General features: G+C 36.2%; 2 protein-coding genes and 1 long non-coding RNA gene across 6 annotated transcripts; 2 read left to right on the top strand and 1 right to left on the bottom strand.

Moving 5' to 3' along the window:
• The first annotated feature begins 1,122 nt into the window (after nt 1–1,122).
• LOC122314235 (protein MIZU-KUSSEI 1-like) lies at nt 1,123–2,695 on the top strand. The gene has a single exon (XM_043129705.1). The coding sequence runs from the start codon at nt 1,813–1,815 to the stop codon at nt 2,590–2,592; it is 780 nt and encodes a 259-aa protein (XP_042985639.1). The 5' UTR covers nt 1,123–1,812; the 3' UTR covers nt 2,593–2,695.
• Nucleotides 2,696–3,639: 944 nt separating this feature from the next.
• On the top strand, nt 3,640–7,211 carry LOC122314236. 2 transcript variants are annotated; one of them, XR_006243653.1, is made up of 2 exons: nt 3,640–4,205; nt 5,221–7,211. It is a non-coding gene; the product is annotated as an uncharacterized LOC122314236 (long non-coding RNA). The 2 variants fall into 2 exon arrangements; XR_006243654.1 differs by having other exon boundaries at nt 5,214–7,211.
• On the bottom strand, nt 5,960–52,365 carry LOC122314234 (myosin-1-like). 3 transcript variants are annotated; one of them, XM_043129701.1, is made up of 24 exons: nt 51,965–52,363; nt 50,789–51,160; nt 48,394–48,495; nt 48,171–48,314; nt 47,915–48,065; nt 47,782–47,809; nt 47,034–47,199; nt 46,781–46,844; nt 46,642–46,655; nt 46,475–46,559; nt 45,989–46,092; nt 45,716–45,854; nt 37,633–37,751; nt 25,884–26,036; nt 25,674–25,763; nt 25,108–25,185; nt 23,091–23,249; nt 22,357–22,563; nt 20,666–20,871; nt 20,388–20,523; nt 14,315–14,444; nt 14,069–14,215; nt 7,344–7,411; nt 5,960–6,936 (listed from the first exon to the last, which is right to left on the bottom strand). In XM_043129701.1, the coding sequence occupies exons 2-24, from the start codon at nt 51,143–51,145 to the stop codon at nt 6,283–6,285; spliced, it is 3,501 nt and encodes a 1,166-aa protein (XP_042985635.1). In that variant the 5' UTR covers nt 51,146–51,160; nt 51,965–52,363; the 3' UTR covers nt 5,960–6,282. The 3 variants fall into 3 exon arrangements, with proteins under 3 accessions (XP_042985635.1, XP_042985637.1, XP_042985638.1); XM_043129703.1 differs by lacking the exon at nt 51,965–52,363 and having other exon boundaries at nt 48,394–48,497; nt 50,790–50,966; XM_043129704.1 differs by lacking the exons at nt 5,960–6,936; nt 7,344–7,411 and adding an exon at nt 14,683–14,878 and having other exon boundaries at nt 14,074–14,215; nt 51,965–52,365.
• Nucleotides 52,366–60,948: the final 8,583 nt, after the last annotated feature.

Here is a 60,948-nt window from a genome sequence, read left to right as displayed (position 1 = left end):
TAAAAAAAAAAAAAAAAATTATATTCCAATTCTTTATGTGTTTATATATATATATATATATATAGAGGTTGAACTTGGTTCTCCCGTTTAGAGACTAGGCCTTATATATATCATGGCGAATTCTTTATGTATTTAATTGACGACTAAAAATCAAAGAAAATAGACATGAATGTGGTTTAGGACAATCTAGGTATGTAACAGTCCAACTCAGCCTGTTTTGTATATTTTTAGAACCGAACCTATATATACCGGTTTTGAAAATTTAAGAATCGATATCGGATGAATTTACTACCGAAACTAGAACTTCTAGTTTTTTTATTTTGGCATGGTCTGATCTGATTTTTTCGATTTTACAAATTATCTATATTAGTAATAATATAATGTTTACATGTACTAAACGATCTATTTATATTATGAAAAATGCTATTTATCATCCTCATACCACACGCTAATATGTGATTTGTTATTTTTGTAATTCTATTTAAACACATATTTACATACCAATATGTGTGTGTTTAAATATAATGACAAAAATTGTAAATAATATATTTGTGTGTAGTGTAAGAGATGATAAGAAGAATTTTTTTTATATTATAGTATAAGTACATTATTTTAGAATAATTAACACAAACTAGTATAGTATTAAATTTAACTAAAGTCTATATAAGTTCTAGAATTTTTATATGAATATATATGATCAAATATGTAAAAATATATTTAACAAAAAATATATATATAATATATTATGCTAAAAATGTATTTATTCTTAATATATATATATATCAAAAATAACTTAATATTAATGTTTATGTTTAAAATTAAAATTTTATGTTATATTAATTTTATATAATTAATATATTTGAATAATAAGATTAGAAATCATGTTATATTAATTATCGATTAATATAAGATAAAATATAAAAATCATATATAATATAAAAAATTATAAATACATATATAGATTCGGTTAGGTTGGGTTAGGTTTAAACGGTTTTTAAAATATGAACCGGTTTATGACAGTTTCGGTTCTTAGAAATCGGTACATCGGTTTTTTTTTTTTTTTTTTTTTTTAAACACTTAGGCAGTAGGCAGTCGTAGATCCGATTCTTGAAAAGCCTCCAGAGATTCCGGTTGATATGTCAAAAACGGCGCTGGTGTTTAGCTAGCGTTCTCTCAACCCGACAACATCTCTGCAAGCGTAAAAGGCTCAAAGCTAGCACTATGGTGGCCGCTAATGGTGACTCAATGCTTTGGTGGAAGACTGGAAGTGGAGGGACCGAGGGAGCATTAAAGGAATGAGACGGCAGCGTAGTAGGTTTGGCTCTGGTGGGTACGGTTGGTGTGCTTTTACCTGTCCTTTAATCGTTTCCAATGCAACTGCCAAGCCTCCCCTTTCCTCTATCTGTACCCCACACTCCCTTCATGTATTCCAGCTTCTTCCCCACCACAACTGATAAAGAGATTAATAACGTAAGGCATTATTGTCTCTGGTCTTTTACCATTTCTCTGCTTTTTCTTCTGCTCTTGTCTCTAACAATCTCCCAAATATCTTTCTTTTTTTGTTTTGTCAAGGTTAGGTGGGGCAGCTCACCTTCCTTTTGGTAGGATTCTCTTCTTAGTCCCTTTTCAGTACTGCAAAGTCACGACTAAAATGCCTAGAAAGATTAGAATAAAATCAGCTCTCTGGATACTATAAACAGCAAATCTGTTTCTTATCTTTTTCTCATGGCTAACTCTCCATAGTCATTACTTCATAGTCTTCCCCACCAATATTGAGGAGTTTGCCTCTTCTTTGTTCGTTCACTTGCCCATATGAAGCTTATCACAGCCAAGAGTACTACTCCTCATGACTCTTCCTTCTCTTTCTCCAGGAGGTACTTCCACTGGAAAAAGAAGACCGATGATGAGGATGATGAGGAAGAAGTACTGACCTTCAGCTCATCTTCTCATTTCTGTGAGGAAGGGATCAAAGATGAAGAGTTTGGAAACCCCCTGCCTGCAGAAATCTCTTCTGTGTCAACACCAAGGAAGAAGCAGTCAAATTCTAAGCTCCGATCTGCTCTTACTCTTTTTGGTAAGAGCAGATCAAGCACCCGAGTGATAGGTACCCTTTTCGGGTATCGCAGAGGACATGCCCATATTGCATTTCAAGAGGATGCCAAGCAGGACCCAGCATTTTTTATCGAGCTCGCAACAACAACAAGCGTCTTGGTCCGGGAAATGGCATCAGGGCTGGTCCGCATTGCTTTGGTGTGTGAGAAGAGAATGGACAGCAAGAAAGGTAAGAAGTTACTGGAGGAGACCCTGTGGAGGACATACTGCAATGGCAAGAAATGCGGGTTGGCGATTAGGCGTGAGTGCGGGGCTGAGGAGTTGAAGGTGCTGAAAGCTGTGGAGCCAATTTCAATGGGTGCTGGAGTGTTGCCAGGGAGTGCCAGTGGGAATGGAGCTGGGTCCGAAGGCGAGCTCATGTATATGAGAGCCAGGTTTGAGCGTGTTGTTGGATCTAAAGATCACTCGCAAGCCTTTTACATGATCAACCCTGATGGTGCTGGTGGTCCTGAACTTAGCGTGTATTTGCTTAGAGTTTAGGCTGCCCATGTAACAGCACCACTTCCCTGGTGTTTGTTTCTTCTTCATCTTTTTTGCTACAATATTTTGGGAAGGTAGTACTACATGCCCCTCAATTTACTCACTTGGTGTGTTCTTATTGTAAATTACACTTTTATTTTTTATTTTTTTACTTTTTATTTCAAACATTTTTTAAACATGTTTAAACATTTTTAAAAAATAATAAAAAAATATTAATACACTTAATCACTTCCTTAATCAGTAAGCAAAAACAAAATTTTTTAAAAAAAAAATTAAATACATGAACAGTCAAAATGATGAGACAAAATGGGAAAACATACTAGCATTATTCTTTTGGAAAATGGGCTATGAGCTAAAAGTACATAAAATGCATCATATTCATATTTTATCTTGTATTGGGAAAAGCCTATTCAGTTTTGATGGCATAATGGTATTGAGTTTTGCCATCAACATGAAATTGTAAAACGGAGCTTCCTAGCATTGCTGCTTCATCGTGAAGATCATAGGGTCAAGTTTTTGTTGGATTTTGATAAAGCCTAATTATGCATAATTTTACTAATTTAAATAAGGCGTTATCACAATTATATAGTATTTGTTAATGCGTAAATTTGCACAACAGACCAGAATTGAGGAAAGAATTATTCCCAACCCATTAGATTGATTTGGACGTTGATACAGTACTCTTCACATTTATCTATGAAATAAAAATAAATAAAAAAGAGATAAATATTTACGTGGTTCGGCATAAAAGCCTATGTCTCCAGATTATTTGGGGATAAAATCTACTATGATTCGTGATTTTACAATCTCTTATAGCCTCACATGTTGCTCAATACAATAGAGAAATTTAATTTAGGCGTCACTCTTAGTCATCCGTCAAAAAAATCCCCTTCACTTGTAGAGATCTCCTCCTTTTATAGAGATATGTTTTCTTTCTTAGAGTGATAGAGTCCAACTTGCCTTGTAAAGCCTTTTCATTTTAGAAATCTGTGCTAACTTCTTTTGATTTATCTCTTACTTGTCTTATTTCTTGGCTTTATCTCTTCCCTTATTACCAATGATAAGTTTTCAAAAGGTCGGACCCAATCAAATTTAGTTCCTAACTGTATTAATTCTTATTTTTTATTGATTTTAAAATATTTATTTTTTTATAGGAGTTGCAAAAATAAAGAAATAAATTTTGGACATAGGAGGAAAAATAATAATAATAATAATTAAAAAAAAAAAAAAAAGGAAGCAAAGAGTTCGTGAAAAGAGGTGCTGCACACATTTGAAGGCTGGCTTGGACGCTCACGGCAAAAAGAAAAGGAAACGGAAAAGGTAAAGATAAATACGAAAAGAAAGAAAGAAAAGAAGATGTGTACGAGAAAGGAAACTAGTTTTTCAACTCTATAAATAAACAAGAACCAGACTGGACAAGGGCACGCCGAACGGTGAAGAGAAATACCTAGCGTCGCAAAGCTTTTTGGACAGAGAGAAAATTGGAGTTGGAGAGGACATACCATCTGGAGAGACTTGGCCTTTAGTCTGTCCCACGACCCACCTCACTATGAATTCGGATTATTTTTGGGGGCTTGGCCCGTCTCCAATATCAACGGGATAATCATCTTTAGGTAACATTGGATGAAAGCAGTTACTATTTAAATTAAATAGTTTATATTGTACTGCCAATTTACTTTGAGAAACCATCAGAGCTTTATAAGCAAAGAAGTTATGAAAGTTGTAATAGGTTGTTGAAGGGTATGGCTGTGAGAAATCCCAAGCATGATAAATATTGGACAGATGTTGAGAAAATAAACGAATTATTCATTGTGGCTTTGATTCTTGATCCCTGATATAAGTTGGTTATTGTAGAAATGTAGATTAGGGACGTCATTGGCAATGAGAGAGCCGATGAGTTTATTACAACCTTGAAGAAGGACATAGAAGACTTATAACGTCATTACAATAACATTGGTTAGTCTTCAAGAGAAGTTAGGAGCCCCTCAAGTGTTGGTGGAGCAACCATATCTAGTTTATTAGATGTGACACACATACATTAAGTTCATTAATTTTGATGCAAAGGTATCATCTAATATGGGCATCATAGAATATTATAAATTGTGAATCTAAGATAAAATAATATTTTATGAGATGTTGAGGCACCTAGCGATATATTTAATATCTTAATTCGGTAGAAGGTTCATTCCACTAATTTCTAGTCCTTTCCTGATTAGCCTAGGATGTGTTCGTCATTCCTTTAACTACGGTTGCTTCCAAGTTGGTCTTTAGCATAAAGGTCATGAATCGGATGCTTATCGAAGTTTATTAGTTCCAAGAACTACGGAAGACCTTATTTGTTTACAAAATTGACTAAGATCTATGCATATTGGACTAGAGGTGTTGACAAGGCCAAGAAATATAGGCTTGAGTTGGGGAATTAACCAACTTTTTGTGATGGCAATTTACTAGATTTAATGGCTAATTAGATAATTTTATATTTGCTTTATTCTTTAACTTATATGAGGTTAGTTTATTGTTTTATAATTTATCTTGTTTTGTAGAGCCATATAATACTTTCTAAGGACTGAGAGATGTTGCTTTAGTTTGGCGGTGTATTCTCTAATTTTTATTTTTTAAAGAATGCAGGATATTTGGAAACTTGGAAAAGTGAAGATGACCTACCTTGTAGTTACTAGTTGTGGTAGTTTAACTTAAAATTGCTTAATTATGATATTTTTGTAGCTTTTTTTATTTGGTTGTGGTGTGGTTGTGGAAAATGACTATGTGGTGGATTGTCATTGTGGACTATGTAGTGGTTTAGTTAATGTGGACCAATGGGAGGGAGTTGATATATGTGAAGGGTAGTCAAAGTTGTCAAGCTGATTTGTTGTTGGACTCTTTACCCTTGGAGATGATGGCTGGCAAATGGGTCTATTGGCTAATGGTCCTTTTGATCATTTGTTATATTCAACTACAAATAGTGTGTTAGTATGCATTGTCATATTATGTTGTATAATTGTGTTCTAATTGTTATGATTGATGGCTATGCACTAATGAGTTAGTACTCTCTATTAGATAATTGATGGATTTAGATTATGTGTTATAATTAGATTATGGGTTTAGAATATCGTAATTGGGCTCCAACCTTATTAGGAAGTATCAACTTTCGACTCTAGCTTCGATGCTTTGGAATCGAGTCGGAGTGGGCTCCATCAGAATCGAAGCCCAACCCTAATATACTTCCCATTAATTTGGTATGTTTTACTTCTCTCATCCATGACTAAGTGGGGCTATTCGAAGTCAGTTTGATTAAAATTAAACTTGACTAGATTTCTTATTATTAAATAGACTGTACGTGAACATAAAGTTAAATTCAATTATTAAATGATAAAAACTCATAAAACTCTTGTATTGCATTAAAATACCTTGGAACTATATTCAATTTGATATACATGATAGAATTACTAAGGCTCTGTGTGGTGCCAAATTGTTACAATGCTCTTCGGTATTCAACAGCTCACAATCATAAATATAAAAGAGCTGCCAAAAGACGAGGAGACAAGAAAACCCTTTACACAAAAAATTAAGATTATCATTGAGCTTTTCCTTCTCTTCCACACTTCTCACGTTGTTAACATTACGGTCACGATTTCCAAAGAACGGAAACAGAAAGGGACCCAAAAAGTATTGAGATAACTCTTAACCCATCTAACTCATCCTTGAGCTGTTTCTTCTTCCCCACCACTTTCTTTTCAAGACAGTACCATCTTCATTTCCAAGCTTATGCAAAATTACCTTTGTTTCCCTTAGTCTTGCCCCATAATCCTTCTTCCAAGCCTCAAACATCTGCTTCAACCTCCTAAGCTCCCGGTCTGGATTCAAATTTGCATCGACTTGACCAGATTTTACCTCCACCAAGAACTTGCCATCATCACCAAATACTTGACTCCTCTGCTCAAATTCTTCAGACAACCGGTTTATTACACTTAAACTGGCACTCATTGGCCTCAGCCCATTGCTCTCAGTTTGCTTATGATTACTACCCATTTCCGAGCTGTAGTCTCTGTCATCACTTGCATTTACTGATGCATCAGAGTTTCTTCCAGAATCATCAATGACTAGGCTCTTCTTTGCAATGGAGATGCTAGATTGTAGGGATCTCATTTGCTTCTGCCACACTTCTTCCATGGATTTCATTTTCAACTCATATTCAGACCAGCGACTCTCATACTGTTGGAGACGCTGGTTAAGGATATCATTCTCCTCTTCTTTTTCTCTTAGAGCAGCCTCGGCCTTGAGAACTCGGCGCTGCAATTCAGCAAGGAAAGAAGACTTCACCAGCACCTCGTCTGACTCGTTAGCCTGTTTCGGATTCATACTTGTAAACTCTTGAATTAAGAAAGAAACATGGGGTACTCCAAAAAGCATTTCATGCAAAGTCTTATATTATACTAGAACACCATCAAGAGCCAAGTTGTCCATACAAGATTAGCAAACATTTTTATGCGGAGAGTAGTGATTCCATGTGATTTTCTTTCTTAGGGATAAAAAATTGATCCACATAAATGGGATCTTAATATCAAGTATTTCCTTTGGTGAACAACATGGTAGCATAAAGGGAGATAAAGAATGGCAAATACGGCATCCAGTGATTTTTTGTTTTGTCAGGAAAAAGAGTAATGATTCTGATTCTGGCAAACCGGTCCACTAGAGTAGAGAAGTTATAAATATAGATCAGAAAGAGAATAGAGTCAATGAGTAAGGAGTACCTTCATCCCCACCGATTCCAGTAATCCTGAATCTTCTGAGCATCTTCTGACCAGCCAGCCACGAATAACTGTTACATGATCAACAAAAGCATGAATAATCTTATGGTAATATTGAATATATATGGCAGTTGAAATTTAGAATATAATAAGGTAGAGGCTAAAATGGGGTTCAACTTTCACTTGAATTGACACACAAAGTAGAGCAGACTCCGCTACAGTTACTAATTTCGAATATGAGCATCCACATTGGTCTATGCATATGCAAAGTCATATTTGCATAATATGAGCCTAAATTCATCTACATTAGATTATGCATCTTCAAATATTTGCATAGCTATGAACGGTACCTTTACATGTTTGAATATCTACTATTCACTCTCCAAAACATATTTTATTCATTCTTTTTCTCTCCTCCCACTCTCTTTCTACATATTTAACCTTTATATATTTTACTATATATTTTACTCATTTACTCCCAAAAAAATATTTTACTCAAATATTTTACATATTTGAAGATCAAACCCTATTAAAAAAAAATAAAAAAAAAATAAAATGATAATATTTTATTATTATTTTGTCTCAAATTTGCATAAGCCAATGTGGAAGTTTTGCTTGTATGGCAAATTGGATCTCCAAAAAATGTGATTTTATATATGCATATGCATAAACCAATGTGGATGCTCTAGGTAATCCCAACCAACTTAGACCAGATTAATACCCAAACTAAACCCACTAGATACTTCTCTAATAAGAACGCTATCACCATGATTGAGAACATAAAATGGATTGCATTACTGAAACACACCCATGCAGCAGGTTAGATTCTTCCTCACTCGGGCCAGCACCTCCAACCCTGATGAAGTCAGAGCATGCGGACGTATAATTAAGTTTTTGTACTTTCTATTTTTCTAAATTTTTCAATGGAAGCATTACAGATTAATTTCATGTTTTTGTGGGGTTTAAAAGCACAGAGGGCCTTGATCATAAACAAAGTTTATATCTTAAAAGAAAAGGCCAAAAACACAGGTTATCTATGTACATGCGATCAGTGATGGCTTCAAGGACCAATTCATGGCTCTTCTTACAGCCATAGAGTCTGGTCAAACAAGCTCAGAAAATGAGTTCAGCTCAGCAAAGAAAAGAGCAAGAGAACTAAAAAGATTCATCTGGACAGTTAATTACGAAGCTCGAGAGAGAGATGTTTGGGCCGAGCAAGATTGAAGGGAAGGGCAACGGAATTAGTTTTATGAAGTCAAAAATCATTTCATGGAATGTCATGGGACCGAATGAGATTAAAAGCGCCTCAAAATCAGAAACCAGCTTCAGAAATGGAAAGGAAACATTGTACGTTTACAAGAAACGAAATTAAAACTCATCACATTAAATACAGTTAGAAGTTTGTGGGGATGTAGTCAAGTGGGGTGGCCTCACTTGCCACCCAATGGAGCCTCGGGAGGCATCTTAGTGATGTGGGATAAAAGGGTGGTGGAGAAGATGGAAGATTGTGTGGGGCCCTTCATGGTAGCTTGTTCATTCAAGAAGGTTGTGGATGGATTCCAATGGACCATTGCAGGTGTTTATTGTCCTAAACCGTCTAAAGGTTTAGACGGTTTCTCTTTGGTTTTTTTTAAAACTTGTTGGGAAGTGATCAAAGACGACATTATGGGCATCTTTCATGAATTTCATTAAAATGGAAGGTTTGAAAAAGACTCAATGCAACTTTTATTGCTCTCATTCCCAAAAAAAAAAAAAAAAAAAAAAACCCAGAGATTAATCATTAGCTTGGTGAGTGGGATGTACAAGATCATGTCGAAGGTGTTGGCAAATAGATTGAGCTTGGCAATGGAGAAGCAAATATCCAAGTCTCAACATGCCCTTGATAGAGGTAGGCAAATTTTTGACTTGGTACTTATCACAAACGAATTGTTTGGATAGTAGACTCAAGTCGGGAGAGCTAGGACTTTTGTGCAAACTAGACATGGAAAAGGCTTACGACCAGTCAATTGGAGCTTTTTGCTTTACATGCTCAAGCGATGTGACTTTGGTTCAAAATGGTGTTCATGGATTACTCATTGCATCTTAACTACTTGTTTCTTTGTCTTGGTTAATGGCACCCCCATGGGATTACTTAAAAGCTCATGGGGTTTAAGACAATGAAATCCTATTTCTCTGCTACTATTTGTTTTTGAAATGGAAACATTTAGCAAGATGATCTGAGGAGTTGTGAAGGCTGGTTTCCTTTGTGGATTTTCAGCGGGGAAGGCAAGTATATCTCACCTAGTATTTGCGGACAACACTCTTAACATTTTGTGGGGCCAAAAATAATCATATTCACACTTTGAGGGCCTTTCTTCTTTGCGTTGAAGCTACTTCAGGATTGGAGGTAAACTTGACCAAATCAAAAGTAGTTCCAGTGGGAGATCTTACTAACGTGGAGAGCATTACTTCCATCTTAGGATGCAAGAAATCTCATTTGCTGATGAAATATCTTGGCCTCCCCCTTGGGTGCACCATTCAAGTCAAAATCAATTTGGGATGATGTATTAGAAAAAATAGAGCAGAAACTGGCTAGTTGGAAGACAATGTACCTATCCAAGGGTGGTAGGTTTACTTTAATTAAAAGTACTCTATCCAACTTGCAGACTTATTTCTTACCATTGAAATAGAATGAGCTGCACGATTTCATATCACTTTTTATTTTTCTTTATAAGTAAAAATTTATTAATATCAATAGACATAACCAAGTACACTGAGTGTATACAAGAGAGAACACCTGGCCCATAATAGATAGCCCCTAATGAACATCGCTCAAAAAGGGAGAAATTAGAAACCTATCCAATATACACCAAGCCCTATTGGGACAAAACACACTTTCCCAAAGCAAAGCAAGTCACTGTAACTACCCCAACCCTTTGTTTCCCACACAATTAATACTCCACCTGAATGATCCTACGAGGACTGACGAAGGCTTTACTTGTACTCCCTCTAGTCCTCCCTCTAGTCCTCCCTCGACTTGTACTAACTCCCTTTGCATCGTAGTTGACTGCCCAAGTAAGACGCTTTAACTCCCTACTCTTCTTAAATCTTGATTTTGTTTCAAGCGAGTAACCCACCTCAATTGCAGTGAGTAGTGCTGTGAATTGGTCGTCAAATCCTCCACATGTAATCCCCACACTCTGCTGTATCTCATTAACCTTTTGCAAAACCCAATCCGATGATGATCCAGCTATATTGTTTAATGGAGGAAGAGATAACAAGGGGACAACATCTTCCTCAGACAGTTCCCATCTGAACACCAAGTACTAAATATTCATCCTCGCAAGGCACGAACGACAAACCCATATTCAAATCCTGTACCTCCTCAACAACTCCATTGGTTCTCTCCAATGGTAAGGTCATGGTCGCCATTGGAGATTCTGGGTTGGCAGCAAGTCCCTTCACCTTCAGCGACCCTTTATGTGCAACTTCGACGAACCATACATCTCCTTCAGAACTTGGCGTTACACCATTTTCCTTCAACTCCAACATGAGAGCCATAGTTTCTTCGGAGAGAACTCTGACCAAGGGTGTAACACGAACTATCGGTCTTTCCTGTGTCACCTGTGGCAAAGGGCGGCATTCCATTACGGATGTCTCTACACCGATCCCCGACGTAGAACCCACTTCAAATAACCCGGTTCTCCTTTTGACCAGTCACACTCTCCTGGATCTGGTTATAGGGATAGGGCTGAATTCGATTTTCCGTTTTCCTTTATCTAAGTTTAAAGGATTCGAGCCTATATTAGGCTTGTTTTTTACGACCCTGTTGCCTCCAGCTGAAAGCAAGTCTATTTTCATAGACAAGAAAGCGATCATTGCCTTCAACTCGACAAGTTAGGTTTCCATCTCCTTTAATGTCTTGTGCATCACGACAAGCTAGTTCTGAGCTTGCATGCTCTGCAGACCACTTTCACAGTTCCCCTCACTCTGAGTCACCGAAGCATGACCCATCTTCAGAGCTACCGCATATGATCGCCTTGCCATTGTGGTTGTGCTTGGGTATTTTTGTTTCAAATTCGAGTTGATGTTCTCATGATCGAATGTCCTCTTCTGGCTTTCCTTCCTTGACCCATCAGCATGAAAGGAACAAAACATATATGCGGCTCTGCGTAATTCAACAGCAAACTTCTCCCAACTGAGACCTTCATACCCTTCAAGAATAACTACATCACTCCGCCAACCTCCTCCACCATATTAGGTAACAGTTAGATACCATGCACGTTGGAGCATCGTTGAGCTATGAATGCTCTGTTTCCTTCGCGCAAATATTTTGTGAATTCCGAATTTCTCCCCGCCTGTAACATTGATTCCACCGTAGCCACCAGCCATCCTATACCACTACAACCCATAGCTACAAACCTCCAAACCCTTCTGCTCCTCTCCACAATTTTTAATGAGGACCTCCATGCTTCTGGTAAAAACTCAAAAGCCTTCAATTCCACCCAAAAAGTGAAATAGTGAGTGACACCTCACCACTATTTCAAATCACTATCCACTAATAATGGGTGATAAGTTAGCCAGTTGGGCGATGCCGGGGGGAGATCTACATATCAAAGCTGTGTGGAAGATGGTACCTATCTGCATTATGTGGTGCATTTGGCAAGAGCGAAATGAACGAACTTTTGAAGACAAGGAGAGGACAACAGAGGAGCTTTGTATCTTATTTTTCAGCACTTTATTTCTGTGGTCTCTAGCTATAGACTTTAATGGCCTAAATGTACACGAGTTTCTAGTGACTACTGTAGCTATCTAGATAGGTCTTACCTCTTGTATACCATCTTGTGTACTTGGGCTATGCCTATTATTATTAATACTACCGTTTACCTATCAAAAAAAATAATGGGTGATAAGAAAGGATAAATTTCCCTCTAAGTGATTATAGGGAAATTTCAAATTGAAGTGTCTTTTTGGGGGTTATAATTCAAATGTAGTTATCAGATTAGCATTTTCCTAGATCGTTATATATTTTCTTGGATTTTTTGTGGGTGCTCAGAAATGTGTGCCCTTGACATATCACTCTTCAGTTTAAAAATGATAATTTGTTGTCTTGTGTGGTTAACCCAAGTCACCTATGCTATGTGCACGGTTTACTCATGTTCCAAAGTAGTATCCAGGTTGAAGGTTAATCTAGCTAAACTGAGTTGGTTTACTGTGTCAAGTTACAATGTGGAAAGTCTAGACGTTATCTAGGGTGCAGTGTCTCCTCTTTACCAAAAAGTGCCGAGGCATTTCTTTGGGAGCTACATTCAAGACAAAAGGCCAAGAGAAACTACAAAGAGTCATATTGTGGAGCGGGTTAAATGAAGAGGTCAGATTTCACCTAATAAATTAAGGTATGTTCTCTGGTCCATGAGTGTGGGTTGGGAGTGCAAGACCAGCTCCTGTCTAATTGTTCAGTCTTGGGGAAGTGGTTTTGGCACTATCAGAATAAGAAAAAGGCCATGTGAAAAGTTGTAATAGATTCAAGGTACGGATATATGTGGGGTGTATGGTGTTCTAACGAAATCCATGGACCTCAAAGAACTGGTTTACGAAGAGACTGAGAGGTAGGAAACGGATCCAAGAATAGATTTTGGTATGATTGGTTGCGTGCAGATAGGATTCTCAAGAAAACATTTGCGCTCATATATAGTGTTGTTTGTGCCAAGGATGCTTCTCCAACTGATCATTATGAGAGCTCAAGACTGGGAGATAGATGCCTTCATTGATGTTTTAATAAGTTGCCCACTTGCTTGGGATGAGTTGAACATTGAGCCTAAAGAAGTTTCGGTCTATTCTTTCTACAACATCCTCATCCCCCATGATAACCATCCCTTTCATTTGTAAACTATTTAGTGGACTAAGGCCTCTTAGAGAAGAGCAGCATTGTTTGCATGAAGATTAACTCCAGGAGGATTCTCGTGTAGATAATCTAAGAAGAGATGCATTGTGGTGATTAATTGGTGATGTATGTGCAAAAGGAGTGGGGAATCTTTTGACCATCTTTTAATCTATCCAAGATGGTTAATGCTTTGGGTAGTGACTTCTTCAGACAGGTTTGGTTTGGCTTGTATTATACCCCAGAAGAGTAGTGGGCCTTCCTTCACTAGAGCAGATGGTTAGGAGAATGCCCACAAATTAAAATAATGTAGAAGATGGTTCCCACTTGCCTAGTATGATGTATTTGGAGGGAAAGGAATGACAGGAATATTCAGGAGCTCAGAACCTAATTTTAGCAGCTTGTTATTAGCTACAACTCCTATATGATTATTCTTTCATAACCAAGCAGCTATTCATATTGACGTCAAGCCTTTTTTTCATTAGGACCAAGGATATTGAGGTCAATTTTCACTTCATTCTAGATGGGATATTAAGCAAAGATATTTATACACTATCTGTTAAGTCTAAAGACCAAATCGTAAATATGTTCATAAAGATTTTGGATCATAATTGGTAAGATATTTTTTTTTTTCAAGTTGGAGTTATATGATATTTATGCTCCAACTAGAGAGTGGACTTATATGCCTTGTTGCAATGAAGTAAGCCCTAAAGGACATAATAGTGTCTACTGCATTACTTTTGTAATCTATACAATTTAACCCCGGGAGGTAGAAGGGTAGCTATTCCTCTCTGATTTGGTAGCCCTGATCATAATATCATGCATTAAAGGAATTGGTTTGACAAATCAAGAACTCTAATATTCTTACCTGATTGTATCACAATTGAAGCATCATGCATACTCTTCAATTTCCTCCTACCAATCTTTGCTTTCAACTGCTTTTGTATTACAATAGCAGCTCTGTGTCTCCGAAGCAATACTGCGTATTCCTTTCTGCTTTTGTCTCCACGAACAACTGCATTGATAGATGTAGCAATATCAATTCTAACAAGCACTAAGTTTCTGCTAAATAGACGAATCATTTCAGAGAAGCAGAGTATGGAAAGGGGACTACATGACTGAAGAGTGGCTATTCCTCTCCGAAGTTCCTTAATGTATCGGCGCGCTTGGTGCCCTCTGAAGCAGCTTTGAACCCGTAAAATGCCATGGAGGGTACGGTTTCTCGTGTCCTCCAGCACCCCAATCTGCAGCATTGTCCTCAAAAATCTTTATATTGTAAACAGTATATACATGGATTCATTTTGACAATATCGTACCAACCAAGCCAATGTTGAATTCAGCCCTTCAATACCAGCTAATGATAACTAAGTTTAATTTTCAAGTCAGCTTCATGAATCATTTTAAGTATTAATGGAATTCATCGTAATTGGCTGCATGAAATCTCACCTTCATATTATCCAAGAAATGAAGAACTTATCTCACCTTCTAGATATTTAGGGTGTTTAAAAAACCTATCTGCCCAGAGATCAAGGGTGACAACATGACCTGTTTGGTTGTTGCATTTAAGTCCTTCCCACTTGCAACAATCTTCATATCGTCCCAAGAAGACAACCAATGGGAATGATCTACAAGGTGTTGTTTGAATTGGAGGAGTGCTTGATCTTCTTACACTATGCATCTGACTTTAATCATGCAAATTGAAACTAAATGATTTCTGTTGCCACACAAAAGAGTCCAAGTAGAAGCAAAAATCCAACATAACAGCCTCTCATTGTTTTACTCTATTTGAAACATAAGAGATGAAGCTGAACCAGATAAATATTCTTATTGATACTCTTGGTTTTGATATCCCAAGTGAACTAGTCGATCCATTTTTATACCAGTTTTATGCAGTCTGGACTTTCCTTCAGTGATGCAACTATGCAATTAAAACGTGGGGTAGTTTGAAAAACCAGTACTTTTGGTTAGGTGCTTTTCTCATTCTTCTTTTTCTCTCACTCTCTGCATGGCAACTGGCAAACCATTTCAACAAGCAGTTTTTTGGGATAGGATTTTTCCTCCTCCTTGAGTTAGTGAGATGGTGACAATTCATAAAATCTCGGCATGTAATGTATCTATCTAGTTCATGGTAAAGGTAGTCCATGCCACATCTACCAACTTCACCGAGATATGTTCCTAAACCACATCTTCTATCATCCACCTAAGTAGCTTTGTCTAAATGATCTGAAAAAGGAGGCAATAACAGATCTTTTTTGGTAAGTAAAATATGGAGGCAATAACTGACTTAATTCTGGTACTTGTTTTGGTGAAGGAAAATAAGCTGATGGGGATGACCGATCCCAAGGGGCGGAGGAGGCACTCCAAGCCTAGATTGAAGATCAAGTTGAAAAACAAGCTTGAGATGACTCAATTATCTAATCAAGATGATGTGACTTCAAGCAATCAAGCTTTTCCAACATGTTTTGAGATGTATTTATTTTGTAAAATATATAACTTCGATAAGAAGCACAAAAGGTGCAATCCTTGTACACAAGATGGATACAAGAGCGAAGTTTATCTAGGGGGAGAAAAAGATACAAAACAATCATTAAAGTTTCTATTTGAAAAGATAAAACAATCATTTATAGAAGCTGTTCAAAGGAAGAGGTATAGAAAAAGAAAGTTTTGCACTCCCTTCAAGATTCGTTTGGAGCTCCTTTAACGTCCATCTACAACTCTTAGGGTTTTTAAGAGTTAAATGATGATGAATGAAACCCCAAGGGGTTGGCCCAAGTGGTGAAGGCCTTGGTCTTGGGGTGTCACTCCCTTCAAGGTCCAAGATTCAACACCTCATCGATGCAAACAATCTTTTGGGGCCACACCCCTTGGTCAAAAGCCAGTGATTTAACTAGTTCCGTATAGGGAAACTTCTAAGGGTGCAGTGCAGAGGACCAGGGTTTACTCTATAGGGGTGGATCCAAAAGGCCTTGCCTTGTAGAGGTTCCCCGACATTTAAAAAAAAAAAAAAATGATGGATGAAAGGAAAAAGCAAAAGGAGAGGAAGAGATAACATAGGAAAGAAAAGAAGGTGGTTGCATGAATAATTGTATTGCATGTTGGCCTTTGGCCTTTTGATTGTTGAGGATTAGCAGTACCAAAGGATCAGCGGTGGACTATGATGCCAATACAGGCTCACTTGAGTGCACCTAAGTTTATCAAGTGATTTTCATCTCCTTTTCGACATAAGTGTGTGTTGGCCACCTAAAATTAAAGGACTGCATGTGGTGTGTATATATAATGTTCAAATTGTGCATGTTAGTCGAAAGTGAAAACTTAGTTTATCATATTGTTTACAGTGTGATATTTTTTTATGAGTATTATGTGATATATTTGCTTACTAAGTATTCAATTCACTGATTTTTTATGTTTTAACCATCTTAGGTGACAAGGTGTTCGATGATGGGTCTACAGGTTAGGCTTAACTCATGGAGATCGAGACTTGGTTTTTACTATCATTAGAGAGTTTCAATAATTTTTTTCATAGGTAAAAATATTATATATATTAATATCAATAGGAGTAACCAAGTACACTGGGCGTATACAAGAAAACACCTAGCCCATACTAGAGAGGCCCAAATGACCAATATGCCCGTGAAAATTACAAATCCAAAATACACCAAGCTCGAATGGGAATCGAACACACCTCCCCAACCCCAACCCCTTGTTTCCTATTAGACTAATACTCCACCCAAAACTCCCTCTACGAGGATGTTTTATAATGCCCTCCCTAGTGGATTCTTGATTTGATTTCAAGCGATTGGCCCCCCTCAATCGCACTAAGTAGTGTTGTAAATTGGTCTTCACATACTTCATAAGAAATCCCCACACATTGCTAAATCTCGTTAACCTTATCCAGAATCTAATCCAATGATAAACCTACTATATTGTTTATCGGAGGAAGAGAAACCAGGATAACAACATTTTCCCCAGACACAATTCCCAACTGCACTCCTGACCCTAAACATTCCTCCTCACAAGGCACTAACAACAAACACATAATTTCCTCCCCGCCATTTTTTGCATTCAAATCTCAAACCTCCTCAACAGCTATATGTTGTTGTCCATTGTTGCTGTCACCATTGGAGGTTCCTTCACCTCCAGCATAGGTGTCGTCATTCCATCGAAGAGAACATTGCTTGTAGGTGCGCCACCCCCCGACAACCCTTTCTGTGCCACTTCGTCAAACCCTACTACTCCCTCAGGAGGCATAGAACAAATAGGGGAAGCACTACCTTCTGTTACCCCATTTTCGTCTTCTGAAAGAGACTCGTCTGCTTCTTCCAATGTACTCAAAACCTTGGAAGGGCCCTCATCTTCAACTGAAAGTGAACCTTCGAAAAAAGTACCAACCCCATTTGCAACTAGTGACTGAGGGCAATCAAACAGCAAGCTACCAATGACTTGAGTGACATCGGCGTGAACAGTGATGCCGGCATCCAACAACCCTATCTGTGACGACGTCGAGGTGCCCTTGTCCAGTAAATGTGAGGCCTTCAAACCCATAGGATTGACCCCCGGCCCCTCTTGTCTGTTTTCGACCCACCACCTAAGCCCATGACCAGGTCCAGCCCCTTATCCACTTTAATCATAAGATCTCTCGCATACTCCATAACTCCCATCAATTGGGCTCTAATAGCCCACAAGATCCCCTCCACTTCTCCCACCCTAAAACACTAGACAGAGGCACCCATTCCACCATGCAACACATGAGGAGCGTGCTTACCCTCCACTTCTCTCAATGTCACCTGACAGCCTTTGTTTCCTACAAGTGCCTTACCCTTTTCCTTCTGCCACGGAGCTATTCTCAGCCAGAATGCACGCTGGTGACCTCAACACTGAGGCGTACGAGGCACCTTTGACCGAGAAAGGCCTTCCCACTACCTTTCCATCAACAAACTCCCCTCTGTTTGCATGCTCCAGAAAAAGGGCTTTGGACCCAGTGACGCTTTGAATGGAATGGAGAAAACCTTTCATTTAATGCTATTTGCGCTTTCAAGGATCACCAACAAACCTTTTCTCCTTCCATTCCATAATTTTGAGAGTTCCAAAAAACTGCCCATTGCATTAATATGATGTTGAATGATGAGAACTCCATTGCCCATCCTTAGCTCCCTAAAGAATTCCATCATGACAAAGGAGTTCTAAACAATCATCTATCCCCTTAGCAACCCATGAACCCACTAACCCAAATAGATACATGAACTTAGCCATCCTTTACTACATTCAGCGATGCGAAAGCTATTTCCTCCCTCTTTCGTAAAAACGAAAGTTTTTTATTCCATCTTCACCACCTCTCACCTTCCATCTGAGATGATTTCGCATCACGCGTCATCATCCTCCAATCCCAAATCATAGGATCATCTCGCTTCTTCATATCAAGAATATGGGAATAACATGCAAATCTAATGTAGGTTTAATGCTTATTAAGCTTAAACTACACCAAATTTGCGCCGGTGAAACCAAAGGAATGGTTTTCTAAGAAAATCCCGGCCGCCGAAGGGAGGACTGATGCCATAGTGCCCTCAGAAGAGTCACCGGATCATGTCGGTCTTGTTTGTGGTGGTGGCTGTGGTGGGGATCTGCAACTGTCTTACCTGAGAAAGACCACCTGCGCTGACAAAACCAAAAGAACTCTTTAGAAACACCAGGTCTCCAGAGGGAGGACCGACACTAGAGTGCCCTCAACAAAGTCGCCGAAGCCCGTCAGTCTTGTCCATGGCGATGGCAGTGGCGGGGTGTCTTACTTGTGTCACACGCCAGTCAATGCCTTAGGGTTTGGGTGAAGGACGACGGTGGGGTTCTCTCTTGCTTCAATAATTTATGAGAACTTATAAGCTTATTGGGTTTTGCAACTACTACTATTATTAAGTTTTATTAATAAATTTTCAAAATGTTTCTTATGTTTATGGAATTCTCTTATACCTGGCTCATGGAGTGATAATATTAGTAGCATCTCTAACACTAGAGAAAGGGAGTGTTACACGCCCCACACCTTAAATATAGCATGGTTAACAAACTTTCTTCAACCTTTTCTTGTGTTCTTCCATAATCCCACCCAATGAGGCCTTTGGACCTGGTTAGAACGCCACCCACCCAGTGATATCCAAACTTACAATCTACTAAAGTTCTCTATAAGGCCTCACTCATTCTGAAACCACCAAAGCCACTTCCCCAAAATGCTTTTGAGATGCATCGTATTAGAATACAAACGTGTTCACACTTTAGATTCCAAATGAAATCGCAGTAAAGGGAATATGCAAGTCACAAGCATAAAAGAATAGAATTTAGATGATTTCACCAAGTTTTTCTTATGCCATTCTGATCTTTATAAAATAATGTCTGTTATTTCCCTATTCAACAAGCCCTTTCTCACGATTTCTACCATTTTTTCAACTCTTGTTGAGAACTTACAATTAAAAGAAATGGTTAAGTACATTTCCCCCCATGAACTACCACATCAGTTTTTAACTTACACCCATAAAACTTTACTCAATCAACTCAAAAGCTAATTTGAATTTTTTGTCAGTTAAGCCCTCAAAAACTGATATTGAGTCAACCAGAAATACATAAGAGAAAGAAAATTAACCTTCATGGCACATATAAAGGTTTGATTATAATGCTAAGGATAGTTTTTCCCATTAATATATTACCCTACAAATTAATGATGGTTTTCAATGGATGGGGCAAACTAACACCAAAACCATAAAATGGGACCTAAGTTACACTTAGATATATGTGTAAGCGAGAGGTATTTAGTTCATGGAATTAAATGTAATTAATCCAAATTGAGAATCAGCAACATAAAACCCATTGCACCTATTGTGGAGGTACAACCTGTAATCCCAATGGAAGGCAGGACCTGAATAGCTTTATGAACCCATGCAACTTCATCTTCCAAAAAATTTACACATGGATTAACGCATAGAAATGCTTCCCAAAAATTTGTGAAGTTATTTTAACTATAAAGCATATCTAATGCATCACATCAAGCCATGTCGATTTGTGAGTTTACTTTTGTGAGATCCCTTTGTGGATTTAGCACTTCTCATCAACTCCAAGCACCACCATCCCCCCCCCCCCCCCCCCCCCAAAAAAAAAACCCTAAATGAAAATAATTTACTCAACAACCAATATAATATGGAAGTTACCTGTCCAGTACGAAAGAACAACTTCGTATAGCCCACTTGATACATTTCGGGCAAGATATTGAACTGATGAAGAATTGCAACTGAAACACTAAGTGGATCCTGGTATGCAACATTCTCCAGCAGAAGAAAACCATATCTGGCATAAGATTCAACCCCCCCCCCCCCCCCCCAACAAAAAAAAACAAATGAAAAAGATAAATTTAGTAACCAACCACCAACCATGAAATATATAAGAATTTGTAAAGTTGTAACTGAAGATAAAATAAGATCTTTATTACCTCCGGGCAAACTTCTGGTGGGACATTCTGGTGGGAAAGCCACATCTTGATATTCGAACTACTTCTAGGACTCCGCAACATCTTAACTGCTGCAGAACAAGTCCTTGCTCATACAATCCAGGAGACTGGGAGTTATTGGCCTTAATACAACGAATGAAATGAGGGGTCGTGCTCTCTAGGCGTTGCATCAACTGGAATAATTGACCCTAAATACAAAAACAAGAAAATAAAGTGTATGAACGAAATAAAGTGAGCAGAAGAATAAACTGTGCTGGGAAGAAATTTCTCTTCCTAGCACAAATGGTAAGCTTTACTCTCTCATAAAGGATGCTTATATAATGCTTTCAAACCTAAGACCTATTAGAGTATGAATTACACAATTAAATTTATCTCTTCCCAACAGTTTAAACTTTTGAGACAAATAATGATTTAACTTGATATCAAAGCAGTGGTTGCGAACTATTCTATCCCAATTTTAGTATTCCACATGTAAAGCCCACTTATTAAAAGGGAATCTATCCCAAACATAAGATGAAGCTTTAGAATATAAATTAAATAATCAAACCTCATCTCTTCCATCAACTTAAACTTTTCAGACAATTGGTGATTTAATAAGACCATTGCATCCTAAAAACTGCTATCTTAGTCAACTGAGTGAGACATGTCCACATACTAATGGAATGACTGACAAACCCCATGAAAAATAAAAAATAAAATAAGACCATATAGATTCTTTTTAGAACAAGATAAAAGAAATGCAAGAAGTGTCAAACTCCAGCAGAATAATTCCACTTCTGGGTGAAAACATTTTCTTTCCTATGTCATAAAAAAACCTTTTAGAAAAAGTAGAAACATTATGTACATGGTATATACAAAAGTTATCTCCTAAAGACAATCTAAAGTTCAAATCCGTTAAAAAAGAAAAGTGTTATACTACCAAATGTCAAGATATCATGAACAAGCATTTCAGTTCAATTGTGGGAGGATCAGGGTCATTGAACTTGTATTTGCTTCTGTAAACCACCTCTGGGTGCAGTGACTAAAGTTCAACTACAAGAAGTTTACATACTTCACCAACACTTATGTTCTGGCTTTAAAGTTCATTTACATTGCATAAACCATCAACATGAACATACCACTTTTATGGCACTTTAGCCAAGTTCAAAGCCTAAGAATCCCCATATTTATGCCAAAGTTTGTAGAGGATGTCTCGAAACTGAGTGTGAAACAATGCATGAAGTGAGAACATGTATGACGGACAGTTCAGATGGCTTCTTCCACATAAACCAATACGCTAGGCTTTGGCTTGAAAAAAGGTACAAAAATAAAAATTGAATCATGACGGTAAGCAAAGTCTTTGTTTGCTTGAAACCAAGCAACTGAAGGTTAGTTACATTATTAGTACTTTAAAAAATAGAAGTTGCTGAAGGCTATTTTCAATATCATTGTGTAACTAGATAATCCTGAACATTGTGCAATGAAATCCCACTCAATGATGGATATATTGGAATATAATCAAATCTCAAGAAATATAGATTAAAGACTTCTTAATGCTGCCTATTCATCAATATCAACACAAATAAACTAGCCTTCCACAAAACCATAAATTTCATAATAATTTCAACTGAGTTTATTGTAGATTCCAAATCCAAATCAAGTACTGAAATATTCACAAATCAAAACCAGTGTACCTTAAATTTTGTTGTGACACTTAGCTTTTGGGAATCTGCTCCACCTGATTTATATGAAGGACCAACTGCAGGTTTCTCAGATTGTGCAAGCATACTGGAAGCAAATATCTGAGGAAGGCGGCAAGAGCATGACGACAAAAGTTGAATTGAATCAAGATGCAATAAATCCCTGTTCTTCTCCAGGAATCCAGTGGTGTCATACATAACCTGAGTGGAGGGGCAAGTTGAACTATCTAACAGTCAGGTAGCAAGGACAAAATCAACCAAAAGAATTAAAGTGTTTTTTTAAGAAAAATTCTATTCTCAAACTGGTGTGTGGAGCACACCTAGTAAAGTGCTTACATGGCATAATTTGATTTGGAGGATAAATTTTAAAATTTGAATCTTACAAATCAAATTTTACCATTTAAGTGATATGGATGGTGTGCTCTGTAGACCGGCTTTAGAATAGAATAACTCTTTTTTGAATTGGGCTTTTTGTCAACAGAAAGAATATTTGGTACTTGACATTCTGAAAACATCGCAAACATAAAAGCACTGGACATTGGTTTAAATGTGACATAAACAGGGTCAGACAAATGATTTACTTATTCTAAAATAAAAATAAAAAAATTAAAAAATAAAATAAAATAAAGGAGGTTGCTAGATCAGATCATCTGATGATAAGTGGTACCAATTGAGACATTACTGAAGGAGAGAAAATGATGAAGTATCAATCAAGAACAAAGAAATACCTCCCCTGCATAGTGACAGACGGAAAAGGCTTTTCCTCGTTCTCCTCTGAAACAAGAATTTGAATTCAGATGCTGCTTCAGTTTGTTGGCAAAGGTCAAATCCGTGCCATTTGGAAAAGTTGACTCCTCATCTAACAGGGATAATAGCCCCAATGGTTTCTGCATATAAGATTGAAACCATTTCAAGAGATGCAATATATAAATTTATTTTGCCAATGATAAAAGGCATTATTGCCAATGGCGTTAGAATATCAGTTATCATTAATGATCATATTAATATTTTCATTGAACACAGGCAGGAAAAGAAAGGAAAAACTATAAGTTCTGCATGGCTCAGTTCAATTGGAACCTCTCTTCAATATTCCCTATGTACTAGGAAAACTGCCTTTTCCTCTGTTCATAAATTAGAACAATTAAAGACTACAAGGGCTCTGTTCAATCAATTTCTATCAATGCCAGCAGGCAGATCAAGATTCATGAGAACGATAACATTTTTCTGAGAAGAGTAAAGCAAGGGATAGGATAGATGAATAGGTTTAAACCTTTATCCGCTTTCAGGGATGAATTTAAAATTTTAAAGGCTTCATTTTTCTCCGGCAAGCAGAGCATTTATTCCCAAGCGATAGGGCTTGGAATTCAGGTTGATGCCATCCAAGAAATCACCCCTCACGTGTGAAATTATAGAAGATCCTTCGGATTACTTGAAAAATGAAGTCAATCCATAAACTGGTTACTGGTACAAAAAACATTTCTTTTTTTTATGTATAAGTTTAAGGGCTCTGATTTCTAAATTTACGCAGGTCTCTATATGAATACTTTTCGGTATCTAAGAGAAACACACTTCAACCAGCAATCTTGATAGTGTTCTAAATATCTAACAGAGATATTGAAAGCCAAATGAATCACTAAAAGAAAATGGTTTTGTTCTGGTTATATGAGAGTTTGAGAAGATGTCTCTGTGAGCAAGATTTCCACCTGAGTTTGACAAAAGCACTAGGATCATGCTGTATCAAGGCTTGCTATTAATAAATGTAATTAACATATAGTATTTACTTAAGCATAACTGAAAAAAGATGTACACATGGTACGCTTTTGCTCTGTTGCCAAACCTTTCAAGAACTAAATTATATTTTAATGGATAGCAACATTCCCAAGTATTACTTAACATCAAAACAGTTCACAGCAGGCTGAATCTTGATGTGCGATTTCCAAGAAAGGATTGGCAATCCAAAAGATCCCAATTGAGGATGAAAAATTATCCCATTACTAACATTGGAAATCCTAGAATATAACATTGGTAATGCCAATGAAGTCAAGAACTTTTACCGGTGTGACAAGAGGGGAATAGCCATAGAAAATATCCCCAAGATTTTTTGCCGGGCAACTGAACTCTTTTGGATTCCATCTACATGTTATATAAGCCCCTTATTCTTATGAGTATTTCCCATTTTTTAATACTATAAAACCATCAATAATGGCATGTAACAAAAATTAAGCAATCATACTTCAAACCCAAAAAGGCAACCAGGATCTCTGGAACTTATGATAAACAAATATCATTACAATTTCAGAGAATATCTTTCCCAACTCGTTCACTTAATTTCTTGTACAGCCGAAATGGCTTAGTAATGGCAAACCCCAACAATTAACATAGAATGTTGGCAGACAAATATTTATTAAAGTTTTCATTTTTAACAAAAGATAATATGCAGATCTGTCAACTTCCATATGATGTATCAAACAAACATCTATTTTTTTATTTAAGTAAAAAGATTTCATAAATAAGCAAGCATCTAACGAACTAACTTTTCTTCCCTGGGGACATGTGACCAAATAAAATACGAGGACAAAATCAAATCCACCCACAATTTTTCTACAATTTCTGAAAGCAAGGAAACCTTTACTTTCCTAATGAAATAACCTCTACAGAACAGTAACATGAAAATTACTAATTATGTTCTATACTAGGAATTGTGAAATAATGCATACACCAGATATGATGCATCAAGTCCTGTACCTTTTCAAAAAGACTAAGACAATCTTGGTTGTCTTCGAAATCAACTTTTGCCCAGTCAATGCCATCTTGGATATATTCCTGAGAAAGAACATGAATAATCACTAGAAGCAAGCAAGCTTCTGTTAACATACATTACAACTTCATGTTCAATTCTTTTTCTGGTGATATCACCCAAGCTCAAAATTGTTTTTATAGAGATCATAGAGTTTTATGCTTCAGCAGCAGAGCACTTTCAGATTATAGAGGTCAAATATTTTACTTTTCACTTTCTTTTCTCATCCATTTTCTGAACAGTTATCTTAACATATCAATACAAAACATTGTGAGGAAAAAAAGAAAAGAAAAAGGTTTGTCCTGTGTTTACTAAAGAGAATACAAGAAATCAGAATGGAAATTTGGTTTTAAACTAGGCTTTAACAATAAGTATTCCAGTTTGGCTTGTGCAAATATTTGAAAGAGCTCAACTGTATTCCATGAAAGCCAAAGGAATCAAGGGTTGATCAACTCTGTTTGGTTTTATGCTTGCATCCTTTTCATACTTATACAAAGAAAATATAAGATAATACCTCTTGTTCCAACTTGAATAGATGACGATTAAAGTGTTGCTGCAATCTCTCATTTGCATAATTTATGCAGAACTGTTCAAAGCTATTCCTCTGGAGAAGCAATTATATGGCATAATAATTACCACATGAGAGAAAAGAGACAGGAGGAGGGAGGATTAGAGAGAATTTTTTTATAGGAGGGACTAGAGAGAGTTAACAAAAGAAACATACATCAAATGATTCAAAGCCATAGATATCAAGAATGCTGATGGATCTGCCAGTACGCCTTTTGCCTACCGCAAGAGATTTGTTGATCTGTTCTACCAGCCACTCAAACAAACAGGCATAAATTGACTTTGCTAAGGCGTCTCTTGTGTCAATAGCCTGAAAGATACAACCCAGTTTTTCAAACATCAAGCCATTAATAGTGGTCAGACTCAAAACCAGTCTACATCATTTCTATAGCTTGACATGTATAAAACGCCTAAGAATCCACAAACTGTACTTATAAAATAGAAAGATTCCACAAACTTCCAAAATTGATTCCAACTCTAGAATACGAGTGTTGCCCAATGTTAAAGTAGGGAATAATTTTGCATATGCATAGAACTAACCAAAGAAAAAAAAAAAAAAGATAGTGCAAAAAAATATATTTCAAAGCATCAAGGACAAACACAACTACCCGTACTTATACTGTTTTCTCTTTGTTTAATAGGTAATCTAACTGGCACACTCATGTGGCATTTAACCTGTGAGTCTGCGACAGCACCCTTCAGTCTCTTTAATAAAGAGAGAATGATGGTAAAGACTATTAGCTATATTTGCATATACAAACAACAATTTCGATAAAAAATTTACTTCTTGAATTTTTACAAGATAATTATATTAATGAGCAAAAGGTGGTACCCAGTATATAGGAAGTGTATATGAGAGACACCAAGGTAGAAAGAGCAAAAAGATATAGATTTAAAATCCGTTAACTCCTCCATGTTGTTCTCTGAATCCTAAAAACTACTACCAGTCCTCTAAAACCAAAAGCACCATAGTAGACAAATTGGGATCATTCACTATGTGAGCTACCAAACCAAACTTCCCAGTAAAGAAAGAAATCCACCACCTGCCATGATAGTACCCATCTCAGTCCAAAAAGACTGAAAACAGCGAGTCAAAATGCACTAGCTACTTCACACTGTAGTAAAATTGTCTCCTCATCCCTCACACGCATGCAGCACCAATTTATGACTATTTCTGTTGCTTCCTCAAGTTACCAGAGTGAGGATTTTCCCTAGAGCCACCTCCCAAGAAAAGACATCATTCTAAACAGGCTTTACTCCAAACACTTTTCTTGGGAAAGGAAACCAAACATGAGGATACAATGGCTTGTATAACAATTTCACGTCAAACTCCCCCTGGATAGGGCCCAAATTATATTGTTTTCATCTAGTACACCTGGACAAAGAACAAGGCCAGGATGTCTAACTCCCAAATGTGCACTACTCAATTAAAATCCACTTCCAAGTGACGAGATCCATTTCGGTTCCACAAATTGTCAGCCGTCAAAGCATCCTTTTCCCCTAAAGGTTTAAACGAGACCGATAAAGTCCTTTTCAGAGATTGGGCATCACACCCACATCATGCCAGAACTTTATATTGGAGCAATCTCCCACCTCAACATCTGAAAAGAATGAATATTTTTCCACAATCAAACTGTTGGAAAGTTTCCAAAAATCTGCCTAGTCAACTCTGCTGTATTCTAGGAGATATTGGCTGTAAATGTGTGAATATTCTAGGAGATTTAGTTTCCTTAGAAGTTAGCATTTAATTTATTCTTTCCTTTTTCCTTCTGCTGTAATCTATTTATACTGCCTTGTACCTTCATTACGAATTAATGAGAATTATTCCTACAAATTATTCTCTCATTCTAGATGGTATCAAGAGCAAGGTTCCATTTCTGATTCATCTAAAAACCCTATTCCCTCTTCTGTTGCTGTCAAGCCTTTTACCATGGCTGATACTTCAAACGAGGCCAAATTAAAAAACAAACCAGAACCAAAACCTACCCATTCTGAACCATACTCTGTCCAAATTACAAACATACGATTGAATGAAGTTAACTTCCTACAATGGTCACAATCAGTCAGGATGTATATTTGAGGGAGAGGGAAGATAGGATACTTGACTGGTGAAACCAAGGAGCCCGACAAAACAGACCCATCCTATGCTGTATGGGATTCAGAAAATTCCCTGGTGATGGCGTGGCTTGTGAATGCTATGGATGAAGAAATTAGTGCCGACTACATGTGCTATTCGACTACAAAGGAGCTCTGGGACAATGTTAGTCAGATGTATTCTGACCTTGGAAATTACTCTAAGATATACGAATTGCAGTAGAAAATCAGCAATACTCACCAAGGAGAAGGCAGTGTGACTAAGTATTTCAATGTTCTTAAGGGACTTTGGCAGGATTTAGACTTATTCAATGATTATGAATGGAAAAATTCTGATTATTGCAATCATAATAACAAGATGGTGGAGAATGCCAAAATTTTTAAATTCTTGGCTGGACTTCATAATGAATTTGATGAAGTTAGGAGAAGGATTATAGGGAGGCAGCCATTACCTCCACTTGGAAAGGTATTTTCAAAGGTGCGAAGAGAAGATTGTCGTCGAAATGTCATGAAGCAAAGGCTAATTTCCTAAGTGTTGAGCAGGTGGATCATCTTCTTCAATTGCTGAAATCCACTCCTACATCCCGTCCTCCTACTCGTTCCTTGGCCCAAACAGGTAATACCCCTAGTACCTACTCTTGTGGCTTAACTCTTGCACCATTGATTATTGATTCTGTTGCATCCGACCATATGACTAGTACTTCACAATTTTTTCAATCTTATTACCCTTGTCCTGGTAATAAAAAAGTCTGAATTGCAGATGGAAGTTTCTCGTCCATTGCAGGAACAGGTTCTGTCCAAATCTCTGAGAAAATTGAACTAAAATATATCTTTCATGTTCCTAAACTTGCTTGTAATTTGTTGTTTGTTGGTAAACTCTCACGTGATTCTAACTGTCGTGTCATATTCTTTGATTCCCATTGTGAATTTCAGGACCAACTCTCGGGGAGGATGATTGGCAGTGCTAGGATGATTGATGGACTCTATTATTTTGATGAGACCCTATTCAATATTAAACAAGCTCAGGGTTTGAGTAGTAGTAGTACTAGTTCTAAGCCTAAACAAGAACAAATTATGCTTTGGCATCTTAGACTTGGACATCCTAGTTTTCTCTATCTAAAACATTTGTTTCCCAGCTTATTTAAAATTGTTAATTGCAACTATCTTCATTGTGATACTTGGCATCTATCCAAGAGCCATCGGAACACTTATCAATCAAAAGGTTATCGTGCTTTAAAACCTTTTTATTTAATTCATAATGATGTTTGGGGTCTCTCAAAAATCACTACTGCATCTGGAAAAAAATGGTATGTGACATTTATTGACAATCATACACGATTGTGTTGGGTGTATTTGATGAGTGATAAATCTGAAGTTGAAAAATTATTCCAGGATTTTTATCGTATGGTTGAAAATCAGTTCCAAACACAAATAAGTATCCTTAGAACTGATAATGGTACTGCATACCTCAACAAATGTTTAGGAACTTTTTTGTCAGAAAAAGGTGTTCAACATCAATCTACTTGTCATAACACCCCACAACAAAAAGGTATTGCAGAGTGAAAAAATTGTCATTTATTAGAGGTTGCAAGTGCCCTAATGTTTTCTATGCATGTTCCTAAATATTTATGGGGTGATGCTATTTTGACTGCCTGTTATCTCATTAATAGGATGCCTATTCGTGTTTTGAAATACATCACTCCTTGAGCTTGCCTAAAGAAACTTTTCCCTACTTGTTGAGTAACATCAAATTTACAACTAAAAGTTTTTAGGTGCACTATTTTTGTTCATATACCGACCCATCTTCGGTCCAAACTTGACCCTAGGGCAGAAAAATGTGATTTCCTCAGATATGCTCCTAATAAGAGAGGGTACAAATGTTTTAACCCTATTACAAAGAAAACTCACATCAGTATGGATGTATTTTTCCTTGAAAAACAGCCTTACTTTAGCCATAACTATCTTCAAGGGGAGAAAGAGAAAAGTGAGGATGAGTTTTGGCAAACTTCTAATCTTTTTCCTAATGCTTTCATTGACATTGACATGAACATCCATACTCCTTTAGAATGTCAGAAAACAGAAAATTTATCTAGTGAAAATAATGGAAATCCGAGTCTACCTGTACAAGGCATAAGTGATTCACAACTAGGGGGAGAAATACTTTTTTTTGATAAATAAATAATTATATTGATCAAAGAATGGCTTACAACTAGGGGGAGAAATACTTTTTTTTGATAAATAAATAATTATATTGATCAAAGAATGGCTTACAACTAGGGGGAGAAATACTTTTTTTTGATAAATAAATAATTATATTGATCAAAGAATGGCAAAAAGCCTGAATTACAACTCTGATACCCCACCTAAGTGGATACATTAGAGGCAAGAAAATCTCGAAGGCCCATGCCATTAAAATCTACAGCAATGGCCCAACTACAAAGAGTTCTAAAAAAAAAGAATTTAAGCTCCTCTATAGATCTTTCCTTGTCTTCGAAAGTCCGCTCGTTGCGCTCCCTCCACAAACTCCACAAGATGCAAATAGGGATCATCTTCCACATAGCTCTAATCGGTTGCCTCCACCGTTTTTGGCATCACCCAAACCATTGCCAAACGAACGAACACTTCGTTCCATAGAGTCCTTGCTACCTCACAATGTAACAGAAGATGATTTACCGATTCTCCCTCTCCTTTGCACATGCAACACCAATCTGCGATAATGATCCTTCTTTTCCTTAGATTATCAGTGGTAAGAATCTTACCCAAAGAGGCTGTCCATACAAAGAAAGAAGCTTTTGGAGGTGCCTTGTGACTCCAGATCTTTTTCCAAGGGAAGTGAGAGTTGGACTCTGGGGTGAGAGCCTTATAGAAAGACTTGACCGAGAAAATACCTTTTCTTGCTGGAATCCACCACATGATATCTTCTTGCTGGCTGTTAACTCTTATAGAATAAATAAAACTGTAAAAATCAGCAATGCTACTCATCTCCCAATCCTGAACTGCTCTATCGAAATTAATGCTCCAAGTAATCCGTCCCCCCGACACCTCCATAGCATCTGCCACTGATAAATCCTTTACACTTGCCATTTGAAAAAGTGAGGGGTACAAGTCTTTTAAAGTCCTGCTATCACACCATATGTCACTCCAGAATTTAATCCTGGTTCCTGTACCCACCTGAAGCTTAACAAAGCGATTGAACACCTCCCAGCCTCTTCTAATGTGTTTCCACAATCCAACTCCATAAGCCCCACTAACTTCCCTAGTACACCACTCTCCCCATAAGCCTCCATATTTCTTTTCAATGACCAATTTCCATAGAGAATCTGGTTCCCTGGCAAATCTTCATAGCCATTTGCCTAATAGTGCCCAGTTAAAAACCCTTAGGTTCCTAACTCCCAAACCTCCCCCCGGGATAGAGCGGCACACCTGTTTCCACTTAACCAAATGAAACTTGAATTCATCCCCCAAACCCCCCCACAGAAAATCTCGTTGGAGCTTCTCAATACGGGTTGCCACACTTGCTGGTATCGGGAATAGAGATAAGAAATATATAGGTAGGTTAGATAATGTACTTTTTATCAAAGTGATTCTCCCACCTTTGGACAAGTACATTCTTTTCCACCCCGCCAAACGCCGCTCTATTTTCTCAATCACTATATCCCATATTGAAGAAGCCCTCGAGACACTCCCCAACGGAAGCCCCAAGTAAGTCAGAGGGAAAGAGGCTATCTTGCAACCCAACGTTCTTGCCAAGAGGCGAGTGTTAGGAACAAGCCCGATTGGCACCAGTTCTGATTTGTCCAGATTTACCTTCAATCCCGAGACTGCCTCAAAACAAAAAAGTAGGGCCTTTAACACTTGAACCTGCCTTTGGTCTGCTTCGCACATAATCAAAGTATCATCTGCAAATAATAAGTGGGAGATATTGATAAAACCCCTACTCGGGGTTCCGATCGGGAAACTTGATATAACACCATTCACGACCAAAGCCGATAGCATCCTGCTTAACGCCTCCATGACTATGACAAATAGCAAGAGTGATAATGGGTCCCCTTGTCTCAATCCACGTGAGCTCTGGAAAAAACCCACTGACACTCCATTCAATAAGATAGAGAATTTTGCCGATGAAATGCACCAATGAATCCATGTTCTCCATCGCTCTCCAAAACCACACCTCCTTAGTAAATGAAGGAGGAAATCCCAGTTGACATGATCATATGCCTTTTCCATATCAAGTTTGCACACTATCCCTGTTTTCCGGGCTTTCATTCGACTATCAAGACATTCATTAGCTATTAACACCGCATCCAGGATCTGTCTTCCTTTTACAAAAGCATTTTGAGGTTGACAAACAATCTTCCCCATCACCTCGCTCAGTCTATTCGCAAGTACCTTGGAAATTATCTTATACACCCCACTCACTAGACTAATAGGCCTGAAATCCTTAATTTCCGACACCCCCACCTTCTTAGGTATCAAAGCAAGGAACGTTGTATTAAGGCTTTTTTCAAATCTTCCATCGCTGAAAAACTCATGAAAGACCTTCAGCAGGTCTTCCTTAATAACTTCCCAACAACCCTGAAAGAAACCCATAGAGAAGCCATCGGGTCCTGGTGCCTTGTCCTTTGCCATTTTCCTCACTAGTTCAAAAACCTCCCTCTCTTCGAAGTCCCTTTCTAGGCGTGATGCATCACTCAAGCCTATGGTGTTAAAATCCAGCCCATTCAGTGGAGGCCGCCATCCCACCTGCTCCTTGAGTAGGTTCTCATAGAATTCCACAACATGATTTTGGATTACCTGTTCATCTCTACACTCTTCTCCATCCACCTTCAACATCTCAATATTATTATTTATCCTGTGTGAGTTTGCAATTCTGTGGAAGAAACCCGTGCTCCGATCCCCTTCCTTCAACCATAGAGCCCTTGATTTTTGGCGCCAAGACATCTCTTCTAAAAGAATCAACCTTTCAACTTCTGCAACCAGCTCACCCTTCCTTTCTTGTTCCGCCTGAGTGAGGTGTTGTACCTCTTGCAGTCTCTCAATCTCCTGGATTTCTAACAACTTCGCTTTTTTCATTTCCCCTACGTTGCCAAAGGATTCCACGTTCCATACTCGTAAATCTTTTTTGAGAGCTTTCATTTTTGCCGCAAAAATGAAACTAGGAGTACCTTGGAACTGGTAGGAAGACCACCACTGTTTTACCCTATCCACAAACCCTTCCGATTTCAGCCACATATTCTCAAATTTAAACGGCCGACGACCCTTACAGATGCCTCCACAATCGAGCAAAATCAGCCAATGATCTGAACCAATACGGGGCAACCGCTTCTGCCAAACCTCCGGATAATGACATTCCCATTCCGGTGAAATTAAAAACCGATCCAGTCGTGACCATGACTGATTATTAGACCATGTAGCGGTACCACCGACTAACAGCAAGTCTACCAAGTTCAAATCGAAAATGCATTCCGAGAAAGCTTCCATTGCTGGCCGTAATCTTCTACTTCCCGACGCTTCGCTTGGGAATCTCACAACGTTGAAATCTCCCCCTATACACCAAGGGAGATCCCACTAGTTGTGAATCCCAACAAGTTCATCCCATAACAAGCTTTTGTCTTTGTCTAAATTGGCGCCATAAACACCTGCAAAAGCCCAAAGATAGTTATCTGCTACACTCTTAAAAGAGCAAGCCACCGTATAATTTCCAATAAACTCCTCCACCCTTTCTACAACACGTCTATCCCACAATACCACAATTCCTCTTGACGCCCCATTTGATGCCAAGTAAGCTCAATCCCACAAGCCCAACTAGGGGGAGAAATACTACCAGAGATTATCTCATCTGAACTTCGTGTTTATACTAGAAGAAGAGATCGTCAAAATAATAGAAATCCTTCTTCCAATCCAGAGCAAGGCCAATCATCATCAACTCTACAAGTCGGTCCTTCCAATAAACCAGGTAACTCTTCCACTCCTCCTTTTGTTGACAATTCTGCTGATCTAAATTTACCTATAGCCCTTAGGAAAGGAGTTAGAACCTGCACCACACATCCTATTGCCAAATATTTGTCCTATCATAGACTCTCCAATACCCATAAGGCCTTTACATCCAATATTTCTCATCTGTTTATTCCAAGAACCATTCAGGAAGCCTTGGATCACCCAAAATAGAGATTGGCCGTTCAAGAAGAGATGAATTCACTAATTGATAATGACACTTGGGAAATTGGTGATCTACCAGAGGGGAAGAAGACTATGGGCTGTAAATGGGTATTTACAGTCAAATTCAAGGCCGATGGTAGTGTAGAGAGGTACAAAGCAAGACTTGTGGCAAAGGGGTTCACTCAAACATATTGAATTGACTACCAAGAAACTTTTGCTCCCGTAGCCAAGATGAACTCAATCCATGTGTTATTATCCCTAGCAATCCATTCCAACTGGCCCTTGTATCAATTAGATGTGAAGAATACCTTCTTAAATGGAGACCTAGAGGAGGAAGTTTTTATGGATCAACCACCAGGATTTGAAGGCAAAGAAGGCAAGGGGAAGGTGTGCAGATTGAGGAAGTCTTTGTATGGACTCAAACAATCTCCTAGAGCTTGGTTTGAACGCTTTGGGAAGGTGATAAAGAGTCACGGCTACTGCAAAGGTCAAGCTGACCACACTATGTTCTATAGACACATTGGTGGAGGCAAAGTAGCTATACTTACTATCTATGTTGATGATTTTATTCTGACAGGGGATGACAACATGAAATTGAGAGATTAAAGAAAATTCTTCCTAAGGAGTTTGAAATCAAAGACTTAGGTAACTTGAAATATTTTCTTGGCATGGAGTTCGCAAGGTCAAAGAAAGGTATATTTGTTTCCCAACGAAAATATATTCTTGATGTACTTGGAGAAACAGGTTTATTAGGGTGTAAAGCTGTAGAAACACCTATAGAACCGAATCTAAGACTTCAACCAGCTAAACCTGAAGAAGTAATCAATAGAGAACAATACCAAAGATTGGTAGGGAAACTCCTGTATCTCTCTCACACACGGCCTAACATAGCCTTTGCAACAAGTGTGGCAAGCCAGTTTATGCACTCACCAGGACCTAAACATTTTGATGTTGTATACAAAATCCTAAGGTACCTAAAACAGAATGTGATGGCAAGAAGTAGTAAACATGGCGCAGCAAGAAACAGGATGTGGTGGCAAGAAGTAGTGCAAAGGCTGAGTTTAGGGCTGTTGCTCATGGAATTTGTGAAGCACTGTGGATTAAACGATTGCTGGAAGAGTTGAAAGTTACTAGTTCATTACCAATGAAATGGTATTGTGATAATAAAGTTGCAATAGCTATTATTCACAATCCAGTTCTTCATGATAGAACAAAACATGTGGAGGTGGAAAAGCATTTTATCAAGGAGAAAATAGATAGTGGGGTAATTTGTTTGCCCTATATTTCTACAGCTGAGCAAGTAGCAAACATACTTACAAAGGGATTGCCGAAGAAACAGTTTGAAAACTTAATCAGCAAGCTGCCTATGGAAGACATCTTCAACCAGCTTGAGGGGGAGTGTTGGAAAGTTTCCAAAAATCTACCTAGTCAACTCTGCTGTATTCTAGGGGATATTAGCTGTAAATGTGCGAATATTATAGGAGATTTAGTTTCCTTAGAAGTTAGCATTTAATTTATTCTTTCCTAGTTTATTCTTTCCTTTTTCCTTCTATTGTAATCTATTTATACTGCCTTGTACCTTTGTTACGAATTAATGAGAATTATTCCTACAAATTATTCTCTCATTCTAGAAGGTTGATGTGGTGAGCGTGGACACCAACTCCTCGAGCTATCATACTTCATGCCCATCACTATCCTCCACGCAGTTTCCTTTTCATTGGTAGTGTCATAACCATTCTCCATACAAGCCCAGTTGAAGGGGATTAGTTTCCAAATACCCAAGCTCCAGTCCATTAATGGGAAGCAAAATTTGGAACAATTTATAAGGTGAGAATGCTCCTCCCCCACACCTCCTTATAAATTCACACTTTAATTTTAAATACAATTAGCACTATCTACATGAAGCGAGAATAAAGAAATAAAGTATGTTCACAAGTTGAACAATGTACTCTATCAGAGTTACTATATCATCCTTTTTCCAGATATAATATCTTCCATCCTGCCACTACCCTTTCCATCTTCTCAAGAATACCCTCCCAAATAGACTTTGCTTTGAAACACTCGAGGCCAAGATATGTCATGGGCAAGGAAACCTCGCAACAAAAACTGGCTGCCAAGCTATTCACGTCCTCCACAGAGTCAACAGGAACCAGCTCAGATTTCGCTAGATTTCACCGAGATTCCTACTGAAAGGCCTCAACTAACCATGGACGGGGTCATCCTGCTTAACAGCTTCATGTTATCAAACAATAGACGGATATAGGGCAACTTGTCTCACTCCCTGAAGCTCTTAAAAAGCCCGTGAGTGCCATTCACCAGGATCAAGAAGTACGTTGTGGACACCCAGATGGACATTCACCTGCACCACTCCCCCCCAGAACCACAACTCATCCAATATGGGAAACACTCCTTAACATGGACATAAGCATTCTCTAAAACCCATATGCATAGCAATCTTGGTTCTCCTGCTCTTATAGTAATCTAGGCATTCGTTAGCAATAAGAATGGAATCTAACATTTTCCTTTCCCTGATAAAAGCATATTGTGATTTGGAGATAATCTTTTAGAGCCCAATTTGTAGCCTATTAGCAAGTACCTTAGCCAAGATTTTATAGACACCACTTATGAGGCTAATTGGTCAAAAGTCTCCCTTTTTAAAAGGCGTCTAAGACATTTAACTCATTCAAAAGCAGCAGTTTCTGTCACCCTGCATCTCCAACAGTTTCCTTGTTCCAGGTTCCTAAATCAACTTTCAGGCCTTTCGTTTACACTCCAAAGCATGACTTGGGCTGCCTTGAAGAAAGGGAAAATAAACTGCAAGAAAGGGCAGATTTATGAAAATTTTATGTTCAAGTCTTAAAGAATTTCTGAAACTTACAGTAGCCAGCCATCGTAATCTGTAACTGTTCAAAATATTTTCTTATTAGTATCATATTCCACCCAATGATATATTCTTAAATTCAAGATTCTATTTTATACTTGACCAAATATATGCCGACCACTGCTATGGACAGCAACCAAAAACAAACGTGCGCATACCTCAAGTTGTGTCAACTAATGTGAACTTATGAAACAAGTATTCCCACAATGAGATCTCTCTCTCTTCAAAATAAAGGGAGAGAGAGAGAGAGAGCTTTGATACCAGACCCTCATGTGGGCAACTCAAAACACTCCACCAAAATCTTAAATACCAAAGAAAGATTTGGAATGTGCCACATGCACCTCATGTGAGACATGGAGGACTTTAGTGCCGGAGTGATGAACCGAACATTTGACAAGTCTCACAAGTCCTAGGCTTTGAACCATAATCCCACCCCAACATTATACTCATATCTGTAAACAGCTAAAAATTTTACTTTAAGACTATTTTCAATTCAAAGTTCAGTCTGATTAAGCAGTTGACATCCATTCTGAGCAGTCTTTATATAATGACAGTGGACTTTGACATAATGTCCAAAATCCATTGAAAGAGAATTACAACATAATGAAGATACAGCTAGTTAATAACAACAAAGAAATGCAAAGAAATTTTTAACAATCCAAAGACTGTCACTCAGTCTCAGGAAGTTATGCTATCTGCCTATATTTTTATGCCAAATATACAATGTTAACAATCAACACTCGGACTTATATTTTACGATCAGTCTTTTTACCTGTGATAGAGTTAGCTTTTGGACGATATTATCACTCCCAACCCTCATCTTGCGAGTTGACAAAGCCAACTTAAGCTCCCCAACATCACATCCAATTAATTTAGCAGCATTATCTAGACCTGAAAGTAAAACAAATCAACTTCACATTGACAACATTTCACAAAAATAAACCGTGTGGGCAGGCAAATAATCATGAAGGTTAGATTCATCGATGTATAGTTTCCTCCAGGATTTAATGTTTGAAGAAGATGCAATATCACTGGAATGATGGAACAAGAAAAACAAGGGATCAAAAGATCATTAAATACATGTCTGACAAAGAAACTGGTTCTAGGCACCATAGGATTCTAAAATGTAGCAGAATCCGTAGCCAATGATGCCCAAGAAAATATGCAGCGGAAAGTCCTGAAACAAGAAATAAATGAAGCTTTGAAAGCGACTTTTCATCCTATCATACTCTCAAAAAATTGAAAAATATCGACAGCAAGTGTGTGCCTTGGCCGCTGCAACAAATACAAATGTTGAAAGAGAAATCACCTCATGTGCAATAGCTACAGAGAAATAAACCCGCAGAAATTAATGTGATATTACTATGCTTTGTACAATAAGATAAACAACATTTCAATTCATATCCAGCCAAGATGATGACAGCAGGGATAAAAAAACCGCTTTCTTATCTCCAAGCCCTGTACATAAATGAATTGATTGACTTGAAGTTCTTGACTTGGATGAGATTAAGATACTCCTGGGCTGTGTAGGAATTTATTTTTTGATAAGTTGTGTAGGAATTTATCCCATTTTCCAACTCCAATTCTAAAAATCTATTTCAGAAAATTAGGATCACAAGAAACTGAGATCTGTTGAAAGCAACGGAGAATCCGTAGAACACCTTCTTCTCCATTGTGATGGGGCAACACCATTATGGATTGTGATTTTTAAGTCTTTTTGGGATTGAATGGGTCATTTCCAAGTTGAGTGATAGAGTTGATAGATTGTTGGAGAGGTCAATTGGGAGATTGCTAAGTATGGTTTTTTGTTTTATTCATGCAAGAGGTTATCTCTTGTATACATGTTGTGTGCTAGGATTGTGCCCCCTCTACGCCTTCTAATGAAATGAATTTACTAATAAAAAAATTATTTCTAGACAAGCCATGGTAAAAAGATCAGATTTCATCCGACCCAAAGCTTCCTCTATACTACAGTCCACCAAGAATAAAATCAAATCTAAAAAATATTTGGTCACTAGAACATTTGAAATACAAGGATATTCATGGAAATTATGCAACTCGAACGAAGCATTCAGATTATAAAAGGATCCCAGTATCCATATTACATCTATTCCAAATAGATAGAAATACAAAATGGAGGCACAAGGGATATGCAAGATAAGATAGACGAGTACTTCTTTAAAGAATGGGAAGCAAATGTTAGAGGGCCATAACATGAGCCTAGGGGACCCAATCGGGCTGAAAGTCACCACTTTTATACCAGCGCCAACCCGTGCAGCAATTCTTATCTTAACTAACTTCATCCCAATGAGTAGTATTAGTAGTGCACCTAGTGCTGCCTCCTAACTAAAAAGGATTCCCAACCTGTAGCCACAAGTGGAGTCCAAGTCCAAAAGACCACTAATCCTAACACACGGGACATAACAGTGTGTACCGGCCAATAAAAAGTGATAACAGTTTAATTGAATGTTGTGAAATCAGTTAAATCTTTATGACGGAATGTACAAGGTGTGGAAAATGATTTTATGAAAAATTAAAACCTCCTCAAAATCTCTTCCTTGAATCTCCTTACTTCCTAGAATCTCCTCCTCAAGATCAAACCAATAATCCACCTCAAAATCTGGACACTATTCAATCAACAAAGAATGATGAGTTGATTACCTACTCAAGGAGGAGAAAAAACCAAACGGAGATGGAACAAGAAGCATCTCTTGAGCAAACCCAAGAGTCTGACCCAAGTCCTAGATCAAGTGAAGATCCATCAGGTAACTATAATCCCGAAACTAATGATGATAGTGATTTTCCTATTACTGTGAGAAAAGGTGTAAGATCATGCACAAAACACCCTATATACACATTTGTGTCATATGAAGGATTATCACCGAAGTTCAAAGCATTTGTTGCCAACCTTGACAACATCCAGGTTCCTAATAATATACAAGAAGCTCTCAGCTCACCTGAGTGGAAATCAGCAGTGTATGAAGAAATTCATGCACTTGAAAAAAATGGAACTTGGGAAATCTCAGAATTTTTTTTTGATAAGTAATAAAAGCTTCATTAAGATAAAGATGGGCATAGCCCAGGTACACTGGAGGTATACATGAACATACACCTATTTAAGAACTAGAAACAGAAGCAAGAAAATCATGGCAGCTTAGGCCATTAAAATGGGAAATCTCAGAATTACCAGCTGGAAAACGCCCAGTAGGCTGCAAATGGATCTTCACAGTCAAATATAATGAAGATGGGAGTGTTAATCGATTCAAGGCACGGCTGGTTGCAAAGGGATTCACCCAATCATACGGAATCGACTATGAGGAGACATTTGCCCTTGTAGCCAAGTTAAACACAGTTCGGGTTCTACTATCTTTGGCTGCAAACCTTGATTGGCCTCTGCACCAACTAGATGTCAAGAATGCCTTCCTAAATGGGGACCTAGCTGAAGAAATTTACATGGAAATTCCTCCAGGATTTGAGACACAAACTACACGCAGCAAAGTTTGTAAACTTAGGAGATCTCTATATGGGCTCAAGCAATCTCCAAGAGCCTGGTTTGAAAGATTCACAAAGGTAGTTAAGAAACATGGCTACTCTCAATGTCAAACTGACCACACTCTATTTGTTAAACACTCTCCTGCAGGAAAGCTTGCTGTCCTCATTGTATATGTGGACGACATAATTCTAACAGGAGATTATGAAGAGGAAATCAGCACCATCAAAAGTTTTCTAGCTGCAGAATTTGAGATCAAGGACCTTGGGAATCTCAAATACTTCCTAGGCATGGAGATTGCAAGGTCAAGAAAGGGAATCTCTGTCTCACAAAGAAAATATGTCCTAGATCTCTTAAAAGAGACTGGAATGCTCGGGTGTAAGCCGGCAGATACTCCTATGGATCCAACAACCAAACTAGGCGCTAAGGAAAATTGTGCACCCGTGGATAAAGGGAGATACCAAAGATTAGTGGGTAAACTAATATACCTATCTCACACACGACCAGATATTGGTTTTTCTGTCAGCATGGTAAGTCAATTCATGAATAATCCAAATGAAGAACACATGGAGGCTGTGTATAGAATCCTGAGATACCTGAAACTAACACCAGGTAAAGGATTATTTTTTGAGAAGAACCAAAGAAGAGATATTGAAGTGTTCAGCGATGCAGATTGGGCAGGATCAGTACAAGACACAAGATCAACTTCAGGGTACTGCACATATGTGTGGGGTAATTTGGTCACATGGAGAAGTAAGAAGCAATCAGTGGTGTCAAGGAGCAGTGCAGAAGCTAAATTCCAGGCAATGGCACACGGCATTTGTGAGGGAATATGGTTAAGAAGGGTGCTAAAGGAATTAAAGATTTCAGATGAAGAACCTATGAAAATGTTCTGTGATAATCAGTCAGCAATCAGCATTGCCAAAAATCCAGTACATCATGATAGAACAAAACATGTGGAAATTGATCGACATTTCATAAAGGAGAAGATAGAGGAAGGAATAATCAAGATGTTGTACGTGCCTACATGCCTTCAAACAGCTGACATTCTTACCAAGGCTCTACCAAGAAAGGTGTTTGATGATCTGAGTTCCAAGCTGGGGTTAATAAATATTTACCGCCCAGCTTGAGGGGGAGTGTAGAATTATAGGGAGATTTAATTTGATGATCTGTCAGCAATGTTAGGGGCTAAGATTGAGGAGATCTACAGCTAACAGATCATGTTTTCTTATCCCATGATTTTAGGAGATTTAATTTGATGATCTGTCAGCAATGTTAGGTGCTAAGATTGAGGAGATATACAGCTAACAGATCATATTTTCTTATCCCAAGATTTTAGGGGATTTGGTAGTCTGTTACCAAATCCGTAGATATGAGTTTCCATTTTTATAGCTTTCTTTTTTAGGTAGTTTCGATTCTTTCCTAAGTAAGTTGTAAATATTCATCCCTAAAATAGATGAGTATTATCATCTATATATAGAGGGGAATGTAATCATTTTAATATATATTGGAATATTGAGTTTTTCCTCTCTCCGAACTTCTGAAAATGCTTCCCGGATATTTAGTAGTGGTTTGGATCCTAAGATTCTTCCTCGTACTTCATCGAGATTCTTATTTAATCCAATCAGAAATTTGTATATTCTTTTCCGTTCAATAATCTGTATATACCTGATTCCATCATCCGGACAGCTCCAATTGTGCTCCTCAAACAAGTCCAGTTGCTGCCAATAGCGATTGAGTGTGTTGAAGTACTGAGTCACCGTTAACTCTCCTTGGCGGAAGTCATGGAGAACACTCTCCACCTCGAACAATTCCGACGTATTCTCATTGTTAGAATATGTTTCCTTGGCAGCGTCCCAAATCTCCTTTGCTGTTCCATAGAGAAGAAAATTTTCTCCAATGTCATTTGTCATGGAATTAATGAGCCAAGACATGACCATATTATTTTCAGCATTCCAGAATTTGAACTTTTCATCCGTCTTGTTCGGTTTGGCAGCAACTCCGTTGAGATAATCGTCTTTGCCCTTTCCGCATATGAACATCATTACGGAATGGGACCATTGAAGATAGTTGTTCCCATTCAGTTTGTGTCCTGCAATGGGCATGAGGTTACTATCTGCACTACTGTTGCTAGAAGCCATTGCTTCCTGATTGGAGGTGATTTGGGAAACGGTAGTAGTTGAATCACGTTTCCCGTATTTGGTCATATGAGGGAATTAGGGTTGAGAGAATGCTCTGATACCATATTGAATTGGAAGGGAAAACTCAATATTCCAATATATATTAAAATGATTACACTCCCCTCTATATATAGATGATAATATTCATCTATTTTAGGGATGAATATTTACAACTTACTTAGGAAAGAATCAAAACTACCTAAAAAAGAAAGCTATAAAAATGGAAACTCATATCTACGGATTTGGTAACAGACTACCCCCTAAAATCTTGGGATAAGAAAACATGATCTGTTAGTTGTATATCTCCTCAATCTTAGCACCTAACATTGCTGACAGATCATCAAATTAAATCTCCTAAAATCATGGGATAAGAAAACATGATCTGTTAGCTGTAGATCTCCTCAATCTTAGCCCCTAACATTGCTGACAGATCATCAAATTAAATCTCCCTATAATTCTACATTTTTAAAAGAAAAAATCCCACCTTATAATGTTTTCAAAGGAATAAATGTATTATGTAATGTAGGTAGAGGAATAAAGAATGTATGAATAAAAACCTACTTTGGTATATGTTTACAATATGAAGTTATGCTTACTGAGTATTCGACTCATTCTGTTTTTATTGTATGGCCCTCCCAAGAATGAAATGAGGACGAAGCGTCAGGATGGACATGACTTAAGGAAAAGGTGACAAAAGCATAGACATATTTTATTTATGTAACATATGAACTCGTATTTTGAAAAAATGACTTTCTAATTTAATTTAATGAATTTCACTACAAACTCTCTTTTTAATTTACAAAGAATGATTGAGTTTTTAACTATAGAATCTTTTATATCCTTGGAAGAAAATGAAAAGTTTTAAAAAGTTCAGTAATTCCCATCTTATTTTCTAAAACTATCTCTTACATCCCACCACAAGGATGGGTGTTACAAACAAACTCCACTTCCCATTGAGGAGAGTCATTTAAGAGTTCTAAGTCGATTGTTACCAATGTATTCTCCATGGCAATGTTGAAAATGGATCTTGGAAATCCGTTAGTCTATGTTTGGTTTAATGTTTTTCAAAATTGTTCAACTTCAATCCATACATTTTTAATCCCAAAAAAATCTATTTCTCAAAAACCCTTTTATCTAATCATTTGCTTAGGTTTCTATAAAAAACACAACATCAAAACAATCTTAACAAATGCCCAATTATACAACTTTCACATAAATTTTTCCAGAAAATTTTACAAACTGACCCTCCCACTTTCACAAACCCCAATAAAAAATATCTAAAAAGATAAAGATCTTTGAGGGTAAGGTTGTACTTCCGACCCAATCCTGGTGGAAATCAGCTCTCCCAACTTCCAACTTGATCATAGTCTGAAGATAATTCTCTGTGCCAAGTTCAACCTGATCTTTTAATATTTCAAGTCGATCCTACTTCCAAAGTTTAATTGAGAAGTCATTGACCATGGAGCCTTCCAGAGGTTGTTTAGCTCCAAACTCTGTCCTCTTCAAATTGCCATGAATGAAGCTTTGAAGAGCGGCTTTGAGATCCTAAAGTTCCATTTTCTTTTCCAATAGATTTTTGATTGTTGCTTTCGACAAATTTTCTAAGAATTTTGAGTGGCCCTCATTGGCTAGTTCATCAGCACTTTTATCCAAATGTAATCACACTTCTCATCTAAAGAAGCCGTGCATTTGGGAAAATACTTTTTACTCTTATATTATGAACTTTTCTTGATTTATTGTAATGCTGACCTACATGGGCCTGCCCTAATTTTTTTTAATCTTACTACAGGCTATTGCTCCTTCAAACTTCAAACTTCAAATCAAACTTAAGAGCCATCTTTTTTTGCGGATGATGATGACAACAAGCTAGAGGAAGTTAACCTCCTGAAATCTGCACGCACACATACATATCTATATATAGCTCAAAAGTCAAAAGACAGTCACTTTTAGTCCAATTCCACTGACCGACCCAATTGTAGTCCAAAGAGAAAGTGTGGAAAGCCAACAGTGCAGGTTGGATCAGAATATCAACAGGCATGGGCGGCCATATTTGGAGGATGGGGAGCCAAGGCCAACCATAGTTTCATTATTGGCATATATATTTGAGGACGTATCTATGCACATTACACAAACCATACCAAAGCAACCCAAACAAGCATTTGCAAACCATGCCTCAGATGGCAGGCCAGCTATGCCTGGCCCTCAATGTTAAGCATGCTAAATCTAGAAGCATGGTTGTGTTTGGCCACAAGAAATTTTTATCTCAAACATAAAATTCTCATCTCATCATTACAACTTTCTCAAATCCCCATACAAAATATAATAAACAACTTAACTTTTTTTTAACTTTTTCAAATCCCAATACAATAATAATATTAAAATATAATATTTTAACATTTAATCTTAAAACTCAAAATTCTCATCTGAGAAATCTCAGTGGCCAAGCAGAACCTAAGTTGTCCCCTTACAGTACCATAAATCCAACATACTAAATTCCAAGTAACTTTGCCAGAGCCCTTATCATATACCACCGAAAAATATGTTCTCTTCCTGGACTCTTCCATTTTCTCTTCTCCGCTCACCTCTAAGGTTTTTTTTTTTTTATAAGTAAAAATATTATATATATCAAAAGGAATAACCAAGTACACTGAACCTCTCACCTCTAAGGTTATTAAAAACTTCTAAAACTTAGTTTCTCGTCAAAGAGTTTCAGAAAATGCTTCTTAACCTCAATAAATGTCTCATTTTTCTAGTGGTTAGAATCTCTTAGCCGAATTGGCTATCCACAATCTTTTATCCCTTTTAACTCTTGTGACTTCTAAATCTGCTAAAAGCATAAGAAAAACACTATAGTTTTTGTAATTTCATAGCCTGTCTCATTGCATAGTGATACTCAAGAGGACCATAGCAATTCAATGACTCTTTCACAATGTCAATGTTTTTGTAGACTGCATTTATGCTATTCCGTAACAAGAAATTCAATTCATTCTCTAAGTGGTTTAACTGAAAGTATCTCTGTTAGCAGATGTATTGACATCTCCTGACTATATCATACCCTACTTATCCAAGAATTTGACATGTTGGTATATCCAATTTGCATATCGCGCCAATATCTGAGCTCCATATAACATCCTCATTGGGAAATTATTACAGTACAAAAATGTGAAGTTCCAGAAGCTTCTTACCTTCATCTGTCACAGCTTCAACATGACTTTCATTGTCAATCACGGAAAATGAGATGTTTCCAAGCCACAAGACAGCAGCAAGCATTGCAAATACACTCTGTTGATCTTCTTTGCTAATATGGACAACATCCAGAGCTTCCTAGAAAATGGTAACAATTTTATGGCAAATTCAGTTGCACTCACTCTAGACTTCTAAAGACTAAAATTTTTTCCCTCAGATGAAAAAGTCACATTAAGGCTAAATTTGTTTTAATTCATGATAGAGAAAATTACCATAACAATGCGAAATTGTTCAGTATCATTAACCCCACCAATTGAATAACAATTGCTCAGCCTTAGATATTTATACTCGTCTGCACTCTTCAAGTTTATTTTCTCTGTTTCAGAATCAAGATTGACAAAAACATATCAGGGAAACAAACATATCAACGAATACAGACTACAGGTATGCAAACTAACCAAAGCAGAACGCTGATCAAGACAATTTTACATTAATCCTAGTTTTTTATGCCCTTTTATGAAAAATTGTTGAATCAATTTCATGGAAATTGTATGAGAGGACACTTGGATATTTTTTAATGGGTTGATGATAAGTATTGCCCATAACTTATCTTTGTGATTTTAAGAATTTAGTAATATGCTTATATTTATTTTCTTACTTTTGAGGTCAGGAGACAGTGAATGTTATGTTATTTTTCAGGACACATTATGTGAGGATATATCTTGAAAATGATGTAATGAAATAACTGACAACAGTACCTCGTAGAGCAGTAGGAGCCCCAGCACAGAGCTGATAAAAGATATGATATGATCTTTCTCCCTCGGTGCATTGGACCACTCTAGACTGTCGGTATGGAAGCATGAATACATGAGTTAAATGAAAAGCAAATGAGCCAAAACAATATATCAGAGGAATAAAGAATTACCTTTTCGAGCAAAACTGTTCACAATAAAACAAGCAAAAGATAGATTAAAATTAAGGTCAGTTTTGCACTTTCATGGAAAAACAACAAATGAATAAGCTAAAATTTAATTGAGGGAGTTCAGCAATACATGGGAACTTACAAGTTTGAATATTGGCACCAGATATTTTTCCAGTTTCACTGAAGTGAATTTCAATCAGCTTTCCCTGTGACATTTTCACTAAGATTATCACTGCAGTGAATTTCAAAATGTTGCAGAGGAGAAGGTCATAACTTCAACACCTTCACTTTTGAATAGTCATTTCTAATTAACCCTAGTTGTAGGGTTGATTAGTTACAATTGACCCTAGTAGTAAGTATGCAAAAGTAGCTCATGGGGAAAACAAGGGACTTACAAAACGACTTGAATTGTCATTTCTCAGTGTTTTTGCATTACCAAAAGCTTCTAAAATCGGATTAGTCTTCAATATTTCATATTCTATTCCACTTCCACCACCAAGAGCAGCCAAATATTGCATCGCTATCTTTGCTGTCTCAGTTTTCCCAGCTCCACTTTCACCACTGAACATTAAATAAACAATTACAATGAAAGAATATTTAGATATATTAAAGCAGCATAAATTCAAAGTATCCCTACTAGTATATTAAATTTTGAACCCACTAACATGGTGCGACCGAATTGACCCTAAAAAGTGAAAAATAAAGGAAAAGCAATTTAACCACAGATAGATACAGGGGTCCTTCAGACAGCAAGCAATTGGAAATCATAGATAAGTACATAACACCAAACTGAAGCTGATTGGAATTGATGTTTAAACTTGCAAATTCCTTGATACAACTGACCCATGAAATTATTCTTTGGGGCTACTTCTCTTCAACCACTACAAAGTTTGATTTCAACATAATGGGAGATAAAGAAAAGTGATCAATCCCATACTTTAGCAAATTCGAACACATGCACGATGATATAAAATAAGTACCGAAGCCTATATCTACAAAAAGAAACAACATTGACAAATACAAAACACAATAAAAAGTGGCAATCCTCATGTTAAAGCTGTAAACATAAGATTAAGTCATCTGCAAAAAAAAAAAAAAAAAATGACTAACAGGAATCGCAAGAAGTCAGTAAAATCTACTGACCTTATGATGATGGATTGATTTACTTCATCTGAGGAAATAGATCAGAAGTAAGAAAACCATACACTAAAACAATTTGCAGAGGACTTAAATGCTGTAAATAGAATCTTGCTAAGTTTTTTATAAGCAGAATTACCTCGTATCATTTCCCGGATAGCCGTGTCAGTAATGGCATACACATGTGGGCTCTCAATAGATTTACGCTTATATGCATCAATGTAATCATTTCCGTATAAAGGAACTTTCTTAAAGGGATTTATGGCAACCAAAACAGGGCCTGCTTTTGTCTGTAAGCACAAATTTTACCCAAAAATCCATACCATAAAGATAGAACATTAGAAGCAGAAAACAAATATAAACAAATTTCAAAAGAAAAATATATAAATCCTTACATAAATCAGATCTTGATTGTATCTATACTGAAGATTGTATAACACTGAAGGTTCATTTAAATAACTTAGCTGCATCAGATCATCTACACCATCAAGTATATCAGGATTTGCTTGTACCAAGCTTTCAGTTTTAACATTTAAAACCTACAAAAGAAAATATGAAGTGAACATCTGATTGCAATACATAAAGGATATAATTCTCAATCCCCAAAAGTTCTCTTACTTTCCCATCAGGCAATGAAATAACAGACTCAGTTGCAGAGGTTGATAAAATCTTTCCAAGCTCCCAATTTCCATTTGGAAGTTGAATCCATGATTGAAGCTTCTGTACCAGTAAAACTTCAACATCAGGTAATATGGCAAATAGGATGTTGAAAATGTCAGCTCAAAATCTCAAATTAACTATAATTCGGTGGAAAAAGAGGGAAAAAAAACTTTTTTTGATAAATAAATGTAATTTTATACAATCTCAAAAACTGGTGGTATCCAAGTATACAATAAAAATACCTAAACATTAGAAGAAAAGAAAAAGAAGAAGAAGAAATCCCTAAATATCAAAGATCAGTATAAGGAGTCCTATAATCCAACATTTTGCAAATTGAGGGCAAGATTTTCTCTAACTAATGAAGAATGAAGCAGACATGGAATAAAGGTCTAGTTGCTGCCTTTCGAGTGATTTTCAGTTTCAGCAACCAAAGAGCATTTCATGCATTTAGCAATGATGAGCCAACCACTTAGAGAAAGACCTATATGATTTTAAAGATTATAATAAGTGTTGCCTTAAGGTTAAAACAGTTTTTGAACGTAAAAATCAGTTCATGAGTGATGGGTATTTTTATGTGCAAAGACAGGTCTGAAATTTCATGAAGTTCCTCCACATATTTCCATTTTTACGCATGTTTGGTCTTGATTATATTAGACTTTCTAATAGTATGACGTCTTTAACTAGAGATATAGTTCCTTACTCAAATCAAGAGCCCTAGTTCTAGTAGGATATGAAATTGATGATAATCCTATATGTCCAGGCTTCACTAGATTAAGGAAAAAAGACTTTGATGATAGAATTTTGAGTTTTTGAGTGTTTCTAAGCGTGTCTTGCGTGGTCTTCTTCTTCTTTACTGCATACAATACTGTTCACGGGTACTCACTGAACAGAAACTTTGTTCTTTTCTTCTCTGATTTCCAACCCCAAATAAACCCCACATTCTTCTGTACCAAATAGCCTATAAAACCAGCCATGAGCACCCAAACACAGCCACAGTCTGGAGTTCTCTAGGGAACTATCTGCTTCAAGAAACAATGCTCTTTTTATTTTACTTACAAAAAAAAAAACAATGCTCTTACTCTTTTTCCCTATCTTTTAAAAAAGTGAATCTTTGAAACCTAGCCCTTCCTTCTAAAATTCTATACCCTATCCACGAACTCCCATAACTCTAAGCAGTAAGCCCACTGCAAGCACATATAGACAGTTTCCATAAATCTGTCCCACATGATTCTTTGACAACCACACAGAGGTGCACAAGAGAAAAGTAGCTATGCCAATCCCATGATTCTTTGAAAAACACCACAGAAATTACTTAATTAGTTGTGGTAACCAAGCTCAAAGCAATTCGTTGCTTGTTAATCTCGCACAGAATACAGAACTGTGTTACCTAACTCCACCATTCCTTCAGAGAAAAATATACACTACCAGCGGTGTCGTTTCCATCCTATTCTATAATCAAACTAAGTTTCATTGTATCTGGAAGTTATGTATCTAACACTTAATGTCAGATTTTTTGGCCAATTTTAACATCTCTATATAACAAATAAAAATAAGGGAACAAAGACAGGTTTTGAGCATGGAAGTATTATTGTAATAATGTTAAGTCCCACGTTGGAAAGATGTCACAAAAGAAAGTGAAAAATACATAATTCGGCCAAAACCCAAAGGCTTAAGCTTTTAGATAGAGTGGTATCCCTATAAGTTAAATTATGGCCTCGTTAGAAAACTCCCCAAGATGCTGATCCCCCTTACAAAATCAATGACTATCAAAGCCACTTTTGAGATAGGATGGTAGGATCAAAATTAAACATTTGCAACAAGCCAACTGCTACTTATCACTAACGCATAAGAAATAAATTAATGATGCTCTTCATTCAAGGGATGAGACTATTCATGTTGCTTCTTACATTCTAAATTCATGGAAAAATTTTACAAATACTACCTTCAAAGACAGAAGAGGATTTTCACTAAAGCTTCTATTTTTCAAACCAATAAAAACAATGCAGCAAAAACATTACCATCTTGGGCCACAAATGCATCTCATTTTCTTTTATTTTTCATTAGCAATCTGTTTTAGCATGTCAAATGCCCCTTATCATAGACAGTTATTTCCTTCAGAAATACATTGTTACACGATGTATTATATAACACAATAGGCAAGCTAGACTAAGCAAAAAACTGAGAATTTAGCAATGAAGACAGCGCAGAATAACAAGGATTTCTATGACATCCTTTCCTAGAAATTAAAAAAATTCAATTGATCGAGCAAATAAAATATAATAATACCATGTATCTTTAAGAGATATATGAGCTCAGCTGGAAAAGAAGATATTAACTAGAAGTCACAAAATACCTTTTTTGCAGCAAAGGAGGTGGTGTCATCCCACCTATGTTCTCGACGAGATGCCGAGATTGAAGGTAAATCTGAAGCTACTGAATCCAATTCTCCCATTGAAGGCCTGTATTCAACTGCATTCCCACCATAGGGTGAATCCTCAACAACCCGATCGATATCACCCACAGGACCCTCGACAGCCTTAGCCCCTAAATCACCGTTTTCAGAAATAGTCAATGGTTTCACATAATCGTTTCCCAAATCCCCATCATCTGATTTTTCAAGTTGATCGGAAGCTGGAGACATGAATTGAAAATCCCCAGGCAAGGAATTGATCGAGAGGAAAGAAGGCGGGACCCGAGAGTTCAGCGACATCTTCCTGCCAATTTTCTTCAACCAAAAAAAAATGAAAAAAACTCAAGAGTTTGAGATTATTGGAAGTATTGGGATTAAAAAAAGAGATCAAAAGGCTTACTTTTAAACTAGAAGGCCAATTAAACTTTAACAAGGTCCCACTCAGTGACTTATCCCATGAACATAATGGACCATTTAAGACACAGACTAGTGCTCCTGCGTTTTCAGTCACCATTGACATGTTCAATATCCCGAAAATTCTTAAATTTTCAATTAACTCTACGGATCTCCGGCAGTATGATTCAGTCAAATATTGGAGTCCAAACACTTCGAAGTGGTTGATACAATTAAGATACGAAAAACAAAAAACCCGGAATGCTTGACAACCGAATCTATAATCAAACTTAACCTTATTTGGCAATGCCCTTTTGTACAAACAGATCTTTTCAGTTTGATGCATCATTCTTTTGCCAAGAACAAGTACGTAAATCAAAGAAAATAACACTTGACTTATGACAAAATGCGGAGAAATCGATTTAGAAAGCTTTCATTATCTAGGAACCAAAAGAAAAGCAAGAGACCAAATTCTTCAAACCAAAAAATAAAACAAAAAGAAACTACCCATGAAAACAAGATTCTAAATTTCTTATCTTGAAACTCATTTTACTCAGCTGCCAAAATAGGAGTTAAAATTATAACTAGCGCCAAAAACAAAAACACCTCACAGAACCCCGATAATGAGGTTCTTTTCCGTTCCGTCATTTTATCCGCAAGGAAACAGGGAGCTCAAGCCGAAAAGAACGTAAATTCTCCTAAACCATAAACCGATCTTCTACTTACCTCCAAAAAGATGTCAAAGTCACTGCAGATTTTCACTCCAAGCTCCGATAGAAAACCAAAAAGAAACCCGAAAGAAATCAAAGAAACAAGTTCACAAAAATGTGAACTCCCGAATGGAGATTGATAAAGAACGTGGAAGTGAAGGTTCACAAAGGTGAAATCTTGGAAGCGTGCAGAGAAAGACGAAGCACAATCAAGATGATCACGATGGGTCTCTGACGAAGGATGCTGGTTTAGATTCCGAAAAAGTATGAGAGAGAAAATGAAAGAAATTAAAAAAAATTCGAGGCGTGAGGGAGAGGATGCAGCTTTTCTCTGCCTTTTGCCTTTTTCTCCGCTTCACACACAGGCTACGACTGTATCAAACTGCATTTTTGTTTTTGAATCATTTTCGTTTTAGGAAAATGCTACTATTAGAGACAACTGCTTTTTATTAATTAAAATTTTTTAAAGGCAAAAGAATTAAAAATAAAAATAAAAAAGAAGGACCCTTGGTCTTAACTCCATTAAAATAACGCTAATATGCCGCCAGGCGGTGACCGCTGGCCGTGCTTTTTTTAAATATTTTTAATAATTAAAAAAATACAACAATACATTAATATTTATTTTTTAAATTATTATTTTTTATTTATTTTTTTATTACTATTCATAACATATCTTAACACTTCTTAATATTCAAACCAGTCTTAACCTTTATGAAATCCAATTTGTTTTTTGACACGGGTGTACGGAATGATCATTTTCCCATATGAATGGTGTACACATATTTAAAATTTACTTAATATCATATTTATGATACTTATTTTATTATTTTTTTAAAAATTTTAAACATTATAATTTTTAATATATCAATAGCTAATACGTAAAGAATCAAGTCTTTTGTAAATTTTTCTCGAATACATTTAATATTTTCCTATACTATTGGGTTAATGTGATATTAATCATCAACTTTTAGATCAATTTGTGTTCATTTAAAAGTAATATCCACGAATTAAAAATGTTATATCCTAAGCTATCATCTCATTAAGATCTTCTCTCGTAAAATTTTAAGGGTTCAAAATCTTATTTTTGTAGGAAGGGAGGAGGCTTTAACTTCCTCCTTCTCCTCATCCCTCGTCTTCCCTCCTTTTTACGTTTACCCGCTTAGTCTATCAATATTTCTTTTATTTAGTTTTATTTTACTTTCTTTTAGATCAAAAAAGACATATATATAATTTTCTAGCAACTCTTGAGAGACACGCAAAGTACAAGCAAGTTGAAAATCGTTTGGAGAAAAGTTGTGGTTTTGTAAAAATACTCCGCGTGGTTTTCTTCCGACAATTCTTCTCAACACATGAGCCAGATCACTAAACTTGCCACCACCAAACTTTTTAAATCTGACATTTGTGGCTGAAAAAAGACAATTGTATTGCATTTACGAGCTATCACAAATTCTGAAATCTATCGAAGTTGGTCCAAACTGTAATCCATCTTTTAAGCATCTATCTTACTATTTTCCTTTTCGGTTTATTTATTATTTATTAAAATACTAAAATAATTTGTCTCTCAAATATTTATCTATAGAAATTTAGTAATCTTGTTTTATGAAATGTGAGGTTAAATCTCTGTTTAGGCAGAAAGTGTTATCTTTTAGACATTCATCTATAAAGAGTACATGTAATCGTAAAGATCAAACCATTCATAAAAAAAAGTATACTGATAGAGCTCCAATTACAAAGAAGTGAGAGATTGGCATTGAATTTGTATATTAGTAAAGGCTTCGTATATGTAAAGGGAACCGAGAGAACCCTTCTAGTGAGAGAAAGTCCTCATTCTCTCTAGGAAACAAGTCCGGCGAAAACAGTCAGAGGGAGGTCGGCTCCTGCCGACCTCCTCTCCCCTTTTTTCTTAGTCTTGTTTTTAGTTTTCTCTTCCTCTGTTTTCGTTTTCATGTTTTATATTGATAATAAAATCTGAGTTTGTTGTACTTCCACGGCCTCCACCAGGCTTGGTTTCCGGGATTCTCAACCATTTTTCACGCAGTTGGGCGGAGAGATTTTACACGATGAAGGTAGAGAAACTCGGCTTCGTATGGCCTTGGATTTGGGTGGCTGAAAATCAAAGACCTAATTCAGTATTCCTGACTGTTTGGCTAAGGTGTTAGCTTCCATACATATAATATGAGTAAGTACGTTTTTTAGAGATGTATGGGGGGTAGCCTGAAAAAATGGTCTGCTGAGGGAGGTTTTGGAGGTTTTACGGCTTGAACAGGGGCAGGACAGCTTGCTCTCAGAGGCGATGGATTGCATGTTGGGTTGGGGTGGTTTCCGTGGGGTTAAGGCCTCTGTTTTATCCATGGAAAATAGAAGATGTTTAGGATGCATGCCAACTTACATGAGGGGGATAAGGGTTCCTTTTGGGGCGAAGCCCTGCCGTAACTCATGGTGGAAAACTTCATGGATGGTGGTCGGAGAAGGGGGTCAGCGACAGTGTTTTGCCTTTTCGACTGTTTCTCTGTTTTCCTGCTTTCTCATTTTACAGTCTAGTTTATCTTGTTTCCTTTTTGTGGGTTAGCTTTAGTTCTTGTTCGGTTCTTCCTTTTGGTTAAATGTAATAAGAAGTACGGTGGCTGAGGCCTTCCATCTGGTAGATTCCTGGGTGTTTTGGGTTTGTTTTTTAGTCTGTAATAAGGGATTTCGATCGGTGGTAGTGTGCTTCCAGTGGCTGTCTTGAGGAGATTCCAGTCATGCTTGCTGTATGCTTGAAAATCATTTGCACCGTGGAGTCGTCTGTTCGTTCGGTCATGCTTGCTGCATGCTTGATGATTGCAGGTTATGGCAGGACGTAGGGTGGGCTGGGGAAGTTACGGAAAGCAGTGATAGTGGGCGACAAGAGTGGGGAGCTGCGTGGGCATGAAAGTGCAGTGAGTGGAATGACGTACGGTGTGGAGCACTGGGTTTTTTATTTTTCAGTCGAGTTTGTTTTATTTTATTTTTCCGTTGAGTTTTTTATTTTGAAGTAGGCAATTCTCTTTCCTCTTTTGGAGGAGTAGGATAGTGAGTCTCTATCCTTCTTTAGAGAATGAGGGTGAAAATCCCCCTCCTCCTTTAGAGGGAGGGAGTGAAATGAGTTGTTTTCTCACAGACAAGTCGAGATGGACATTTCTGTTTTTATAGAGTCTCGCATCTCAGAAGGGCTGTATCATTGGAGAGTTCTATGAAATTTTATAGACAGTGTCCGGCATAATGAAAGTTGTGTGCGGAGGAGCGTATAATTGATGAGTAGTTGGCTTGTAATCAGGACTTGTTCCTAAATTTATTAGTCATAACTATAACTTTTTTCATTCATGAATTGAATTGAACTCTATTTTAAAAAAAAAAAAAATGTAAAGGCTTCGTATGTAAATCTCAAGATTGGAAAGAGAAATTTAAAAGTGAAAGAAAAGGTTACAAGCGGTTTAAAAAAATATTAAAATGTACACACAATTGATGATGGTTTCGATTGGGGAGAAAAGGGTGAAAAAAAAAATAGAAAATTCCTTTGATTTTGACACGTTATCTAGCAGAGGCTTATGTATGGATTGTTTGATTGACAATCCATTTCTATTTTTCAATTTTTTTTATTTTTTATTTTTTTTTTAAGTTTCGAGGTTAAATTCTAAAAAAAGAATTGGATTTTAAATTTGTTTTAAAAAGTCGGTATTTATGCTTTTCGGGTATATTTATTTAATCCTTTCGTGTAAATAAATATCTAAAATGCAAATGAGCATTTCATTACATTTATAATTAGATTTCTATCGCGAGAAATAATATTTATAATAGTAAAATATCTAAATACTATACAATTTTTTTTAATTTAAATAAATACGTGATTTATATAATAAAATTAATTTTTTAATAATGAATATAACTATTTTTTGAAATTAATCATCTATCACATCGGCATATTCTTTGAAATTAAGAAATAAAAATAAATGAAAGATAAAAGACAAAATAAATCACATGAACATTGACTTCGTAAAATATTAAGGAATGTAACTACTTTTTTCTTTAGTTATTTTTTAAAAATATTAAGGACGTTGTTGATATGATTAAAAAAAAATGTACACACTACAATGACATTCATTAGTTTTGAAAATAATATTAGAAATTAAATTAGTAAAAAATATGTACATATATATATATATATATGCAACGATCAAATTTATGACATTTATTTTTTTATTTAATTTTTAATTTTTATTTCATCTCATCTCATCTTATATATATAATTAAATTAGACTTATATATTGTACAGTATTTTATCTATTCATTTTTTGAACTGTGCCATTTATTTTGGATAAAAATTAAAAATATCTATTTTTATTAAAAAAAATGAAAAAGGAGACAAAGGAAAATAAAAGCTTGGTTGTATTTTTTGAGAATTTTTTTTAATTTAAAAAATAAAGTAACGAGAGGGACTAGATGTCCAAATTAGTCATTCAATCAAATTTCATTAAATGATTGGCTTGACGAAATGAACAGAAACAAAAGGACAAAAGCCTTCGGAAGGAGTCAAAGACGTTTTAAAAAGTGGATAGCGATTGGCCCACCATAGGTGAGGAACACGTGGAAGTGAGAGCATGCGATTATGGCGCCACAAGTTCAAACCTCTGGCCGGCAAATTGGCAAATGTTCGCTGCTGACTCCTACGTTTGTCGTATCCACGGGGTGGGATCCAATGTTTCGGTCTGATTGTTACTTATAATAGGTCTGCCAATCAGAGGACTTTTGATGCAATACTTATAATAGGTCTGCCAATAATTTAGCACCTCATTAAATTCGAAGCAATTATAAAGATGACCATAAAGCTCATATTAAATAGTCAGATGAAACTTAAATTTTATATTTAAAAAATAATAGTAACAGTCGTGAGTTTGTAAGTATTGTGTAATCATTTTAAAAAGAGTAAATAAATATAAGATTTAAATAAAAATAATAATTTTTTAATAATATAAATTACCCTTTTTTAAAAATGATTGTACGATACTTACGTACTCCACGACTATACGTAAGATTATTTTTTATAATTTTTTCCTTTTTTGATCTTCTATTTTTTACCAATTTTGAGATTTGATAAGAATGCTCTCCATTTCAAATAAAATTGAGATAGTGTAAGATATGAAGTATTTTAATTAAATAACTAAAATATCCATTATTTTTATATTAAATTGATTCTATCTATTTTTTGTATTGTAAAATTTTTTACTACTACATTTATATATTTTACTTTTAATAATAGCTTGTGGATATCATTATAAAGATCAATAATCCTTTATAAGGGATTAAGATTTTGAATTTCTTGCTCGAATTTGAGATCTTCAAGTAAAATAGATATACGCATCAAATCAACTTCTACAATATTTATTATTCATTTAATACTACAAGAAATACTTATATAAACAACAGGAAATATTATAAAATTCACGTAATATGTTTATCTCTCTCGCACTTAAGAACGGTCTTTTTTCTTTTGTAAAAGTGTTAATAGAGCCAAATGTCTTAATGGTGAGATACAATAAAGTGAAGAAAATTTCTATTTGTAGTTTTTAAGTAGGGATTGTATGTGCAAGTCTTTTATTAAAAGAGAAAAATATCATTTTAAGAGGGATATTTTAAAAAATTTTAAAGATAAAATTGTCTATATTTGCATTGACTGTAAGTAGCATTGCTCTAAAGTAAAAAATATAACTCAACATAATTTAAGTAAAGTAATGTTATACACTATACTTTTATCTCATTATATAAAATGCGACATTTTAAACAAGTAATATGAAAATTGATGAATAAAGTCACCTTATCATAATGAAATGAAAGTGAAATATGAGCGTGACTTATAGAATTTTTCATTTTATATGTACCGTCAAACTAGCTCCTCTTCCATTTTATACAGCCCAAAGTTTGATCAAAGGGCGTTTTTGAAGTTAAAGGTCCCAATCATTTGGAATCTTGGATCAATAATATCTTACCTCTTCTTAACTAGAAGTAGCATTTTTGGACCATCATTTTATTTTTATAGTATTCTTTGAAAGTTTAATTTTATGGTTTTATTTCATAAATTTGACAATATTTATCATTTTTGGACTATCATAAAGAAGTTGACAAATTAACTCTTAAGTTGTGAAGGTTGAATAGTTCAACCCTTAGAAGTAACAATTTTTTTAAGGAATAATCATTTACTACCTAAAAACATATTATATTTTCTTGAAAATATATACATAAAAGAAATATTAGGTATAAATCTCATATAAGTTCTTTGTAAAAAAGTAATTTATCCAAAAATAAAAAATAAAAATAAAAATTGTTGTATGGAATATGAAACTCAAATAATTAAATGAACAAATTTTTGGCAATTAGGTGTGCATTCAAGATTGGTAACCTCAGCGAACTTGTCCTACCAACAAAATATCTTTATTATTATTTTTATTTTATTTTATTAATCCCATCTAAAATGGATTAGGAACTCTTGAAATTTATGTCCCAATTTTATGATTAAAAGAACATAAATTTTATATACAGTCATTTTTATATATTCTTTACACATTCTATTAATATAATTGGTTACGTCACTTTTTTTAATATAAGATAATTATTTTAGTCAATTATATTAATAGAGCGTATAAAAAATATATAAAAATAATTGTATATAGCAAAACTGATTTGGAGAAAATTGTAGACAAAAAGTAGATAATACTTTTTTTGCAATGATTTGCCACTCTGCCCCTTAGAATTTATAAGTCTAGTAATCATGAAATATTATTACCTTCCAAGGTGGCCATCAGTACTGGATCCTGACCGTTCAATTTAATAATTTATGTTGCAGCAGATGAATACACATACAAGTTAATATGGAAGCATGCATATTCCATGCACCAGCACATATAATTTGATGTAGATCTGGCCTGCCTCCCATCACAACTTTATTTTCTGAGGACTCCCAATTAGACACTCAACAGTCAGAAGTATAAATGTTGACAAGGATTGCAACTTCAACATCTTTCTAATTTATGGCAGAGTTAAGGACGTCTAGATTCAGAAACCATCTTATTTTATTTTATTTTATTATTATAATTTTTTTGATTTTTTATATAAAATATAATAAATAATTTAAATTTTTAAAATTTTAAAACAATAATAATATTAAAAAATAATATTCTAACAATATTTTATTCAACTTTCAACTTTTATCTAAAACCATCTCATCTCATCTCACTATCTAAACAACACCTCATTTACATTAGGCCTTTAGTTCACGCTAAAAAGAAAATCTAGATGAGAACTAATGGCTACTCATCCTCCTTTTAATTATTATTCTTTCAATATTTTTTTTAATATGAAATCAAATAATTAGTAGACAGATAAAACTGAATAAATAGTTTTTCAGTCGTTGAACGCCATGTCATGAGAAAACGAGAAGATAATAAATAGAAATAATAATTAATATTAGTATGATATAATATTAACTTAAAAAAAGAAAAGAAAAGAAAAGATTGTTAAGATTATTATATCTAATAGTCTCAACATGCAACATGCAAATAGAATTTTCAGATAAAAAAAAACCTCCCTATCATCGGATGCAGTCTAGTGAAGCATCAAAGAAAAAGGAAGATTAGATGCAGCAACAGCTTGTAATGGTAATATTACACCAAAATATGCCTATTTTTGGTTCCTTGCCAACCTCCTCCCTCACCTGCACGTAAATAGTCAAACACAGAGGGGCCTCAGAAAATCAACTTAATTAAAAAAAATAAAAAGAAAAACCCACATGGTAGCTCCATATGCCACAACATGAATGATCTGTCTGTCCTATTTTTGTACCAAAATGATTGGTTCAATCATGTGAAGCACAGTGGATCTGTTGGCTTTTCTGAATGGCTGTATATGTTTGAAATTTTCTAATTCAATAGCTTGGATGTTGTGGTCAGACTTTATTTAGGGATAATTAGTGGGTTTCATAGATGTGACAATGCAGATGTGAACCTCCATGCACCAAGAAAAATAAAAAAAATAAAATAAAAAAAAATAAAAATCAATAGGACTTGATATTTTGTTGGCATGTCTTCTATTTGCAGGTTGCATGAAAACTAAACTAAATTTCCTCTGCACCAACCTAAATGGATGGCCCAATGGCTCAACAAACAGCTTTAGGCCATACTTGCTGTCGAAGATAATTCTGTCGGGCCCAATCTTCATCATTCTCTTAAATCTTCATCGAGATACTTTGCATGACCTAAGTTCTATATATTATTGTTTGTTTGATCAAAAAGTGAAAACTAAGTATCATCTTACCCTTGAAATATCTCAACTTTTGCAATCTTATTCATTCAAAATCCGACCGTTAGATTATGTTATTATCATCTATTTTTCATTAGTTTCAACTGTAAAGTAAATATTTACATGACGTTTCTTGTTTTGCTTAAGAAATGATAGTTTCGAGAGAAAAAGTGTGATTTTTCAGAAAATATATAAAATAAAACCAAAATCCAAGTAGCTACTTACAAAGTTTTTTAGGTGTGAAAGCATGCTTCATCCATTAACGATCAACAAGGACAATCAATACATGTAGCAGCATTCTCATTTTCACCAAGATTATTCTCCATGCATAGAGATGACTTAGCAATGCTGCAATTCCATGTACCGATTTGCAGTAAGAATCTTCACCCTTCCTTAAAGACTGCCTGATAATTAAGAACCCATCAATTTTTGTAAAGCCCAAAGTCTCAATTAAAAGCTGTAGCCTGTAGGATCCATACTTATAAACTCTCTTAGTTGTAATTTCTGTCCCTTTTTTTCAACAGCAATATCCCGGCGGATCATCTTTGCAAATCCTTTGTCCGGAGTCAGGAACTTCTTGCATTGCATTCCTAAATTTAATTAGTAGTATTAGAACCGTTAAGATGTTGAGTGAGCTCAGTTGAGATGAACTGAGTTCTTTAATAATAATAGTAAACTAAGATAGTAGAGTGA

This window comes from Carya illinoinensis, chromosome 6 (assembly GCF_018687715.1).
Source record: "Carya illinoinensis cultivar Pawnee chromosome 6, C.illinoinensisPawnee_v1, whole genome shotgun sequence".
NCBI lineage: Eukaryota > Viridiplantae > Streptophyta > Magnoliopsida > Fagales > Juglandaceae > Carya > Carya illinoinensis.
This window is presented reverse-complemented; position numbering and strand designations above follow the sequence as displayed.

Coding starts and splice junctions, on each gene's coding strand:
- LOC122314234 (XM_043129701.1), bottom strand. CDS start 51,145: ATGTCGCTGAACTCTCGGGTCCCGCCTTCTTTCCTCTCGATCAATTCC. Junction 22,564..23,090: donor TCTGTCACTATGCAGGGGAG/GTATTTCTTTGT, acceptor CCCTCCACTCAG/GTTATGTATGACACCACTGG. Junction 20,872..22,356: donor GTGTCACAACAAAATTTAAG/GTACACTGGTTT, acceptor TTTTGTATTTAG/GGTCAATTATTCCAGTTGAT.
- LOC122314235 (XM_043129705.1), top strand. CDS start 1,813: ATGAAGCTTATCACAGCCAAGAGTACTACTCCTCATGACTCTTCCTTC.